Source organism: Eschrichtius robustus, chromosome 11, assembly GCF_028021215.1.
Source record: "Eschrichtius robustus isolate mEscRob2 chromosome 11, mEscRob2.pri, whole genome shotgun sequence".
NCBI lineage: Eukaryota > Metazoa > Chordata > Mammalia > Artiodactyla > Eschrichtiidae > Eschrichtius > Eschrichtius robustus.
In genome coordinates this window covers 25,799,877-25,871,965 of record NC_090834.1, presented here as the reverse complement: position 1 = coordinate 25,871,965, position 72,089 = coordinate 25,799,877, and the positions used below count along the sequence as shown (strand labels likewise).

The following is a 72,089-nucleotide window of genomic DNA, read 5'->3' as shown; positions in this document are numbered from 1 at the left end:
AGTTATAACAGCCTGAGGCATGCTGTGCACTCTCCTAGGGAAGTTGGCCCCAGATTGCAGGACCCTTGGCAATGGAGGGCTGCAGAGGCTCCCAGGAAGGTGTGGGCAGTGACCTGTGCTTGGTCTCAGGATGCGTGGTTGCAGTGGTGGCAGTGGTAGCCATCGCGCCCACCTCTGGGGTCCGAGGTAGCAGCCACGGCTCGCACCCACCTGGAGCTCATTTAGGCAGTGCCCTGCTGTCTGTGAGCACACAGAGAAAGAAATTCCTATGGTGGGCCCATCCTTCTTTTTGAGCACCCCACAACAATGGTCACTTACTCTCTGGTAGGCCCAGACTTCTTCCCAAACTCCCTCAGCTGTGGCACACTAGCCGCCTCAGGCTGTCTTCATGCAGCCAATCCCAGTCCTCTCCCTGGGGTCTGACTTCTGAAGCCTGAGCCTCAGCACCCAGCCCCCACCTACCCTGGTGTGCAAACAAGAATCTCAGGCCGGGGAGTGCTGGTCGACACTGATCCTCTGGACAGGATTCTCTCTGCTTTGCCCTCCGTACCCCTGTTGCTGCACTTTCCTCTGAGGCTCCAAAGCTCCCCCTGTCCCCGCCAGTGAGGAGGCTTCCCAGCATGTGGAAACTTTTCCTACCTTCACAATAAAGTGAAGCACAATAAAACAAGGTATGCTTGTATGTCCAGCCTGTATTTAAGGGGTAAAGAGTTATGCTCCACCTCCTTGAGGGCAGAGTATCTACAGAAATTATTTGGAATTCTTTTGTGTGAAAGATTTATGTACACTTATTTATGTATTCAGTCATTTATTTATATCAGTATGGAGTCATGGATATTTATTTTATACTTTGAGTTATTATCCAATAATACTTTATTTTGTTACTCAAATTGTTCTGCTTTGACCATCAGGAGCTCCTGTGTTTATTTGATATATCCCCAGTTGTTTGTCTTTTGAGCACTTCCTTACTTTCTGGCACAAGAAGACAGAGCAGGCTTACCTTGTATATTTCCTGCCCAAACACTAGAATCAGCCATTTTTCCAAGGAGCACTGGTTCCTTTAACTGGAGAATGTATTTGAAACCATGATCTGGGCTCTGGGTGGGCACTAACAGTTTTTAATTGAAATTTGGGTTTGTTTTTAAAAGACCCAAATGTACAAAGAATAATATACATTCCCACCACTCAAAATGAACACATTTTTCCTCTTTATTTTGTTTTTTAATAAATAAAACATTCATAAAAGTGAAGGCCATTTTCCCACTCCCCGATCCTAAAACACTCCCTCTTTTCCCAGAAACAACCACAATCTTAAGTTGACATGTAGAAATTTTTTTCAAGCATGCATGAAATATTTACAGAAATAGCTATGTATTAAAGAAAATACTGGCAAAACTCCCAACAAACAAAAGTCCAGCCACCAGATGGCTTTAGAGGTGAATTCTACCAAACATTTAGAGAAGAGTTGACACCTATCCTTCTCAAACTATTCCAAAAAATTGCAGAGGAAAAAATGCTTCTGCACTCATTCGATGAGGTCAGCATCACTCTGATACCAAAACTAGACAAAGATATCACACAAAAAGAAAATTACAGGCCAATATCACTGATGAACATAGATGCAAAAACCTCAACGAAATATTAGCAAATTGAAGCCAACAGTACACTAAAAGGATCATTTACCATACTCAAGTGGAATTTATCCCAGGGATGCAAGGATGGTTCAGTATCCACAAACCAATCAGTGTGATATACCACATTAACAAGTTGAAGAATAAAAACCATATGATTGAGAGGGGCAAGAGACAAGATGGCAGAGCAGAAGAAATTGAGTTCATCTCCTCTCATGAAAAAAACAAAATCACAACTAACTACTGAACAACCATCAACAAAAAAGACTTGAACCTACCGAAAAAGATATTCTACACCCAAAGACAAAGAAGAAGCCACAATGAGATGATAGGAGGGGTGCTTTTGCAATATAATCAAATCCCATACCTGCCAGATGGGTGACCCACAAACTAGAAAATAATTATATTGCAGAGGTTCTCCCACAGGAGTGAGAGTTGTGAGCCCCACATTATGCTCCTCACCCTGGGGGTCTGGCATCAGGTGGAGGAGCCTCCAAAACATCTGCTGTTGAAGGCCAGTGGAGCTTGAATGCAGGAGCTCCACAGAACTGGGGGAAACAGAGACTTCACTCTTGGAGGTCACACACAAGGCTTCACATGCATTGGGACCCAGAGCAAAGCAGTGACTCCATAGAAGCCTGGGCCAGACATATCTGCATTTCTTGGAGGGTCTTCTGACATATGAGGAGTGGTCATGGCTCACTGTGGGGGCAAGGACACTAGTGGTAGAGGCCCCAGGGAATATTCATTGGCGTAGGCTCTCCTGGAGGACACCATTTTGGTACGAGATCTGGCCCCATGCAACAGCCTGCAGGCTCCAGTACCAAACAACCATGCTCAGGCCAAACAACCAACAGGGTGGGAACACAGCCCCATCCATCAGCAGACAGGCTGCCTAAAGTCATTCTGAGCCCACTGCCAGCTCTCAACACACCCCTTGACACAGCCCTTCCCACCAAAGGGATAAGACCCAGCTCCACCCACCAGTGGGCAGACACCAGTTCCTCCCACCAGGAAGCCTGCACACCTTCTAGACCAGTGTCACTCACCAGGGGGCAGACACCAAAAGAAAAAGGAACTACAGTCCTGCAGCCTGAGGAACAGAGACCACAAACAGAGAAAGTTAGACAAAATGAGATGGCAGAGAAAGATGTTCCAGATGAAGGAACAAGATAAAAAAAACCTCAGAAGAACAGCTAATTTAAGTAGAGATATGCAATCTACCTGAAAAAGAATTCAGAGTAATGATAGTAAGATGATCCAAGATCTCGGAAAAAGAATGGAGGCACAGACTGAAAGGATACGGGAAATGTTTAATAAAGAGCTAAAAGCTTTAAAGAACAAACAAACAGAGATGAACAGTATATATTCAACACCCATTTATGATAAAAACTCTCCAGAAAGTGGGCATATAGGGAACATACCTCAACATAATAAAGGCTGTATATGACAAACCCACAGCTAACATCATACTCAACAGTGAAAAGCTGAAAGTATTTCCTCTAAGATCAGGAACAAGACAAGGATGTCCACTCTCACCACTTTTATTCAACATAGTTTTGGAAGTCCGAGACAGGGCAATCAGAGAAGAAAAAAAATAAAAGGAATCCAAATTGGAAAAGAAGAAATAAAACTAACTTGGTTTGCAGATGACATGATATTATACATAGAAAATCCTAAAGATGCTACCAGAAAACTACTAGAGCTCATGAATGAATTCAGTAAATTTGCAGAATACAAACTTAATACACAGAAATCTGTTGCATTTCTATACACTAACAATGAAAGATAAGAAAGAGAAATTAAGGAAATAATCCCATTTACCATCACATCAAAAAGAATAAAATACCTAGATATAAATCTACCCAAGGAGGCAAAAGGCCTGTACTCTGAAAACTATAAGACGCTGATGAAAGAAATTGAAGATGAGGACTTCCCTGGTGGTGCAGTGGCCAATGCAGGGAACATGGGTTCAATCCCTGGTCTGGGAAGATCCCACAGTCCACAGAGAAACTAAGCCTACAAGCCACAACTACTGAGCTTGTGTGCCACAACTACTGAAGCCTGCATGCCTAGAGTCCGTGGTCTGCAGCAAGAAAAGCCACCACAATGAGAAACCCATGCACCACAACGAAGAGTAGCCCCCGCTCGCTGCAACTAGGGAAAGCCTGTGCACAGCAACAAAGACCCAACACAGTCAAAAATAAATAAATTAATTTTTAAAAAAAAGAAATCAAAAATGACACAAACAGATGGAAAGACATACCATGTTCTTGGATTAGAAGAACGAATATTGTCAAAATGACTATACTACCCAAGGCAATCTACAGATTTAATGCAATCCCTATTCAATTACCAATGGCATTTTTCACAGGACTGGAACAAAAGATTTTTTAATTTATAGGGAAACACAAAAGACCCCAAATAGCCAAAGTAATCTTAAGAAAGAAAAACAGAGCTGGAGAATCAGGCTCCCTGACTTCAGACTATATTACAAAGCTACAGTCATCAAGACAGTATGGTACTGGCAGAAAAACAGAAATGTAGATCAATGGAACAGGATAGAAAGCCCAGAAATAAACCCACTCACCTATGGTCAATTAATCTATTGACAAAGGAGGTAAGAATATATAGTGGAGAAAAGGCAGCCTCTTCAATAAGTGGTGTTGGGAAAACTGGACAGCTACATGCAAAAGAATGAAAAAGAATGTTAGGACATTCTCTAACACCATACACAAAAATAAACTCAAAATGGATTAAAGACCTAAATGTAAGGCCAGATACTATAAAACTCTTAGAGGAAAACATAGGCAAAACACTTTACGACACAAATTGCAGCAATATCTTTTTGTATCCACCTCCTAGAATAATGAAAATAAAAACAAAAATAAACAAATGGGGAACTAATTTTGCACAGCAAAGGAAAGCAAAAACAAAATCAAAAGACATCCCACAGAATTGGAGAAAATATTTGCAAATGAAGCGACTGACAAGGGAGTAATCTCCAAAATATGCTCATGCAGCTCAATATCAAAAAAACAAACAGCCCAATCAAAAATGGGCAGAAGATCTAAATAGACATTTCTCTGTAGAAGACATACAGATGTCCAAAAGGCACATGAAAAGATGCTCAACATCACTAATTATTAATGAAATACAAAACTACAATGAGGTATCACCTCAGACTGGTCAGAATGGCCATCATCAAAAAGTTGACAAACAATAAATGCTGGTGAGAGTGTGGAAAAAAGGTAAATCTTGTCCACTGTTGGGAATGTAAATTGGTGTATCCAGTGTGGAAAACAGTATAGCACTTTCTCAAAAAAATAAAAATATTACTACCATATGAGCCAGCAATTCCACTCCTGGGTATGTTTCCAAAAAAAAAATGAAAACACTAAAAGATACATGCACTCCAATATCATAGCAGCATTATTTACAGTTGCCAAGATATGGAAGCAACTAAAGTGTCCATCAACAGATGAGTGGGTAAAAAGGATGTGGTATATATACACAATGGAATACTACTCAGCCATAAAAAAAGAACAAGATTTTGCTATTTGCAACAACATGGATGGACTTGAAGGGTATTATGCTAAGTGAAATAAGTCAGAGAATAACATGATGCATGATATCACATATATGGAAGCTAAAAAAGAAATCTAGTAAGTATAGCAAAAAGAAACAGACTCACAGATATAGAGAACAAGCTAGTGGTTACCAGTGGGGTGAGGGATGGGGGAGGGGCAAGAGACAAGTAGGGGTTTAAGAGATACAAACTACTATATATATAATAAATAAGCTACAAGGATATATTGTATAGAACAGGGAATATATCCAATATTTTACAATAAGTATAAATGGAGTATAACCTTTAAAAATTGTGAATCACTATGTTTGTACATCTGAAACTTATGTAATATTGTAAATCATCTATACCTCAATTTTTTAAAAAAGCAAAAAGACTGGCTTTTGTTTAGGCCGAGTTTCCGAATTCCCTGGGCTGTTCTAGTGGGTAATTGTGTCTCTGCTGTAAGCCATTTGTCCACACATTTAGTAACTTACGTTGCTGTTGCAGCTAGCATTCTGTTTGTCTCTCTCTCATGAGGTAACTTCATTCTGCTATTGCTTCCAGCCACTCTCTCTTCTCTTGTCTGTTTCTTCACATCTCATACCAATTTGCTGCTTTGTAGGCAGCTTCTGGTGTCCTTCCTTGTTGGAAGATCAATAACTTGATATAGTGGATTTTGTGAAAGTATATTGTAAACTGAAATGTGCTAAACAATTATATAATTTCACTGTTTTATTCACGGAGCCCCCCAAAATGGGGCCGGGGGCATATCATTCATTTGTTTGGAGTACTTGCTCTTTATCAGCTATTTTTTAGCTTAGAGACATTACCAGTTGCTTTCAGTTATTTTTTGAGTTGTACTTCTGGAAGGTTGAGGCTGCCAGATTTAAGACAATTTGCTATCTGGAAATCAGAATAGTTAATTTAATGGTTCTTCATTTTTATCTTTCATACAAATACTGTTCTTCAAAATATAGGAACAGTATCCAAAATAGAGGAAAAGTTTACTATTGAAGGGATTGCTCGTGAAACTAACAATTTCTCCAGCAAGTGACTTAAAATGAGAGACTAATTGTGTAATTATAAAGTGAAAGGCTTTAGCTATAATTGCCATCCATTGAATTGTATTGCTGTGTGGACAGTTCAGCTGGTAAAGTTCTGGGTGCATAGCACCTTATCTGCTTACTAAGGTAAGCAGAAATTTGGGGGTTGGGGTTTCCAGCCCCATTAACAGTAAATATATCTAATTTCTTCCACAGCTTACATTTACTTTGACAAAGGCAAATTTAGAAGCAATTACTTGAGAACCATTTGTATAACACCTGGATAATCAAAACAGGCACAATGAAGCACTTCCTGAGGTAAGTATTTATGGTTTCCTGGATGAGCACTCTGAAATGGAGAAACTTCCTTAACAATTAGTATAATATTTCTGTTCACCATTTGTGATCCTATAACCAGTTCTCTAGGACTGCATAAAATAGCATTGTATTTTGGCTAAGAACAATTTGGCCATAAGGTTCCTCTGCCAACTCTATACCCATACTGATGCTAAGAGAGAGCACTTACAAGTAGGAAATTACAAGAAATTATAAAAGAATATAGGCACAAAACCATGGGGCAGACACACTTTGATGCCTTGTGTTTCTAAAGCCCTAAGGTTCAGGTTTGAGGCGTTAGTAGTCAAGGAATCAATATAATTTGTGTAGAATCATTTTCCTAAAAAAAGTAATTTTAAATATAGATTTTGGTTGGCTGGCCAACCCATACAGGCATTTTCAAATGTTCATTTTTGGTGAAAAATATATGTTCTCAGCTTTTGCTTTTCCTGCCTCAGTGATGCCTCTTAAATCTGCATTAATTTTTGGTTCCCTGAAGATTGTGCTGTATAGGGTACGATATATGTTTGTGTGTTTTAGAGTGATCATTTTTTGTTTTGAAAGCCATTTAGCTGGACCTATAGTTATAATTATTTTCAAGAGTATTGACTGTCATTCACAATTCTATAAATAAAATTCTCAGAGAAATTTTACATTATATTAAAACATGACAAAATAAAGTTAATTTGGTCCTGAAAGTTAGAAAATAAGACACACTTTCTAGAATATTGAGCTTCTTTCCTGCAAGATGGTGGCCTAACTATATTGCATATTCTCGTCCCTTGTTCTGGCTATTTTCTCTAAGAAAATAATTAGTGGGTTTACTTCTTTTAGGAAGTGATTTAATTCTTTCAGTGGCTGCAATTTAAGATTTTCTTTTTCCCACTGGTTTTCATTGCATTGTTATTTCTGGAGCATCTAGGTCATTTTGGGTGGGATTCACTATGTTTTGGTGTAGCTACTGGTGTTTTACAATTCAATCTTAGAATTGTGAAAACCTCTCAGAAGGTCACTATTAAACCATTTACAGGCATTAACATTTGTTTTATTATACAGAATACTCCTCAGCCTGTTTATCTCAGATGTGTAAAAAGACAGTATTTGAAAAATCACTAGGTCATTTACCAGCAAAGTATTTAACTCGATACACTTTTGGTTGCCATGACATTAACCTATCTGTTTACACACTCATGAAAAATTGGTATCTATAAATCCCCCTTGAGTGTAAACGTGGTGTTTTTTATCTGTAGAATCGTGTTAACAGAGAGCTTTAGTGTTAGCTGAAGCTTAGAAGTCAGGAGCTCCTTTTGTAAAAGGGGAGGTGGTAGTGGTGAAGTTTGTGCCAAGACTTGTACTACTGAATTTCTTCTTCAGTGTTTTTGTTTTAGAAAAACTTGAGTGAGCTCAAAACCAGCCATTTTAGGAGAAATAGTAGCATTTGTTTCTGTTAGTTTTTGTTAAATTGAATAGGTGCAACACTATGTTTAATAGAGATTATATTTTTAATTGAATTTGTATTTGATGATTTAAAACTGATATAGTGAAAAATCTACCACTCTAATTTCACACAGAGCAGCACCAAGGGTAATGGAACTGGCATATCCCTATCAGTTATATGTTCTGATACAAATTTTTCTCTTTTAACTTGGCACATTTGTTTTATAAATATTACTTAACATTGATAATTTGTGTGAAACTGAAGCTAGCATAATAAATTACACATCAAGAGAGAAACTTGAGGATTTTCATTGACCATTGGTTTTGAAATAATAACAGGAAACTCAATCGTTTTTTAAAAATATTTATTTATTATTATTATTTTTTTTTTTTTTGGCTGCATCGGGTCTTAGTTGTGCCATTCCATTGTGGTGCGTGAGCTCAGTAGTTGTGGTGCATGGCTTAGTTGCCCAGCAGCATGTGGGATCTTAGTTCCCCAACCAGGGATTGAACCCGCGTCCCCTGCATTGGAAGGCGAATTCTCTACCACTGGACCACCAGAGAAGTCCCAAAATTCAATCATTGTTTCTCCTTAGTTGGTTATTGCTTTTGGCTTTAATTTTTGTTTCTAATGCTTGTTATTGTTATAACTTGTGTGTATTCATTATATGTTAATGTTTGTGGTAATTGGAGGGATAGGAGGGCAAGGAGTAATAATTCTGCATTACAGGCACTATCAGATAATTTAGGTTGCCTTCTATTCTCTGTAGTCCATTCCCACAATTTGGCAATCTTTTCATTCGAACCAAAGAGGAGGTTATATAAATATAACTTGAACAAATCAGGTGTTAATTCCTGAGCTCAGCAAATACATTATGTAGAATAAGGAGTTGACTTTCACTGAGAAGAATCAGCATCATTTAAAAAGCCCACAGAGTGATTAATCTGTCAACTTCTGAGTTGCTCTAGAATGAGCAACTTCTGAGGCCATGTACAGCCTCAGAAGAAGTGAAGTTAATCTTAAAGAAACCAGGTGTGGGGAAAAATGGATTTTAATCCACATTTAAGATACATGGAACCCATACTCTTCTCTTTCTAACTCCCTGCTACCATCACATATATTAATGGTGTAACTACTCAGAGCTTAAGGGAGTAGAAAAAACATTACATAAGATATTAGAAATAAATGCTACAGGATTAGTACACCCAGCTGAAGGGTGTGTTTTAAATTGACAGTAGATATGGGATATTGGATAAGTACCCCACAGTCACCCAATATGACTTTAGCCATGATCTGCATTAAAAGAATACAGGGATAAAACTGAGAAGAAAGTGTCTATGTGTGATCAGAAAAAGAGGGGACACTTTTTGAGCCCTAAATATAACTGAGGCTTAGAGTTTAGCTTGTTTAATGTATTTCATTAATTTCAACTCAATTATTGTTTATAACAGAGAGGACCTAACAGTTGTATTAAGATCTTTTCCTTTGCTAGGATTTAGTTATTGAAATTAAATGCTTTTAAGGTCATCAAAACATTATTAATTTTGAATTTTTCTAATAAAGAGGATAAGTCACCCCATATAAATAATTCCTTCCAACTATTTCAGCCACAAGATCTCAATTTCTTGGCCATGGACTTCACTGCATACTTTCCTTCCTTAGGCAGAAGACAGGAAATGAAACCATCTGCCAAACTCAAGCCTCCATGGGAGAAACTGAGATATAACGCAGACTTGTACCCAAGTCCTGGCTGTGAAACAGTAAAGGGGAAAACAATGTTTTACTACTGTGATTAGGTAAATAAAGGCTTCCAATTAGCAAAAAAATATGTAAATGGGGTTTTATAAGTCATTCACACTTGATTAATATCTTGGTCCACTGATTCATTTAGAAAGCGTTTAGTACTAGTGATAATTCCAGTACTATGCCACATTTTAATTTTTATTTTCTCTTCATAACAATTGTAATAAAATAAGAATTAATACCCCGTTTACAGCACAGGGCAAGAAAGCTTAGCAAAGTTAAGAAACTCATCTAAGGGCACACAGATATTTGAATGCAGGCCTATCTGACTTCAAAGTTTTTTTCTCATAATTTTTGCATCATGGTACTGTGTACCTGTCGTGAGGTGTTCTGGGTGATACAGAAGTGAAGAACAAAGCCTGAGAAAGTGTGACCAGCTGCCACAAGCAGCAGGTGGTCCAGGTTTGTTGGCTGTAGACCCCGTTTAGGGAGAGTAGAAGATAAGTTGCAAAGATAAAGTTGGGGGCAGCTCTTGGACACGTTTGCAAGCATGGCATAAAACAGCCCAGAAGCATGGTAACACTTTCACCCAGACCTAATGTAGACCTTAAAGAGAAGGGTGAGTCAGACAAAAAATCTTTTTCCCTTACAACGTGTGTCTAGCCTTATCTTAGAGCCAGATATCTAGTCCATTCCCTTCAGCTTACAAATGAGAGGGCAGAGCCGCAGAGAAACAAAGTAGCTTGTCCACAGTCACACAGCTCATAATGGCAAATTGAGGCTAGACCTGAAGTCAGACTTCAGACACTTTCCTATTTAATCAAGTAGTATTTCCATTCACCACCAACTAATTTCCACTGCATTTGAAGGGCTGAAGGTGCAGGGTCATGTAGTTATTCCAGAATTTGTCTATCATTGCTTGAGACATTGACTGAGCTTATTTATAAGATGTAGAAGCAAAGTCCTGAAAAGGGATAGATTTATGGTACATTTGAATACCTCTCTCACTGTAGACTGGTACTTTTAGCCATAGTTTTCTCTTTTTTAGGACACACACATACACACCACGTATGTATATACATAGATAAATATACATATGTATACATACATATATGTGTGTGTATGTATACATGCTATATATACACACATACACATGTACATGTATGTTTACACATACATGTATTTTAAATTATTTTGTTTCCTGCATAAAAACAAACAAAAATTTTTTCCACACCCTTGTTGAAATATGTTAACCTGAATAGTTTTCTAGGCAATTTCCTGTAGGTGACCTCACCAGAGCCTGCCATGAGAGATTTTTTTGGGAACTTGAGTATTGGCTTCCCAGCTCTCCTGCCTCTGACCTGAATGTCTATTTCCTTTCCTGGGTTAGGGAAGTTTTGAGCTCTTATATCTTCAAATATATTCTCTGTCACTTTCTCTCTCTTTTCTCCTTCTGGGACCACTATAATGTGAATGTTAGTATGCTTGATGTTGTCACACAGGTCTCAAACTGTCCTCATTTTTTTATTCTTTTTTCTTTTTTTTCTGTTCAGCTTCAGTGATTTCCACTACTCTGTTTCCAGCTAGCTGATCTGTTCCTGTGTATCAACTAAGCTACTATTGATTCCTTCTAGTGTATTTCTTATTTTAGTTATTGTATTCTTCATATCTGTTTGGTCCTTCTTAGTATTTTCTAAATCCTTGTTAAAAACTTCTAATTTCTCAATCTGTTCATCCAGTCTTCTACCACATTCTTTGAACATCTTTACAGTTGTTACCTTGAACTCTTTATCAGGTAGATTGTTTATCTCTGCTTCACTTAGTTCTTGGGTTTTATCTTGTTCCTTTGTTTGGAAGATATTTCTCTGTCACCTCATTTTGCCTAATTTGCTGTTTTTATTTCTATATATTTGGTAGGTTGGTTATGTTTTCCAACCTTGGAGAAGTGGCCTTTTGTAGAAAATGTCTTATGTGTCCCAGCAGCACACTCACCTCTCGTCACCAGTGCTATATGCTCTTGGGGTGCCCCCTATGTGGACTGTGTGGGTCCTTCTACTGTGGTGGGCTGAATACTGTGGATGGCCTGGTAGGCATGGCTGTTCCCACCCCCTCCCTTGCCTCAGTCATTTGGTTGCCAGGCCTGCTTTGTGCAGAAATTGCTGGCAGCTGGTGGACAGGGTTGGGTCACAAGGCAGCTGGGTGTAGTGCCTTGGGGGGTCCAGGGGCTAGTGCTGGCCCACTGGTGGGTGGACCTGGGATCCAGTGTTTGTGGGGCTGGGGGTCTTGGATCGAGTGTTGGCTTGCTGGTGGGCAGAGCCAGTTCATGATGCATCTCACTGAATGTCCTGGAGTGTCCCCAAATGCTTTCAGCCCATTGGTGAGTGGGGCTGGATCCCAGGATAGCTGGCTGAGGGGTCCAAGGTGTCTCAGAACTGGTGTCAGCCTGAGGTAGACAGAGCCAGGTCCTGGGTTCTCTGGCTGCACAGCCCTGGGGGTCCTGGAGCTGGTGTTGACCCGCTGGTGGGGAAATCTGGGGCCTGGGGTGGTCCTGGGGTGGTATCTCCATGCTACTGGGTGAGGCTGGTTCCTGACACAGCTGGCTATAGGATCTGGGGTATCCCAAAGCTATTATAGGCCCACTGGTGAGTGGGGCTAGATCCTGGAGTGGCTGGCTAAGGAGCCCAAGGTGTCCCAGAACTGTTGTTGACCTGTTTGTGGGTCAGCTGGGTTCTGACATGGCAGGCTGTGGGGGGACTGTGGTGGTCCTGAGAGTGGTATCCACCCACTGGTGGGTGGGGCCAGGGCCCAGGGGATCCCAGGGCTGGTGCCTGCCCTCGGGTGGCTGAGGCCAGGTCCTGGGGTCTCAGGCTGCAGGACCCGGGGTCCTAGAGCTGGTGTCGGCCTGCTGGTGGGTAGAGCTGAGACCCTGGGGTCCCAGGGCTCGTGCCGGTGCCCTGGTGTATGAGACCAGGTCCTGGGCCCTCTGGTGGACAGGGCCATATCTCAGGGTGCCTGTGGGCTTAGGGGGTCTTAAGGCAGTAGTCCTGTTGGTAGGTGGGACTGTGTTCCTGCCCAGCTAGTTGCTTGGCCTGAGGCGTCCCAGTACTGGTGCTGACAGGCCTGTGGGTGGGGCCAGGTCTCAGAGCTAATAAGCTCCAGGGAGGATTCCAAAATGGCACTTGTCAGCACAAATGTCCCTGTGGTAGAACACGCTCCCCAAAATTGTTGCTGCCAGTGTCTGTGTCCCCAGGTTGAGCTCTAGTTGCCTCCTGCCTATCCAGGAGGCTCTCCAAGACCGGCAGGTGGGTCTGACCTGGGCTCCTTTCAAATAACTGTTTCTGCCCTGGTTCCCAGAGTGTGTGAGATTTTGTGTGCACCCTTTAAGAGTGAAGTCTCTATTTCCCACAACACTCTGAGTCTCCCGACTGGTCTTCAAACCTAAACCTTCTGGAGGCTTATCTTCCCAGTGCAGGTCCCCTGGACTGGGGAGCCTGATGCTGTGCTTGGACCCTTTGCTCCTTGGGGAGAACCTCTGCAATTGTGATTATTCTGTCATTTGTGGGTCGCCTGCCCAGGAGTCTTGACTGTACCTCATCTCCGCCCCTCCTACCCGTCTTGCTGTGGTTCCTTCTTTATATCTTTAGTTGTAGAAGATTTTTTCTGCTAGTCGTCTGGTCTTTCTTATCAGTTGTTGCTCTGTAAAGAGTTGTAATTTTGGTGTGCTGTGGGAGGAGGTGAGCTCAGGGTCTTCCTACTCTACCATCTTGGTCATTGCCCCTGTCTAAATGCTTCTTAAATGTCAAAGCATAATGTGTTTGCTGCTTCCCTTATAAATAAGTTAATTTATTATCCAAGTAGAAAAAACCTGAATTTTAAAAATAAATCTTGGAAAGTGTATGTATTTAATCATTAAATTTTTATTTGAATAGTGATGTCATTAGTAATTTAAGAGAAACTTGTCTCCTATTCTTTGAAAGGAAAAGGATAAACCATTAATTTATTTATTATTTTAGTTGTACCACAGTCAGCTATTGCTCTCTAATCCCTCATATGAAATTTCCCTGGAATTAAAAATAGTGCCCTTTACTATAGCAATAGAATTTGGAATAATATCTATCCATGATAGATTTATACGCACTACCTTTGAAAAGCAGCATGATCTCTTCAGATAAAGAATGATGGAAAAGGGGGGACTTCCTAAGTGATCCAGCTGTTGGGACTCCGTGCTTCCACTGCAGGAGGCGTGGATTCGATCCCTGGTCGGGGAACTAAGATCCCACATGCCATGCGACCAAAAAAAAAAAAAAAAAAAGAATGATGGAAAAGACCAGGGGCTCCACACTGCCTCATCACTGCTCAATGTGGGGAAATAATCTTGTTTTTCTAGAGGCCCACAAATGGTTTCTTTGTATGATTTCACATTTCCAGTTCATGTATCAAGTCCTCTGTGGCCTCTTTTCCTAGTAGGATGTTCATTATTTAGAGGGGCCCATTTACTAGGCCAAATACCTGTTGACAAGTTAATTTCCAATTGACTGCCAGTGCCCCTAATTAGGAACTTCAATAGAGCAGCTAAAATTTTTTAAAATGTCATTTTAGAAAGTACATGAAATGCTGGAAACATTGAGCAGTCTGCTGTTCTTTATGGCCGTTTAGATGAAAAGTGTTCTGTTTAGGAAAGTTGATTTGATCCAAGAATTGTGATTATTTTGTATGTATCCTTCCTCACCAATAGTGTACTTCTTGTTTATTACAGGATTTCTTCAAGCAAGAATTAACTTTCATTAGCAAATTCATTGAAACTGTTCAAAATAAGCCACTTTTCTCTTACTATTCCAAAAGAAGATGTCAGAGTCACAAATTTAAGATGATGGAGTAGTGTTGTACTACAGGTACCCACACCCCCTCACCTCAGAGGCAGGAGACTACATGGTCCTAGGTGCATCTCCTGTTTCAGAGGCCTCAACCCTGCTGAATGGATTCCTCTAACAAAGAAGCACAAGACAGGAGCTCACTTTTATTTGGTAGCAGAAATATGATTCATTTTGAATAATTTATTTATATTGGGTGGCTATTCTTGCGCCGGCTAGAGGATGAATGTTAAATGATAAAAGTGATCATAATTGCCTTATGGAAGGACACTGCTGTGAACTCAGCATAAACTTCACTCTGCAGCATATCAGTAAATGGCAGTAACAGAAAATGTTGGAAATAGAACGTGTGTAAGTAGCTCTTTTTATTAAATCAGATTCTTCCAGTGCTTAAGCAAGGCATTCATCTTTGGAAACTACAGTGGCTCCTTTTGGAACACAATCAAAAAGCTATGATTGAAAAAACAGAAACAAACACAAAAAAACTGCCGTCTATGCATATAGTTATTTAAAATAGGAGATGGTGGGGATTCCTTGGTGGTCCAGTGGTTAGGACTCCACACTTTCACTGTGGAGGGCCCTGGTTCAATCACTGATTTGGGGAACTAAGATCCAGCAAGCCACGCAGCACAGCAAAAAAAAAAAAAAAAAAAAAAAACCCAAAACCAACCAAATGAACAAAAAACACACATGTAAAAAAAATAAGAGATGGTGATCAGTATTTTCTCCCTGTAGTCTTGAGAATTTGATTGTTGTTCCTACAAAATGTAGCAGATCTTTTCAATAGTGATTTGCGAATCTTCCATCAGAAATAAGAAAACTAAGTCTAGTGTTATGATGAATAAAAGCAAAATATTCCTCTAAATAAAACTAAGATTATTGGTTTGATGATTCAGGCTAGGAGATAAAAACAAAACAAGCACAGCTATAAACCCTCTGAACATAGGGTTCAGATGGTGGAGAGAGTGTGGCAGTAATTCTTCTTCTAAGAATAGGAACAGAAGGATAGGATTAAAGAAAGCAAATGGGATCTGCTACACAGGTACATCTGAGATGCCTTCACTCCAGGCATGTGGTCAGAAACATAAAGGAGATAAAGGAAATTAAAAGGAGGAAAAGTACTATAAATCCAAAAGTTCCTATTCCTAAACTCAGATTGGAAAGGGACACACTTTTCCTCCCTTTCTCCCTCCTTCCCTTCCTTCCTTCCTTTCTTTCTTTTTTCCTAAACCAACTACTGATTAGCTTTAAAGCTTTAAAGATTCATTTCTTAATTTCTTCCTTTAAGGGTAAACATGCCAAACCAATTTAACATTCTCCCCAAATATTTAATCATTTTGATTGTTCTCTGGACCTTAAGCAGTTTTCCCACAAATTGAGGCACTTAAATAGGTCCAAACATTTAAGAAGTGATCTCTTGGTAGCACTTGATGGTGAAGAACAGCCATCCTGAGATGCTTATATGGAGGTTTTGTTAATCTGGTCCTTTCATGAGAAAGCAAATTGGGTACTTGTTCTCTCATCAAAATCAGGCTTCCAAAGTAAGGGGTAGTGCTGGTATTTCCATCTCTGACCATGCCTTACATTTACGATCTAAGTGCAAAATAAATTGTTTCTGTCAAGGCATTGTTTGATCTGATGATCTGGCTTGAAAAAATATAATACATAGCATAGAAAGAAAGTACAGTGCCTAGCATAACAAGCTGGTTTATAATGAAATATTTGTGGGCATTTTGGCCCATTACAAAAACAAGGAAAAAATCAAAATATATCCTGGATAATAAATAACATTATCAGGACACTCGCCCAGAAATTATGAAAGGGTAAGGAAGCAGTGTATAAATGTCAGTTCACAATTGAAATGAGCATTTCTCTTTCATGATTTGTGTTATTGTTTCTGTGATTATGTGAGAGGGTTGTGATACACCTCACAGAGCAGTGAGCCCTAAGAAATGATGCATCATCTCTAACCCCTCACTGTGGATTTCCACTGGGTTTCCCTGTCTTTGACAGTGTGAATACCCTCAGGGGAACTGAAGAAAAGAAAAAAGAAAAGCATAGAACATGATGTCTTTTCTCTCCTTTTATATAAGACTGTCTTGATGCAAAACAATTCCCCAGGCATTTTCTTCTCATATGCAAGGAGGCCAGTGGGAGAAATTTTAGATGGGCTATAAGTCACTCTACATCTGGATGCTTCCTGACATCTAGGATGACACCTCTAGGTCTCAAGCCACATCTTTGTATAGATCTGATGAAGAAGTTGCATAGGGGAAACTTCCTGTAGTTTAATTTAATTGGCTTGTACCCTAAGTAGGCTGAATACAAAAATACTCCTTAAACAGTAATTAGAACCTTTTTCTCTAGGACGGTTTAGTACTACAAGAACCTGATTATTATGGAGTCCTAATGCATAGACTTAAAAGAGGCTTCATTTGAGAAGCTGGCCCACATACTGGGCAAACTTTACTGGAATTTGCACATGGGTACCATAAGGGCAGATATCATGGAAAGATTTACCCCTGACTTGTAATAGGATTAATGCCAACCAGTTTTTAATATCATTACCATTTGGCTGATAAAAAGTTAACAAGGATATTGCTCAATCTTTTCTTCTGTCATAGCTATCCAATAGTTGGAAGAACGGAAAACTTTTTCCAAGAGACTATGTTGTGGTATTGTAAAATTTCTCACTCATCTAATTAAAATGTTCCATTAATTATTTTCTGGGTTACTTTTTTTTGGAAGCTGATAATCTAAATCCTAACAGATCTTAGAACATATTTGACTAAAATAGTTGCATTTCAGACTTCACAACACAGTAAATCCATTTTTTGTCTTTCAGCAGAATATGACTTCACATAGAAACTTCATATGTACTTTTGTAATGATTTTTGGTGATCATTTTATACATTTTAATTGTAGTTATAACTTTCTTCTTAAATAAAATAATATATACATATTAAAAAAAGAAAATATACTTAACCAGAAAAGAAAATTAAAATTACTCACAATTCCATTACCCAGAAAAACCACTGTTAATCTTTTTGTTGTATATTCTGCCAGTCTTTTTCTCCTTGTTTATATATCATCATTAAATTTTTTGTTTTATTTACTAAAGAAAAAAATTTATTATTCCACACATGTTCTTTTTGAACATTTTTCTATTTGATAAGCATATTATGGGCATTTTATGTTATTACTCCAGAATACAATTCTAATGCCTACAAAGGATTCTACCACATTTTAGCGTAGAAATTTAGTTACTTATATGTTTCCTCCATTCCCTGTGCATTTAAAAAATTTTTTTTAAACATCTTTATTTTTTTTTTAACATCTTTATTGGAGTATAATTGATTTACAGTAGTGTGTTAGTTGCTGCTTTATAACAAAGTGAATCAGCTATACATATACATATATCCCCATATCTCCTCCCTCTTGCATCTCCCTCCCACCCTCCCTATCCCACTCCTCTAGGTGGACACAAAGCACCAAGCTGATCTCTCTGCACTATGTGGCTGCTTCCCACTAGCTATCTGTTTTACATTTGGTAGTGTATATAAGTCCATGCCACTCTCTCACTTCATCCCAGCTTACCCTTCCTCCTCCCATGTCCCCAAGTCCATTCTCTACATCTGCATCTTTATTCCTGTCCTGCCCCTAGGTTCTTCAGAACCATTTTTTTAAGATTCCATATATATGTGTTAGCATACGGTGTTTTTTTTCTCTTTCTGACTTACTTCACTCTGTATGACAGACTCTACGTCCATCCACCTCACTACAAGTAACACAATTTTGTTTCTTTTTATGGCTGAGTAATAATCCATTGTATATACGTGCCACATGGACACTTAGGTTGCTTCCATGTCCTGGCTATTGTAAATAGAGCTGTAGTGAACACTGTGGTACATGACTCTTTTTGAATTATGGTTTTCTCAGGGTGTATGCCCAGTAGTGGGATTGCTGGGTCATATGGTAGTTCTCTTTCTAGTTTTTTTAAGGAACCTCCATAGTGTTCTCCATAGTGGCTGTATCAATTTATATTCCCACCAACAGTACAATGTAAATTTTCTCCACACCCTCTCTAGCATTTATTGTTTGTAGATTTTTTGATGATGGCCATTCTGACTGGTGTGAGGTGATACCTCATTGTAGTTTTGATTTGCATTTCTCTAATGATTAGTGATGTTGAGCATCCTTTCATGTATTTGTTGGCAATCTGTATATCTTCTTTGGAGAAATGTCTATTTAGGTCTTCTGCCCATTTTTGGATTGGGTTGTTTGTTTTTTTGATATTGAGCTGCATGAACTGCTTGTAAATCTTGGAGATTAATCCTTTGTCAGTTGCTTCATTTGCAAATATTTTCTCCCATTCTGAGGGTTGTCTTTTCTTCTTGTTTATGGTTTCCTTTGTTGTGCAAAAGCTTTTAAGTTTCATTAGGTCCCATTTGTTTTTATTTCCATTTCTGTAGGAGGTGGGTCAAAAAGGATCTTGCTGTGATTTATGTCATAGAGTGTTCTGCCTATGTTTTCCTCTAAGAGTTTTACAGTGTCTGGTCTTACATTTAGGTCTTTAATCCATTTATTTGTCGTTTTTCCTTTGCTGCTTTTAATATTTTATCTTTGTATTTAACTTTTGATAGTTTGATTAATATCTGTCTTAGCATGTTTCTCCTTGGATTCATCCTGTATGGGACTCTCCGTGCTTCCTGGACTTGACTGACGATTTCCTTCCCCATATTAGGGAAGTTTTCAACTATAATCTCTTCAAATATCTTCTCAGTCCCTTTCTTTATCTCTTCTTCTTCTGGGACCCCTATAATTCTAATGTTGGTGCATTTAATGTTGCCCCAGAGGTCTCTGAGACTGTCCTCAATTCTTTTCATTCTTTTTTCTTTATTCTGCTCTGTGGTAGTTATTTCCACTATATTATCTTCCAGATCACTTACCTGTTCTTCCTCCTCAGTTATTCTGCTATTGATTCCTTCTAGAGAATTTTAAATTCCATATATTGTGTTGTTCATCATTGTTTGTTTGCTCTTTAGTTCTTCTAGGTCTTTGTTAAACATTTCTTGTATTTTCTCCATCCTATTTCCAAGATTTTGGATATCTTTACTATCATTACTCTGAAATCTTTTTCAGGTAGACTGCCTATTTCTTCTTCATTTTTTTGGTCTGGTGGGTTTTTACCTTTTTCTTTCATCTGCTGTGTGTCTCTCTGTCTTCTCATTTTGCTTAACTTACTGTGTTTGGGGTCTCCTTTCCACAGGCTGCAGGTTCATAGTTCCCATTGATTTTGGTGTCTGCCCCCAGCGGCTAAAGTTGGTTCAGTGGCTTGTGTAGGCTTCCTGGTGGAGGGGACTGGTGCCTGTGTTCTGGTGGATGAGGCTGGATCTTGTCTTTCTGGTGGGCAAGACTGCATCTGATGGTGTGTTTTGGGGTGTCTGTGACCTTATATATTTTAGGCAGCCTCTCTGTTAATGGGTGGGGGTGTGTTCCTGTCCTGCTCATTGTTAGGCATAAGGTGTCCAGCACTGTAGTTTGTTGGTTGTTGAGTGGAGCTGGGTCTTAGCGTTGAGATGGACATCTCTGGGAGAGCTTTCACTGTTTGATATTACGTGGAGCTGGTAGGTCTCTGGTGGACCAGTGTCCTGAACTCGGGTCTCCCACCTCAGAGGCACAGACCTGACACCTGGCTGGAGCACCAAGAACCTGTCAGCCACACGGCTCAGAAGAAAAGGGAGGAAAAAAAGAAGAAAGAAAAAAATAAAATAAAGTTATTAAAATAAAAAAAACTAAAAATAAAAAAATTAAAAAGTAATAAAAGAAAGAAGAGAGCAACCAAACGAATAAACAAATCCACCAATGATAACAAGCACTAAAAAGTATACTAAAAAATTTTTTTTAAAAAACAAAAAATAAACGGACAGACAGAACCCTAGAACAAATGGTAAAAGCAAAGCTATACAGACAAAATCACACAAAGAAGCATACACATACACACAAAAAGAGAAAAAGGAAAAAAATATACATATATATTAAAAAGAAAAAGGGGAGAGAGCAACCAAATCAATAAACAGATCTACCAATAATAATAAACTCTAAATACTAAACTAAGATAAACATAAAACCAGAAACAAATTAGATACAGAAAGCAAACTCCAAGTCTACAGTTGCTCCCAACGTCCACCACCTCAATTTTGGGATGATTCATTGTCTACTCAGGTATTCCAGAGACACAGGGTACATCAAATTGATTATGGAGATTTAATCTGCTGCTCCTGAGGCTGCTGGGAGAGATTTCCCTTTCTCTTCTTTGTTCACACAACTCCTGGGGTTCAGCTTTGGATTTGGCTTGACCTTTGTGTGTAGGACACCTGAGGGCATCTGTTCTTCGCTCAGGCAGGACAGGGTTAAAGTAGCAGCTGATTAGGGTGCTCTGGCTCACTCAGGCCGGGGAGGAGGGAAGGGTATACAATGTGGGGTGAGCCTGTGGCGGCAGTGGCCGGCGTGACGTTGCACCAGCCTGAGACACGCTGTGTGTTCTCCCAGGGAAGTTGTTCCTGGATCACAGGACTCTGGCAGTGGTGGGCTGCACTGGCTCTCAGGAGGGGAGATGTGGATAGTGACCTGTGCTTGCACACAGGCTTCTTGGTGGCTGCAGCAGCAGCCTTAGTGTTTCATGCCCATCTCTTGTGTCCTCACTGATAGCCACGGAGCACACCCATTTCTGGAGTTTGTTTAGGTGGTGCTCTGAATCCCCTCTCCTCATGCAACCCGAAACAATGGTCTCTTGCCTCTTAGGCAGTTCCAGACTTTTTCCCAGACTCCCTTCCGGCTAGGTGTGGTGCACTAGGCCTCTTCAGGCTGTGTTCACACAGCCAATCCCAGTCCTCTCCCTGGGATCTGACCTCCGAAGCTGGAGCCTCAGCTCCCAGCCCCCACCCACCCTGGCAGCTGAGCAGACAAGTCTCTCAGGCTGGTGAGTGCAGGTCAGCACTGATCCTCTGTGCAGGAATCTCTCTGCTTTGCCCTCTGCACCCCTGTTGCTGTGCTCTCCTCTGTGGCTCTGAAGCTTCCCCCCCTCCCCATCTCCACCAGTGAAGGGTCTTCCTACTGTGTGGAATCTTTTCCTCCTTCACAGCTCCCTCCCAGAGGTGCAGGTCCCATCCCTATTCTTTGTCTCTGTTTTTCCTTTTTTCTTTTGCCCTACCCAGGTATGTTGGGAGTTTCTTGCCTTTTGGGAAGTTTGAGATCTTCTGCCAGCATTCAGTAGGTGTTCTGTAGGAGTTGTTCCACATGTAGATGTTTTCCTGCTCTATTTGTGGGGAGGAAGGTGATCTCCATGTCTTACTCCTCTGCCATCTTGAAGGTCTCTGTCTCAGTGCATTTATATGATATAGACCATACTTTTGTATAAGTCAGTTGGAATTGTTATTTTTAACACAGGCTGTTCAAGATATTGGAGCCAGAGCAATTGAACAAAGGAACACAATCAAGGTTTTGGTTCAAATTCAGGGATTAATCACATCATTGAGGATATTAGTTAACTACACAAATTCATCTTAATGGCCCTGGATCACCTTATGTTAGAGCTGGGGGGAATTAGTGAACATATGAGAAAAAGAAATATCTTTTAGAAATGACACCAATAGGAAGTAATATAAATAATTCTGCCTTCTAGGAAAATAATTCTGCCTTCTAGGAAAACTCTAGTATTCAGAGAAGATGGGTTGAATATAAGTTCCTGGATGATAAGTCCTCTTTACTTCTATAGCTTGAGTCATTTTGAGATGCTGAGCAATCCCATGAAGTAGTAGACACCCACATATTAAAAACTAAAAGTTGGCATAAAACACAAATTCACATGTGCCAGAGGCATTGTAAATAAGTGCATGATTGGTGACCATATACTTTATAGTTTGTTAAGGTATTATTGGAGTGAGATAGGGTGTGCAATCAAGAAAACTTTGTTTAGCAGGAGTCAAGAACAAACTTGTCAAGAGGTGGAGTTTTTGAAAGGTTTAAATCAGAGAATGTTGAAGAACCAAAGGTCAACATGCTTGTTCAGCGAACTGTTGTGGAGACATTCTGGCACATCCAAGAAGTACTGGGATTGGTCAGCAGAGAAAATAGGTGGCCACAAAACAAAGTCCTCAAAGAGGACAACAGTACCGAAAGGAAAGCAGAGGGAAGGGGGAAAAAAATGGGAGCAGGGGAAGAAATAACACAGAAGCCAAAAATAAGACACTAAGGAGAAGCTGGAAGTGAATTGGGGCTGGCTGAGAGGCTGTTCGTGGGGGCAGAAGATGGGAGATGCCACAGCATGCCCTTTCCCTGTGTCTATGGGGGACAGCTTCTAAAACACAAGGGTTCTGTTTTCGAGGTACTGATTTGCTTTGAAAAAGAAAGGATCCCTGTGCTTCACTCTCAATTTGTTGGTGTGTCAAATTTACTAGAATAGGGCATTCTGGAGCTTGCAGTCATAGTAAGTGTGTGCTTACAGACCTTGGGCTTCCCTCCCAATGATGGGCTTTGTAGCTACCTCAAATAAAATAACATGGGGTTAGAATAATGAAATATGCTTGTAAACCCAGAAGTCTAATGGTTGATTTTCTTCTGGGCTTGTTTGCTTGCTGGTGGTGTCTGCTTTCTATTCTCTTACAGAGTTCTATTGGAAGAGTGCTATCTTTTGTTTTTGACAGAATGCTGATCCAGGTGTGCCTGTATTTTTACTGTAACTTTTTGTGGCGTTGCCTGAAATTTGTAATGAGAAAGCTGACTGGAAGATGTGAACTGCAACGGATCTGTTACAATACCAAGCCTGGAGCTTCTAGAACTATGAAAATCGGTAAGCACGAAACAAAGCAGTAAGCAAAATGTAGGCTTTCTGGGATTGAGGATACACTGTTATTTTTCAGTATAGTAATTGTAAACCACTTGTAAAAGATAATTTTTGAATGGCTTTTTAAATCATCTCTTTTCCAGAAACATCACTGAGGGATTCAAAAAGTAAGGTAAGTAAAATTGTTCCTATATTTTTCAGCAACTTTTCAATTGAAGACTTACCTCCATCATCAAAAAGTAAAAATTTTAAGAAACAAAAATATAATTGTGGCTACGAATACTAATGCAAACTGAGAAGAATGAATTGTTTTCCCATCACAAACCACTGTGCTTTTTACATGAGAGCAGCCACTCAAGAATTTCTAGGCAGATTTATGACGCACATATTATTTCATTGATGAATTAATCCTTTTTTATACCTCTTTCCAAATCATAAAATAAATATTCCTTGAAAATAAGATCAGTGGTAACTCTCTGGTATTTCATCAATATCCAAATCATTTAACTTTATACTCAAGATTTTCCAAGAAAATCAAAGAAACCACTATGCTAGCATTTATAGCACATAGTTAAGCATCCATATAAGAAAGAAAAATCTGCTTCTCAAGATTCTTGAATATTTAATTTAATTTTGGCATCCTTAGGACTATATCCCCCATGTACTTCACACAGTCATAGACATAATGCCCATTAACAATGGAAGCCATGTGTGGTGAGTGAGAAAATGAAAATATAATATTTCTAGGTAAGTAGTTTAAAACAGATGAAGATGGTAAAAAAAACTTATGTATTTTTGTTTTATGTTAATTACCTTAATCAGAAAAATTGTACTACCCCCACTGTGAAAATATCAAACTTACTAGAATTCAAATACTACATCAATTTTTGCCTTTAGTTTAGTTTCTTATCTTCATATAGAAGCTTTAAACAAATATTTGAGGCCACTATTTAAATATACCCCACTTAAGACACCAGTGTTCATGACAAAACAACTGATTAAACCATGTTTTCCAGCTACTGCAGACTTCAGTGAGTGTTCATCCTGATGCTATTGAAAAAACTATAGAAGACATTATGGAACTGAAAAAAATTAACGCTGACATAAATCCACAGTAAGAATATGTTTATTATGTTGTAAATATAAAACAGAAGTCACATGCCACATATTTAGTATTTCTAAATACTCTCTCTCTAACTGCGGTCTCACACGCTCTTTCTCTCTCTCTCTCTTCCCTGACCCAAATAATCATCTGCATGTTGTGACTTTCAGATGAAAAATAAAGAAAAAAGATACCTTTTTCATATTTGTAAATAGCAGCAGCTTTGTACTTCTGTTGTGATTTATGCTTATGCTTCTGAGATGCAATGAATGTAAGAAATCTGGTGGATGCCTCTGATATCAGAAGGTGAAATAAAGGGAGCCCATTCATCAACAGTCGCTCCATATGATGCCTGTGTTTTACATTAGCAGTAAATGTTCAAATTGTAAATGTGCCTGAGCTGATTCTGCTCCATGAAGAATATTTCTTCAGTTCACGACAGGCTGATAATCTTGGAGACAGTTTCTACCTGCTTGTGAAGAAGACAGGCATGTGTGGGAGAGAGAAATGGTTTTTAAATGAAGACTTTAGAACTTTGTAATTTAGTCATCTCATCTTGGAAGTATTAAAATGCATTTGGTGATGTACATGACATTTAAAATTAGCTTTATATTTTCCATTGTGTACAGGAATTTTTCTGTAAAATTTTAGGCTAAGGATATTGGGTAGAATAAATTCTGTTTGCAGATATATTCAGATAAAGTTTAGGTAAGTAACAAACTGTCTTTTAGATGTGCATACTTAAGAACTTCAGATGTTATCACTAAAGAAAGCTTTTAATTGCCAAAGATGAGAAGCTGTAGTCAAAGGGAATTTCAGAGTGCACTTTGCATAGGTCTGTATCTTGAAGGGATTCTAGTACTAGCTGATTGAGGCTCATCACAAAACTCCATTTCCATGTAGTCTCCATAGTATTCTTCTGTAGAAACTTCAGCTAATTAGCTGCCTTTTCTTTATTCAGCCATTAAATGTGATTTAATTATACAGTAAATGTCTTTTTGAAATCTTCTGACATATTTTATTTCTCTGGGAAGCTGGTAAGAATGAAATTCATTTTAAATTAAGTTGAACCAAAAATTTATGATTACAATTAGGCATGAGAGATATATTAGACCTATAATCATATTTAGAGATTGGGTTAGATTTAATAGCAAATCTTTTCTGTCTCTTTTATGAAAGTTATATATTTCATTCAAAAGTGTTTCCTTACCATCTATTCTTTTGATTTCCTTTAGGGAGAAAAAAACACTTATAGGTAGTAGATTATGTTTTTTAAAGCTCAATATGGATTTTAGTGTGGTTTTTTTCCAGGTTGACATTGACAAAATGTGATTTTTTTTTAATTGAATAATTTTCTGGAAAAAAATCAAGAGATAGAGAGGGCTGGGGGAAATACCTTGTAATTTATCAAGCCATTACCACTATTAACCTTACTTTGTTTTATACATATTTTTCAGGTGCCACTTACAGTGGTGGTAAGAATTACTACAGTCAAATTGAATTGGGTCTTTTGTTTTCTTCTTTTTTATTTCTCCCACTCCCTTCTTTCCCTCAAAATTAACTCTCTTCTCAGTCCTGTGTTGATTTTTTGGGTGACGAGTACCACTGTGCCTTTTTCCTAAATATCTGATTTAGTTTTTTTTAATTGAACATTCAATTTTATTTAAGTTTAGTATTCTGGGTTATCTGACACTGCCTTCTATGTTTGGAGTAAGCATACAATCCTAAAACTTAAATTTTTCTATTGTCCCCAACTTTAGACTTAACCTCTATACATCTCATCCCCCCAAAAAAAGATGATTATGACACTGTCATTGTGATTATGGTGATCCCCCAACTCCAACAAAAAATGCTTAAATTTAGTGAGTGAATTAGAAGTTGGAGTATATTGAACAGTAACTCTTAGGCTGAATCATATGAAATTGCTATTGTTGAATCACAAAAGTGAATAACTATAAAGAAATTAGCAGGAAAAAATAAACATGAAATACTACCTTTAGATTTAAAAATGCCATCAAATGAGTACAGGAAGATAATTTATGTAACAGTAGTTTATAGGAAAAAAGGATCTTGGTGATCATTTAGCCACCTGTTTAATAAACTTGTAATGTTATGTGATTGCTTAAAGAGACCCTATTTTACTTTCTGCGTTGTAGGAGAGAAAAACAGCATTCAGATCACAGGAAGTAATGATCCTCTCTATGTCATGCTTGCCAGATTCTTTTTTGTTCCAGTGATACGTTTTAAGGGGACTGTTAATCATACAAACTGTGCATTCAAGAAGACTGAGCAAGATAGTAAAACATCTGAAAACCATGTCCCATGAGAAGGAATTGAAGGAAGAGGGGAGTTTTTGTTTTTTTTTTTAACCCTGGAGATGAGACTAGAAGAAAGAATTCTTCCTGTCTTAAAATGAATAGGCATGGCAGGGAAAAGTGGAAATGAATTTGCTCTGAGAACAGCGTTTGAACCACTTGGTAATAAAGAAAGCAGATTCTGTTTCAGCATAAGAATAGGCATTCAGACAAGTAGAGCAGTCAGAATGGAATGGGAAATTTTGTAAAGTACTGAGTTCTTTCTCTTGCCATTGCCTTATCTGTCAGGGGTGCTCTGCAAGCAGAGGTATTTTTATTGTTGTTGTTTTTATTTGTTTCAAAATTTTTCTTACCCCTAAGCCCCTGAGGGCTATTTATCTCTCTCTCACTGACACCTCCCCCCACACACCCTTCTGAAGTGTTTCTGATATATCTACCTAAGGGAGCTAAATGATCCCTAAGAAACCATGATCACCTATATTTTCTACATCTTTCAAGTCACTTGCATAAACAGCTCCCTTGTTTTTAAGCCATATTATTGCAATTTGGCTTAAGAAAAGGCTGGAATGAGAGGTAAATTTTAGCCAAGTTCCACAACTGTCCATGTGGAGCTTCAGTTAAAAATTGTGCTTCTATTAGATAGATCCTATATGAGCAATTTCCAAATATTATATAAATATGAAAAGTCCTATTGTGCATACATCAAGTGAACAAATGCCAGAGAATGTGGTTTTTTTCCCTCATGTGTGTTTCTTCTATTTTTTAACACGTTAGGTTGGGAATCTCTCTTCAAGCTTGCCTTCTGCAAATTGTTGGGTACAGAAACCTTATTGCAGATGTGGAAAAACTGCGCAGAGAACCCTATGACTCTGATAATCCCCAGCATGAAGAAATGCTTTTGAAGGTTAGTCCTTGAACACATTTCAGTTCTTCGCTTAGGTCAGCTAATGTTTGCCAAGCTCCTGCTATGTGCTAGGCACTGCTCTGGACATGGCGGGGCACAAAGGTGAATACGACATGGACACTGAACTAATTGGTAAAGCCTACATTTTCTTGCTGGTTCAGATGTTGGAGGTAAATTGTTCAATAGAAAATTCATGTGAGAAGTTAAATATAAAGCCAATTTTCATTTGGAATCTGAGAAAGCATCAGAGGTGATTTCTATGGCCTCTCACATTTGGCTCAAGTTTAGATTGTTTAACTGTGTTGAAAACCAATAGGAGAAATAGAATTTGTCAAAGAGTGACCTAGGATTTCCATTTACGACTTTTAATAGACATCAAAGAAGATGAAGTTGGTTTCTGCTTCCACAATAGCTCCCTGGGGAAATTACCCAAGATCTTAATGCTGATTATTTATTCATGTAACTTGAGTATTAGAAGAGTAAGTAAGGGTTTACATATGGTGTATTAAAGCTGTTTGAAGAATAATATGCAGTTATAAATACTTCTTCTTGGCTGTCAAACAAAACCTTAAAAATCTGATCTGATCTGATAGTGTATTATGACACATCAATAAAACTTTAAAAAATTAAGACAAAAAATATTAAGACAAACCTTTAGAACTACTCATCTGAAATGTTTTATAAATTCATTTCTGAAAATAGATGCTTCTTAGGATGGAATGCTTCTTTGTCCTTTCCTAGAATTCAAAAAGGCAGTAATGAAACTGGAGTAATACATTTGTTTAGCTGCCTTAATTTTATTTTATTGAAAGATGTAAATAGAAGCTGCCATTTAAAAAATGTATCCTGTTGTGTTTTTGTGTGGAGTGTGTATTTTTGTGTATATAGGTAGTTAAGCAGATGATTCATTTGTCTCTACTAATTAGTGCTAGACCTGATGTCAATCATTAAAATTAAAGAGGCCTCATTCTTACCAATGGTTTCTTCTTCCCTTTCTCCTCTGCTTAATTTTAGCCAACCTACTGGCTGAGCTTCATCTCTTTGATTGCTTTTTTCTTTATGTTCTGATAGAGATAGTCAAGTTTAATATAACGAACTCAAGGTGGGAAATAAGAGGTGATGAAAGAGAAAAGAGGTGTTATAATTAACAGACTGGCCACAGCTCCTGAACAATTCATTAAAATGGCTGAAATGCCCTCTGAATCAATGACATTTGGGTACCCGCTATATGTCATCTTAGTTGATCTGTTGTATGTGTGCTGGTACGTAGGTTTTCAACAAATATGATTGAATGCATGAATTATTGAAGTCATTAGATACAGGTCAAGAACTTTTATGATATGACTTTTACCTGTGGTCACAATTTGAGTATGTAGGTATTATTTTTTATAGTCACAGCTATAAGAGGTAGGCAAGGTGACAGTTATCTTTATTTTTTTCATCATTAACTTTATTTAAAAAACACTTTTTATTGAGGTACAGTTGGTGTACAATATTATATGTTTCAGGTTATACAACATAGTGATTCATAATTTTTAAAGGTTATACTCCATTTATACTTATAAAATATTGGATATATTTCCTGTGCTATACAAAATATCCTTGTAGCTTATTTTATACATAGTTGTTTGTACCTCTTAATCCCCTACCCCTGTCTTGACCCTCCATGCTTCCCTCTCCCAATTGCTAACCACTAGTTTGTTCTCTATATCTGTGAGTCTATTTCTTTTTTGTTTTATTTACTAGTTTGTTTTATTTTTTTAGGTTCCATATATAAGTGATATCATGCAGTATTTGTCTTTATCTGTCTGACTTATTTCACTTAGCATAATACCTCCAAGTCCATCCATGTTGCTGCAAATGGCAGAATTTTATTCTTTTTAGGGCTGAATATATATACCACCATTATATATATACACCACATATTCTTTTTTATAAAAATTTATTTATTTATTTATTTATTTTTGGCTGCATTGGGTCTTCGTTGCTGCGTGCGGGCTTTCTCTAGTTGCAGCGAGCAGGGGCTACTCTTCATTGTGGTGCATGGGTGTCTCATTGTGGTGGCTTCTCTTGTTGTGGGGCATGGGTTCTAGGTGCATGGGCTTCAGTAGTTGTGGCACACGGGGTCAGTATGTTGTGGCTCATGGGCTCTAGAGCACAGGCTCAGTAGCTGTGGCACATGGGCTTAGGTGCTCCACAGCATGTGGGATCTTCCCTGACCAAGGCTCGAACCCCTGTCCCCTGCATTGGCAGGCAAATTCTTAACTACTGCACCACCAGGGATGTCCCTATAACCACATATTCTTTATCCATTTATCTGCTGATGGACACTTAGGTTGCTTCCATATCCTGGCAACTGTAAATAATGCTGCTATGAACATTGGGGTGCATGTATCCTTTCAAAATAGTGTTTTCAAGCTTTTCAAATATATACCCAGGAGTGGAATTGCTGGGTCATATAGTAGCTTTATTTTTAGTTTTCTGAAGCTGCCATACTATTCTCCACAGTGACTGCACCAATTTATATTACCACCAACAGTGTACAAAGGCTCCCTTTTCTCCACATCCTCATCAACATTTGTTATTTGTGGTCTTTCTGATGATAGCCATTTTGACAGGCATGAGGTGATATCTAATTGTGGTTTTGACTTGCATTTCTCTGATGATTAATGATGTTGAGCATCTTTTCAGTGCCTGTTGGCCAAATTTATGTCCTCTTAGGAAAAATGTCTATTCAGGTCTTCTGCCTATTTTTTAATTGGGTTTTTTTTTTAAGTTTTATTTTTATTGAAGTATAGTTGATTTACAATGTTGTGTTAGTTTCTGGTGTACAGCAAAGTGATTCAGTTTCATATATATATGTATACACACACACGTATATATATATTCTTTTCCATTGTGGTTTATTACAGGGTATTGAATATAGCAGTAAGAACTTGTTTATCCATTCCATATATGATAGTTTGCATCTGCTAATCCCAAACTCCCAATCAATCCCTCCCCTACCACAATCTGTTCTCTATGTCTGTGAATCTGTTTCTGTTTTATAAATAAGTTCATTTGTGTCATATTTTAGATTCCACATATAAGTGATATCATATGGTATTTGTCTTTCTCTGTCTGACTTACTTCACTTAGTATGATAATCTCTAGGTGCATCCATGTTGCTGCAAATAGCATTATTTCATTCTTTTTTATGGCTGAGTTGTATTCTGTCTTTATCCACTCATCTGTCAATGGACATTTAGGTTGCTTCTGTATCTTGGCTGTTGTAAATATTGCTATTGCTATTGCTTGGCTGTTGTAAATATTGCTATGAACATTGGGGTTCATGTATCTTTTTTTTTTTTATATAAATTTATTTATTTTATTTATTTATTTTTGGCTGTGTTGGGTCTTTGTTGCTGCACACGGGCTTTCTCTAGTTGCAGAGAGCAGGGGCTACTCTTCGTTGTGGTGCTTGGGCTTCTCATTGCGGTGGCTTCTCTTGTTGCGGAGCACGGGCTCCAGGCACGCAAGCTCAGTAGTTGTGGCTCACGGGCTCTAGAGCGCAGGCTCAGTAGTTGTGACGCACAGGCTTAGTTGCTCCGTGGCATGTGGGATCTTCCTGGACCAGGGCTTGAACCTGTGTCCCCTGCATTGGCAGGCGGATTCTTAACCACTGCGCCACCAGGGAAGCCCCATGTATCTTTTTGAATTATAGTTTTGTCCAGATATATGCCCAGGAGTGGGATTACTGGATCATATGGCAACTCTATTTTTAGTTTTTTGAGGAACCTCCACACTGTTTTCCAAGGTGGCTGCACCAGTTTACATTCCCGGCAACAGTGTAGGAGGGTTCCCTTTCCTCCACACCCTCTCCAGCATTTGTTATTTGTAAAGGTTTTAATGATGGCTATTCTGACTGGTGTAAGGTGATACCTCATTGTAGTTTTGATTTGCATTTCTCTAGTAATTAGCGATGTTGAGCATCTTTTCATGTGCCTATTGCCCATCTGTATGTCTTCCTTGGAGAAATGTCTGTTTAGATCTTCTGCTCATTTTTTGGTTGGGAAGTTTGTTGTTTTGTCATTGAGTTGTATGAGCTGTTTGTATATTTTGGAAATTGAGCCCTTGTCAGTCACATTGTTTGAAAATATTTTCTCCCAGTACATAGGTTGTCTTTTCATTGTGTTTATGGTTTCCTTTTTTGGGCAAAGCTTATAAGTTTGATTATCCCCATTTATTTATTTTTGCTTTTACTTTTATTGCCTTGGGAGACTGCTGGTGCTGGACTTATGTTTGTTGAGAGTTTTTTTTATTACTGATTCAATTTCATTACTGGCAATTGATCTGTTCACATTTTCTATTTCTTCCTCATTCAGTCCTGGGAGATCGTACATTTCTAAGAATTTGTCCATTTCTTCTAGGTTGTTCATTTTACTGGCATACAGTTATTCATAGTAGTCTCTTATGATCCTTTATATTTCTGTGGTGTCAGTTTTAATTACTCCTACTTCATTTCTGATTTTATTGATTTGGGCTCCTTCTCTTTTTTTCTTGGTGAATCTGGCTAAAGGTTTATCTATTTGTTTATCTTTTCAAAAATCCAGCTCTTAGTTTAATTGATCTTTTCTGTTGTTTCTTTAGACTCTATTTCATTTATTTCTGCTCTGATCATTATAATTTTTTTCCCTCCTACTAACTTTGGATTTTATTTGTTCTTTCTCTAGTTCTTTTGGTATAAGGTTGTTTATTTGAGATTTTTCTTGTTTCCTGAGGTAAACTTGTATTGCTATAAACTTTCCTCTTAGAACTGCTTTTGCTGCATCCTGTAGATTTTGGTTCATTGGGTTTTCATTTTCATTTGTCTCCAGGTACTTTTTAATTTCCTCCTCTATTTCTTCAGTGATCCATTGGTTGTTCAGTAGCATATTGTTTAGTCTCCCTGTGTTTGTGTTTTTTGCAGTTTTTTTCTTGTAGTTGATTTCTAGTCTCATAGCATTGTGGTTGGAAAAGATGCTTGATATGATTTCAATTTTCTGAAATTTACTGGGGCTTGTTTTGTGCTCAGCATGTGATCTATCCTAGAGAATGTTCCATGTGCGCTCAAAAGGAATGTGTATTCTGCTACTTTTGGATGGAATGCATTGTGTGTGTGTGTGTGTGTGTGTGTGTGTATACACATACATATACATATGTGGATGTATATATACATACATACGTATATATATATATATATGCATATATATAAAGTCCATGTGTCTAATGTGTCTTTTAAGGCCAGTGTTTCCTTATTGATTTTCTGTCTGGGATCTGTCCATTGACGTAAATGGGGTGTTAAAGTCCCCTACTATTATTGTGTTACTCTCAATTTCTCCCTTTACATTGCTAATATTTACTTTATGTATCTAGGTGCTCTTATGTTGGGTGCAAATATATTTACAGTTGTTATATCTTATTCTTGGATTGATCTCTTTATCATTATGTAATGTCCTTCCTTGTATCCTATACCAGTATTTTAAAGCCTATTTTGTCTGATATAAGTATTGCTACCCCAGCTTTCTTTTGATTTCCATTTGCATGGAATACCTTTTTCCACCCCTCACATTCAGTCTGTGTGTGTCTTTAGATCTGAAGTGAGTCTCTTGTAGGCAATATATATACAGGTCTTGTTTTTGTACCTATTCAGCCATTCTATATCTTTTTTTTTTAAGTATGCATATTTTGAATTATGGTAAATACTGCCGCAATTGTTACAATTTATAATGGAGTTTTAATTTTATTTTGTGACTGGTTTTGTTAATTTCTTTTTTTTTTAAATTAATTAATTAATTTATTTATTTTTGGCTGTGTTGAGTCTTCGTTTCTGTGCAAGGGCTTTCTCTAGTTGTGGCAAGTGGGGGCCACTCTTCATCGTGGTGCACGGGCCTCTCACTATCGCAGCCTTTCTTGTTGCGGAGCACAGGCTCCAGACGCGCAAGCTCAGTAGTTGTGGCTCACGGGCTTAGTTGCTCTGCGGCATGTGGGATTTTCCCAGACCAGGGCTCGAACCTATGTCCCCTGCACTGACAGGCAGATTCCCAACCACTGCGCCACCAGGGAAGCCCAAGCCATTCTATATCTTTTGATTAGAGCACTTATTCCATTTACATTTAAAGTAATTGTTGATAAGTGTGTTCTTTTTGCCATTTTGTTAATTGTTTGAGGGTTGTTTTGTAGTTCTTTTTTGTTCCTTTCTTCTTTGATCTCTTCTTTTGTGATTTGATGACTATTTTTAGTGTTATGTTTGGATTCCTTTTTCTTTTTTGTGTGTATCTATTATAGAGTTTTGGTTTGTGGTTACCATGAGGTTTTTTTTGTTTGTTTTTTAGTTGTTGGGTTTTTTTTTTAATTTTATTTTGGCTGCGTTGGGTCTTCGTTGCTGTGTGCAGGCTTTCTCTAGTTGCAGTGAGGGGGAGCTACACTTCATTGCTGTGCGTGGGCTTCTCATTGTGGTTGCTTCTCCTGTTGCAGAGCACGGGCTCTAGACATGCAGGCTTCAGTAGTTGTGGCACATGGGCGCAGTAGTTGTGGCTCGCAGGCTCTAGAGTGCCGGCTCAGTAGTTATGGCACATGGGCTTAGTTGCTCCGCGGCATGTGGGATCTTCCCGGACCAGGGATTGAACCCGTGGTCCCTGCACTGACAGGTGGATTCTTAACCACTGCACCACCAAGGAAGTCCCCATGAGGTTTTTATATTTTATGTATTATATATATGCACTTGATTGTTTTAAGTTGCTGATCTCTTAATTTCAAATGCATTTTAACAACCCTGCATTTGTACTCTCCTCCCCTCATGATTACCGTTTTTGAAATCATATTTTACATCTAATTGTTTTTGTATCCCTTAACTGCTTATTGTGGATGTAGATGATTTTACTACTTTTGCCTTTTAACCTTCCCACTGTCTTTGTGTGTAGATTTCCCATCTTTACTGTACATTTGCCTTTACCAATGAGCTTTTTCCTCTTGTAATTTTCATGTTTCTAGTTGTAGCCCTTTCTTTTTCACTTACAGAAGTCCTTTTAACATTTTTTGCAAAACTGGTTTGATGCTGCTGAACTCTTTTAGCTTTTCCTTGTCTATAAAGCTTTTGATTTCTCCATCAAATCTGAATGAGAGCCTTGCCAGATACAGTATTCTTGGTTACAGGTTCTTCCCTTTCATCACTTTAAATATATCATGCCAGTCCCTTCTGGCCTGCAGAGTTACTGCTGAAACATCAGCTGACAGACTTATGGGAGTTCCCTTGTATGTAATGTGTTGCTTTTCCCCTGCTGCTTTTAATATTTAATCCTGTATGGAACTCTCTGTGCTTCCTGAACTTGGGTGACTGTTTCCTTTCCCAGGTTAGGGAAGTTTTCATCTATTATGTCTTCAAATATATCCTCAGCCAACCCCTTTCTCTCTCTGTTCTCCTTCTGGGACCCCTATAATGCAAATATTAGTGTGCCTGATGAGGTCCCAGAGGTCCTCATTAAACTGTCGTCATTTCTTTTCATGCTTTTTTTTTGTCTTTTCAACATCAGTGATTTACACACTCTGTATTCCAGCTCGCTGATCCATTCCTCTGTATCATTTACTCTGCTGTTTATTTCTTCTAGTGTATTTTTCATTTCAGCTACTATATTCTTCACCTCTAGTTTTTCTTTATATTTCCTAACTCTCTGTTAAAAACTTCTAACTTCTTGCTGTGTGCAGCCATTCTTCTCCCAAGTTCTTTGATCATCTTTACAATCACTAGCCTGCATATCTTCTCAAGTAGATTGGCTATTTCCACTTCGCTTATTTCTTCTTCTGGAGCTATGTCTTGTTCCTTCATTAGGAACATGTTCCTTTGTCACCTCATTGTGACTTGGTTGCTGTTTTTATTTTTATGAATCTGATAGGTTAGTTACATTTCCCAACCTTGGAGTCATGGCTTTTTGTAGGAGATGTCCTATGTATCCCAGCAGCAAACTTCCCTCTCTTTACCTGAGCTATATATGCTCTAGGGGTTCCCCCTTTGAGGACTGCATGGGTCTTTCTGTTGTGGTGAGCTGACTATGTGGACAATCTGGTAGGCTTGGTTGGCCACTGATCTGGTTGGTTGCCAGACTCTGCCTTGTGTGGGGGCTGTTGGCTGCTGGTTGGTGGGACTAGGTCAGAAGGCAGCTGGCTGCAGAATCCTGGGTGGCCCTGAGGCTCATGCTGGCACACTGCTGAGTGGAGTCAAGGTCCAAGAGTCTGGTTGCAGGGCCCAGGGGTCCTAGAGCTGGTGTCAGATTGCTGGTGGATGGGGCCAGTTCCTGATACAGTTGGGTGCAGGGTCTCGGGCATCCTGAAGCTTGTATTGGCCTGCTCATAGCTGACCCCAGTGTGGGGCCTGGCCTACTGGTAGGCAGGCCAGGTACGCAGGCTGAGGAACTGTGGTTTTCTTGTGGCTGTTGTCTGCTCCCCTGGTGGGTGAGGCTTCTCTGGAAGCTAGAGCAGATACCCTGGAGAGCAGGGCCAGGGTCCAGGTGATTTTTGGACTGGTGCCTGCCCAGTGGTTGGTGGAGCTGGATCCTTGGCTCTCTGGTGGGCATGACCATATCCAGAGGCAGCTGCTGGTTTAGGATGTCTTAAGGCAGCCTATCTGCTGGTGGGTGGGGCTGTGTCTCCATCCAGTCAGTTCCTTGGCCTGAGGTACCCCAGTGCTGGTGCCTACAGACTGTTGGGCCAAGGCAAGTCTTGTTCCTGGGTCTAATTAGCTCGAGGGAGGATTCTACAATGGTGCTTGCCAGCACCATTGTCCATGTGGTAGAATGAACTCCCCAAAATAGCAGCCATAAATGTCTATGTTCTCAGGGAGAGCTGCCGTTGTCTCCTGCCTCTCTGGGAGACTCTCCAAGATCAACATAAGTGTCTATGTTCTCAGGGTGAGCTGCAGTTGCCTCTTCCTCTCTGGAAGACTCTCCAAGATCAGCAGGCACCTATCAAATTACTGTTTCTTCCCTGGGTCCTGCAGCATGTGAGATTTTGTGTGTGCCCTTTAAGAGTGAAGTCTCTATTTCCCCCAGCCCCTTGGGACTTCAGAAAGAAAGACCCGCTGGCCTTCAAAGTCAATGCTCTGGGGGCTCATCTTCCCAGTGCAAGACCCCCAGGCTAGGGAGTCTGATGTGGGGCTTGGGCCTCTCACTCCTTTGAGAGAACCTCTGCATTTGTAATTATTCTCCCATTTGTGGATCACCCACCTGGGGTATGGGACTTGACTATATTGCAACTCCACCCACTCCTACCATCTTTTTGTTGTTCCTTCTGTTTATCTTTAGTTGTAGAAGATCTTTTCTGGTAGGTTTTGATCCTTTGCATCAATGGTTGTTATGCTGATAGTTGTGATTTTGGTGTGCCTGTAAGAGGAAGTGAGATCAAGGTCTTTCTACTCTGCCATCTTGGCCAACCTTGGGTATGTTTACTTTAGAGATAAGCAAATTACAAGCATTTCAGTCCAGGCTCTGAGTCACACAGCTAGTATATTATAAAGCCAGGACTCTTCACCCCTACAATAGGCACTTTGAGGGAAGGCATCTTTTCTACCCTCAAGTGGCTTGCAGTCTAATTGGGGAGGTACTCTGCATCTACAAAAATCACTAAATCTTATCCATAGAGCTTCTCCAAAACACCTCTCAAATGTTTTCTGTTCCCACTGCCTTATTCTAGCCATAATCTCCAACCTGAACTATTAAAATAGCCTTTTAATTCTGCCACTAACCATTAGCCTCCTCCCTTCCATCTTCTAAAGTACCACCAGAGGGATTATCTAGTCATGTTATTCTCTAGGTTACAAACTTCAGGTTCTCTATGTCTGATCGTAGAAAACCCATGCATCTTAGCATGCATTTTGGACCCTTTCCAGTTTATTTCTTTAAGCTATTTCTCCTCTATCCCATTATGTACAGTCTGTTTCCTCCATGCTCTGTCATTCACCATGACCCATGCCATCCTATATACCCAGGTATTTGCTCATGCGGTTCCCTGTAACCCATTATTCTCACAGTAGAATCTGGCTCTTTTTAAAAAATTGTTACTCATTGAGTTTTGAAATCTTCTCTAGCAAATTCAGGAGTGAGATCTTTATTCTCTTCTGTTAATTCAAATTCCACATCTGATAATAAAATCAATAATAATAACACATTCATTGAGTGTTTAGTATGTGCCAATTGTTAAAGTAAGTGTTTTATAGCATTATTTCATTTAATTGTCACAATAACCTTGCAGTGAGATATTGGTATTATCCTCATTTTTCACATAGTTAGAAAGGGCTCTTAATTCCTGCACTACACTATCTCTTGAGAGAAAAACCATGTCTTGTTCACATTTGTATTTCCAGAGGCTGGCCCATGGTTTGTATTTAACTTCTTGAGCTTAGGCTTCTTCATCTTTAAAATGGGTAATTATACCCTTGTTATCTACTTCATAAAATTGTTTAGAGCTAGGGTAAGCAAATTAAGGCCTGTAGGTCAAATCTGACCTGCCATCCATTTTTCTAAGTAAGGTTTTATAGGAACACATCCACGCTCATTCAGTTATATGTTGTCTTTGGCTGCTTTTGTACTCCATTGGCAAAATTAAGTAGTTGTGGCAGTGACCTTATGGCCAACAAAGCCTAAAATATTTACTATCTAGCTCTTTATAGGCAAAGTTTGCTGACCCCTGGTTTAGAGGCTTGGGTGATATATTGCCATATTGTTTAATTGCTTTCATTTATATAAACATAGGAGACCATTATCAGTGTTTCTACTTACAAACTATGAAAAAGAAACCTGGATTTTATGGTTGTTTAAACATAGGCTGGGATAAACATAGGCTGGGATAAAACTGATTACATCACATGTAGCACTGTCCATATGATTTATTCAAATGGACATTTCTATTAAATGTTTTCTAACCAAATTAATAGTAAAGGTAAAAATTTAGGTGGATTCAAGTACTTAATAGAAAAAAATATAATCCAGAATTAAAAGATCTCCTGATGGGTAGAGCTGCTTCTCCTAGAATGAATGGAAGGACAAATGCCCTTGCTCTTTCTGTTCTGCAGCAGACCTGAGACAGGGCAGAAGTGTTCAAATAAGCTTGAGATAAACACTGAATGAAAAGAGAAGAGAATTAAACAGAGCACAGGCCATGACGGATGATGGGCTGACTCAGCGTGCAGCCTCCACATCTGTAGCTTGTCACCTGCCATGGGAATCACCCTTCCTAGCTCTCATCTCCTGCACTTGGCAGGTGGCTTTGTAATAACTCTACTCCCAGTAGTACAGCTTTGGATGGCTAGACTCCTCAGATCCCCCCACCAGAGGCCCACCACCTTAGTTCAGATTTCCAGTCAGCTTCCTAGGTACAAGAAATGACCTTACCTTTCAGAGCTACCCTCCCTCCTCCCTTTATTTTTCAAGGAAGAACTTATCTATCAGAAGAGAATCTAGTAACTCAAGAATTCTTACAGGAAATGTAATACTTGGTAGTATTTCATATAAGTGGTTTAGCATAATCGACTTTCATTTTCCATGAAAGTGACCTGTGTTAAAGCAGACAGTATTAAGAACTTATTAAGAACACTTTTTAGCCATTCATCTAGTTTGTTGTGGTACATGAAATTATTAAAATAGAATTTCTTTTTTGTAATTTATTTTTGAAGTATTTTATTATTCAAACCTTTTACTCTCCCAAAGTATTCCCTGAATGAAGGAGGTTTATAACTTAGTTGTAGACATGAAATGCTTCCTGTTGCCATTTTACTCCACTCACTTGATGAGACCAGATATTTTTAAACTGTGTAGGGCCCTGAGATTACTTCCAATCATTGTTCAGGTGAATGTGATGAGCTTTGCAATCTGTTTCCTTTTGTTTTGTTTTGTTTTCATTGTGGCAGTAACCAAATCAGTTCCCAAAGGATTTTTTAAAGGAGACATTTTTTCTCAGTTTTTAGTACTCTTCTGATGAATTAAAACTTTTTCTGTTTTGAAGAATACAGAGCACTGGCAAATTCTTATATGTACAATATAAAAAGAGATTTCTTATACCAATGTTTTGCTTTCAAGCATGATAGATTTACTTTCTTTCCTCTGAAATTTTTCTCTCACCTTTTAGATTGAATTTACCTATTGTGCTAAAACATAAAATATTGTATCATTTGAATAATAAGTAATTTTGGATTACTGCCTAAAATAACTTTGATGAATTACAACTTTTTTTTGGTTAGTATTTCCTGTCTTGGACATTGCTTTATACTATGTCAAATGTGAGAGTTCACTATAAAGCAAGATGTTTGTGTATTACTGTTCTGTTTAAGCTTTAAAATCCATATAACGTAGAATTAGCAATTTAAAAGATGAATTATGTCATGCAGCTCAATATTAAAAAAACAAACAACCCAATCAAAAAATGGGCAGAAGACCTAAATAGACATTTCTCGAAAGAAGACATACAGATGGCCAAGAGGCACATGAAAAGCTGCTCAACATCACTAATTATTAGAAAAATGCAAATCAAAACTGCAAAGAGGTATCACTTCACACTTGTTAGAATGGGCATCATCAGAAAATCTACAAACAACAAATGCTGGAGAGGGTGTGGAGAAAAGGGTACCCTTTTGCACTGTTGGTGGGAACGTAAATTGATACAGCCACTATGGAGAACAGTATGGAGGTTCCTTAAAAAACTAAAAATAGAACTACCATATGACCCAGCAATCCCACTACTGGGCATATACCCTGAGAAAACCATAATTCAAAAAGAGACATGCACCCCAATGTTCATTGCAGCACTATTTACAATAGCCAGGGCATGGAAACAAGTTAAATGCCCATCAACAGACAAATGGATAAAGAAGATGTGGTACATGTATACAATGGAATATTACTCAGCCATAAAAAGGAACGAAATTGGGTCATTTGTAGAGACATGGATGGACCTAGAGACTGTCATACAGAGTGAAGTAAGCCAGAAAGAGAAAAATAAATATCGTATATTAACGCATATATGTGGAATCTAGAAAAATGGTACGGATGAACCATTTTGCAAGACAGAAATAGAGACACAGATGTAGACAACAAACGTATGGACACCAAGGGGGGAAAGCGGTGTGGGGAGAGGGTGGTGGTGGTGGTATGAATTGGGAGATTGGGATTGACATATATACACTAATATGTATAAAATAGATAACTAATAAGAACCTGCTGTATAAAAAAAATAAAAGAATAAAATTCAAAAAAAAGATGAATTATGTCTTAAGTAGTAATAGGAAATTTTATATATGTCCCTGTCGATAATGAAGATATAATATAAAATATTATTAATAGTCTAAAAAGTAAATTTGTTTACATGCCTGTCTTTATTTACTAGAAAGAACTTATGTTTTGAAATTACATGTTTATACAGTTGTGGGTCTCAGACTTTCTCCCTCTCTCAAGTAATGATATGTGCTGAGTCTATCTTTCTATACAAAGTTTAAAAAGTACAACCAGTTTCTTAAGCAGTGAAGAGCATAGTGTTTAGAATTTCTATTTGTCCATTAAAATATAATTGATCATAATTAAAATTATTTTAGGTAACTCTTAAAGATGATAATAACTTTTGAGGTTTATTCATGAACATGACTGATTTTTCTTTTTTTTTCTACTTTTTTAGTTTGTTTATTTACTTATTTATTTATTTTTTAACATCTTTATTGGAGTATAATTGCTTTACAACAGTGTGTTAGTTTCTGCTTTATAACAAAGTGAATCAGCTATACATATACATATATCCCCATATCTCCTCCCTCTTGTGTCTCTCTCCCTCCCACCCTCCCTATCCCACCCGTCTAGGTGGTCACAAAGCACCGAGCTGATCTCCCTGTGCTATGCAGCTGCTTCCCACTAGATATCGATTTTACGTTTGGTAGTGTATATGTCCATGCCACTCTCTCAGTTTGTCCCAGCTTACCCTTCCCCCTCCCCGTATCCTCAAGTCCATTCTCTAATAGGTCTGCATCTTTATTCCCGTCCTGCCCCTAGGTTCTTCATGACCTTTTTTTTTTTTTTAGATTCCATATATATGTTTTAGCATACGGTATTTGTTTTTCTCTTTCTGACTTACTTCATTCTGTATGACAGACTCTAGGCCCATCCACCTCACTACAAATAACTCAGTTTTGTTTCTTTTTATGGCTGAGTAATATTCCATTGTATACATGTGCCACATCTTCTTTATCCATTCATCTGTTGATGGACACTTAGGTGTTTCCATGCCCTGGCTATTGTAAATAGTGCTGCAATGAACATTGTGGTACATGACTCTTTTTGAACTATGGTTTTCTCAGGGTATATGCCCAGTAGTGGGATTGCTGGGTCATATGGTAGTTCTATTTTTAGTTTTTTAAGGAACCTCCATACTGTTCTCCATAGTGGCTGTATCAATTTATATTCCCACCGACAGTGCAAGAGGGTTCCCTTTTCTCCACACCCTCTCCAGCATTTATTGTTTGTAGATTTTTTGATGATGGCCATTCTGACTGGTGTGAGGTGGTACCTCATTATAGTTTTCATTTGCATTTCTCTAAGGATTAATGATGTTGAGCATTCTTTCATGTGTTTGTTGGCAATCTGTATATCTTCTTTGGAGAAATGTCTATTTAGGTCTTCTGCCCATTTTTGGATTGGGTTGTTTGTTTTTTTGGTATTGAGCTGCATGAGCTGCTTGTAAATTTTGGAGATTAATTCTTTGTCAATTGCTCCATTTGCAAATATTTTCTCCCATTCTGAGGGTTGTCTTTTCTTCTTGTTTATGTTTTCCTTTGCTGTGCAAAAGCTTTTAAGTTTCATTAGGTCCCATTTGTCTACTTTTGTTTTTATTTCCATTTCTCTAGGAGGTGGGTCAAAAACGATCTTGCTGTGATTTATGTCATAGAGTGTTCTGCCTATGTTTTCCTCTAAGAGATTTATAGCTTTATACATCTTACATTTAGGTCTTTAATCCATTTTGAGTTTATTTTTGTGTATGGTGTTACGGAGTGTTCTAATTTCATTCTTTTACATGTAGCTGTCCAGTTTTCCCAGCACCATTTATGGAAGAGGCTGTCCTTTCTCTATTGAATATTCTTGCCTCCTTTATCAAAAATAAGGTGACGAGGTTTATCTCTGGGCTTTCTATCCTGTTCCATTGAACAGGATATTTCTGTTTTTGTGCCAGTACCATATTGTCTTGATTACTGTAGCTTTGTAGTATAGTCTGAAGTCAGGGAACCTGATTCCTCCAACTCCATTTTCCTCTCTCAAGATTGCTTTGGCTGTTTGTGGTCTTTTGTGTTTCCATACAAATTGTGAAATTTTTTGTTCTAGTTCTGTGAAAAATGCCATTGGTAGTTTGGTAGGGATTGCACTGAATCTGTAGATTGCATTGGGTAATACAGTCATTTTCACAATGTTGATTCTTCCCATCCAAGAACATGGTATATCTCTCCATCTGTTTGTATCATCTTTGATTTTATTCATCAGTGTCTTATAGTTTTCTGCATACAGGCCTTTGGTCTCCTTAGATAGGTTTATTCCTAGGTATTTTATTCTTTTTGTTGCAGTGGTAAATGGGAGTGTTTCCTTAATTTCTTTATCAGATTTTTCATCATTAGTGTATAGGAATGCAAGAGATTTCTGTGCACTAATTTTGTATCCTGCTACTTTACCAAATTCATTGATGAGCTCTAGTAGTTTCCTGGTAGCATCTTTAGGATTCTCTATGTATAGTATCATGTCATCTGCAAACAGTGACAGTTTTACTTCTTCTTTTCCGATTTGGATTCCTTTTATTTCTTTTTCTTCTCTGATTTCTGTGGCTAAATCTTCCAAAACAATGTTGAATAATAGTGGTGAGAGTGGGCAACCTTGTCTTGTTCCTGATCTTAGTGGAAATGGTTTCAGTTTTTCACTATTGAGGAAGATGTTGGCTGTGGGTTTGTCATATATGACCTTTATTATGTTGAAGTAAGTTCCTTCTATGGCTACTTTCTGGAGGGTTTTTATCATAAATGGGTGTTGAATTTTGTCAAAAGTTTTTCAGCATCTACTGAGAGGATGATATGGTTTTTATTCTTCAATTTGTTAATATGGTGTATCACATTGATTGATTTGCGTATATTGAAGAATCCTTGCATTCCTGGGATAAACCCCGCTTGATCATGGTGTATGATCCTTTTAATGTGCTGTTGGATTTTGTTTGCTAGTATTTTGTTGAGGATTTTTGCATCTATGTTCATCAGTGATATTGGCCTGTAGTTTTCTTCCTTTGTGACATCTTTGTCTGGTTTTGGTATCAGGGTGATGGTGGCCTCGTAGAATGAGTTTGGGAGTGCTCTCCCTCTGCTATATTTTGGAAGAGTTTGAGAAGGATAGGTGTTAGCTCTGCTCTAAATGTTTGGTACAATTCACCTGTGAAGCCATCTGGTCCTGGGCTTTTGTTTGTTGGAAGATTTTTAATCACAGTTTCAATTTCAGTGATTGTGATTGTTCTGTTTATATTTTCTGTTTCTTCCTGGTTCAGTCTTGGAATGTTGTGCTTTTTTAAGAATTTGTCCATTTCTTCCAGGTTGTCCATTTTATTGGCATATAGTTGCTTGTAGTAATCTCTCATGATCCTTTGTATCTCTATAGTGTCAGATGTTAGTTCTCCTTTTTCATTTCTAATTCTGTTGATTTGAGTCTTCTCCCTTTTTTTCTTGATGAGTCTGGCTAATGGTTTATCAATTTTGTTTATCTTCTCAAAGAACCAGCTTTTAGTTTTATTGATCTTTGCTATTGTTTCCTTCATTTCTTTTTCATTTATTTCTGGTCTGATCTTTATGACTTCTTTCCTTCGGCTAACTTTGGAGTTTTGTTATTCTTCTTTCTCTAATTGCTTTAGGTGTAAGGTTAGGTTGTTTATTTCAGATGTTTCTTGTTTCTAGAGGTAGAATTGTATTGCTCTAAACTTCCCCCTTAGAACTGCTTTTGCTGCTTCCCATAGGTTTTGGGTCGTCGTATTTTCATTGTCATTTGTTTCTAGGTATTTTTTGATTTCCTCTTTGATTTCTTCAGTGATCTCTTGGTTATTAAGTAGTGTATTGTTTAGCCTCCATGTGTTTGTATTTTTTACAGATTTTTCCTGTAATTGGTATCTAGTCTCATAGCGTTGTGGTCAGAAAAGATACTTGATATGATTTCAATTTTCTTAAATTTACCAAGGCTTGATTTGTGACCCAAGATATGATCTATCCTGGAGAATGTTCCATGAGCACTTGAGAAGAAAGTGTATTCTGTTGTTTTTGGATGGAAGGTCCTATAAATATCGATTAAGTCCATCTTGTTTAATGTATCATTTAAAGCCTGTGTTTCCTTATTTATTTTCATTTTGGATGATCTGTCCATTGGTGAAAATGGGTTGTTAAAGTCCCCTAGTATGATTGTGTTACTGTCGATTTCCCTTTTTATGGCTGTTAACATTTGCCTTATGTATTGAGGTGCTCCTATGTTGGGTGCATAAATATTTACAATTGTTATATCTTCTTCTTGGATTGATCCCTTGATCATTATGTCACGTCCTTCTTTGTCTCTTGTAATAGTCTTTGTTTTAAAGTCTATTTTGTCTGATATGAAAATTGCTACTCCAGCTTTCTTTTGATTTCCATTTGCATGGAATATCTTTTTCCATCCCCTCACTTTCAGTCTGTATGTGTCCCTAGGTCTGGAGTGGGTCTCTTGTAGACAGCATATATATGGATCTTGTTTTTGTATCCATTCAGCCAGTCTATGTCTTTTGGTTCGAACATTTAATCCATTTACATTTAAGGTAATTATTGATATGTATGTTTCTATGACCATTTTCTTAATTGTTTTAGGTTTCTTATTGTAGGTCTTTTCCTTCTGTCATGTTTCCTGCCTAGAGAAGTTCCCTTAGCATTTGTTGTAAAGCTGGTTTTGTGGTGCTGAATTCTCTTAGCTTTTGCTTGTCTGTAAAGGTTTTAATTTCTCTGTCAAATCTGAATGAGATCCTTGCTGGGTAGAGTAATCTGGGTTGTAGGTTTTTCCCTTTCATCACTTTAAATGTGTCCTGCCACTCCCTTCTGGCTTGCAGAGTTTCTGCTGAAAGATCAGCTGTTAACCTTATGGGGATTCCCTTGTATGTTATTTGTTGTTTTCCCCTGCTGCTTTTAATATTTTTTCGTGGTATTGAATTTTTGATAGTTTGATTAATATGTGTCTTGGTGTGTTTCTCCTTGGATTTATCCTGTATGGGACTCTGTGCACTTCCTTGACTTGATTAACTATTTCCTTCCCCATATTAGGGAAGTTTTCAACTATAATCTCTTCAAATATCTTCTCAGTCCCTTTCTTTTTCTCTTCTTCTTCTGTGACCCCTACAATTCAAATGTTGGTGCGTTTAATGTTGTCCCAGAGGTCTCTGAGACTGTCCTCAATTCTTTTCATTCTTTTTTCTTTATTCTGCTCTGCAGTAGTTATTTCCACTATTTTATCTTCCAGGTCACTTATCTGTTCTTCTGCCTCAGTTTTTCTGATATTGATTCCTTGTAGATCATTTTTAATTTCATTTACTGTGTTGTTCAGCATTGTTTGTTTGCTCTTTAGTTCTTCTAGGTCCTTGTTAAACGTTTCTTGTACTTTCTCCATTCTATTTCCAGGATTTGGGATCATCTTTACTATCATTACTCTGAAATCTTTTTCACATAGACTGCTTATTTCCTCTTCATTTTTTTGCTCTGGTGGGTTTTAACCTTTTTCCTTCACCTGCTGTGTGTTTCTCTATCTTCTCATTTTGCTTAACTTACTGTGTCTGGGGTGTCCTTTTCACAGGCTGCAGGTTTGTAGTTCCCCCAGGGGCTAAGGTTGGTTCAATGGGTTGTGTCAGCTTCCTGGTGGAGGGGACTAGTGCCTGTGTTCTGTTGGATAAGGCTGGATCTTGTCTTTCTGGTGGGCAGATCCACGTCTGGTGGTGTGTTTTGGGGTGTCTGTGACCTTATTATGATTTTAGGCAGCCTTTGTGCTAGTGGGTAGGGTTGTGTTCCTGTCTTGCTAGTTGTTTGGCATAGGGTGTTCAGCATTGCAGCTTGCTGGTCATTGAGTGGAGCTGGGTCTTGGCGTTGAGATGGAGATCTCTGGGAGATTTTTGACATTTGATATTACATGGAGCTGGGGGGGGGGGGTCTCTGGTGTACCAATGTCCTGAACTCAGCTCTCCCACATCAGAGGCACAGGGCTGACACCCAGCCGGAGCACCAAGACCCTGTCAGCCTCACGGCTCAGAATAAAAGGGAGAAAAAAAGAAAGAAAGGAAAAATAAATAAATAAAATAAAATAAAGTTATTAAAATAAAAAATAATTATTAAAAATAAAAAAAGAAGGAAAGAAGGAAAGAAGTTAGCAACCAAACCAAAAAACAAACCCACCAATGATATCAAGTGCTAAAAACTATACTAAAAGAAAAAAGGACAGTCATAACCCTAGGACAAACGGTAAAAGCAAAGCTATACAGACAAAATCACACATAGAAGTATACACATACACACTCACAAAAAGAGAAAAAGGAAAAAAATATATATGTCATTGCTCCCAAAGTCCACCACCTCAATTTGGGACGATTCATTGTCTATTCAGGCATCCCACAGATGCAGGGTACATCAAGTTGATCGTAGAGATTTAATCTGCTGATCCTGAGGCTGCTGAGAGAGATTTCCCTTTCTCTTCTTTGTTCGCACAGCTCCTGGGGTTCAGCTTTGGATTTGGCTCCGCCTTTGCGTGTAGGACACCTGAGGGCATCTGTTCTTCACTCAGGCAGGACAGGGTTAAAGTAGCAACTGATTAGGGGGTTCTGGCTCACTCAGGCGGGGGGGGGTGCAGGGGGAAGGGAGGGGTATGGAATGTAGGGCGAGCCTGCGGCGGCAGACGCCAGCATAACGTTGCAAGAGCCTGAGCTGTGCCATGTGTTTTCCCGGGGAAGTTGTCCCTGGATCACAGGACTCTGGCAGTGGTGGGCTGCACAGGCTCCCGGGAGTGGAGGTGTGGATAGTGACCTGTGCTTGCACACAGGCTTCTTGGTGGCTGCAGCAGCAGCCTTAGCATCTCATGCCCGTCTCTGGGGTCTGCGCTTCTAGCCGCGGCTCACACCCGTCTCTGGAGCTCGTTTAGGCTGTGCTCTTAATCCCCTCTCCTCGCGCACCAGGAAACAAAGAGGCAAGAAAAAGTCTCTTGCCTCTTCAGCAGTTCCAGACTTTTTCCCGGACACACTCCTGGCTACCTGTAGCACACTAGCCCCCTTCAGGCTGTGTTCACACAGCCAACCCCTGTCCTCTCACTGTGATCTGACCTCAGAAGCTGGAGCCTCAGCTCCCAGCCCCCGCCCACCCCTGCAGGTGTGCAGACAAGCCTCTCAGGCTGGTGAGTGCTGGTTGGCACTGATCCTCTGTGCGGGAATCTCTCCGCTTTGCCCTCTGCAACCCTGTTGCTGTGCTCTCCTCCATGGCTCCGAAGCTCCACCCCCCACCCCACCACCCACCGTCTCTGCCAGTGAAGCGGCTTCCTAGTGTGTGGAAACTTTCCCACCTTCCCAGCTCCCTCCCACTGGTGCAGGTTCCGTCCCTATTCTTTCGTTTCTGTTTTTTCTTTTTTCTTTTGCCCTACCCAGGTACGTGGGGAGTTTTTTGCTTTTGGGGAGGTCTGAGGTCTTCTGCCAGCGTTCAGTAGATGTTCTGTAGGAGTTGTTCCACATGTAGATGTATTTCTGATGTATTTGTGGGGAGGAAGGTGATCTCCGCCTCTTACTCTTCTGCCCTCTTGAAGGTCTCCCTACTGATCTTTCTTTATTCAGCTATATGATGCTTGTTTACTCTTACCCTTGTTATAGATGAGAAATGAAACTCATCAGTTCACTTTTCTTTTTATTAACAATGCTACTAAAAGTTTTGTTTATAAAGTGAGATAATCATCTGAGGATTTGAATAATGCATACCCTCAAATTTTTTCCTCTTCTCCCCTTCCCTTTATTCTCTTAAATATTTTTGAAGACTCCAAAGAACTTTTGTAGAAGATTGTGTGTATGTGTATATATTTATACATACATACATATGTATGTGTGTGTGTATATATATATATTTATATATATATATATATATACACACACACACGCACACATATATACATACACACACACACATTTCTGTTTACGAGCTAAAACAGAAAGATTAAAAACACCAAAATATACAAGTGTACATTCCATTGCCTTCAGAGCAATGAGATCATCACATATCATTCAGCCTCTGGAAAATTCCACCGTATTCTTATGAGAAGATGAGAGTGAAAGACAAGTAACCTCTTAGTTTTATTGCAAAATAGTTTTTAACCTCCCAGGCTCTCTGAAAAGGTCTTAGGGTCCCTCCTAGGAGTCTTTTGATCATACTTTGAGAGCTGCTGTCATAGATAATTGAAAGATGATCAAATCTTCAATTGTAATGTATTTGCATATATTCTGATTTCCAAAGTTCCTCTTAATAATGTAGTTTACTAAATTTCAGTCAATAAGGAAGAGTATTATATTTGTGTATATCAACAGGCTAATTTTTTTCTTTTCTTCAGTTATGGAAATTCTTGAAGCCCAATACTCCGCTGGAATCCCGGATTTCTAAGCAGTGGTGTGAAGTTGGTTTCCAAGGTGATGATCCTAAAACAGATTTTCGAGGAATGGGACTTTTGGGACTGTACAATTTGCAGTAAGTAAAATGAAGAATGGTTGAGTTTTAAAGTGATGTCCTGGTCTCCTCATACTGAAATGTCAAAGTTGATTTATTAGTCCCAAAAGCCACTTACCAGGAGACTCTAAGAAAACATTCAAGTCCTCTGACTTGAACTCAGGTTCATAAAATTTAAAAAGCTACTACCATCTTCCTTTTATCTGGCAAACTTCATGGGTTCTTTTAAACAAATCTCAAATTTATTTTTAATTTTTTATTATGAAAAATTTCAATTACATTCAAAAACAGAGGAACGATTATAAAGAACTCCCTTTACACTGATCACCCAGATTCAGTAACTATTGTGATTTTGAAATACTTGCAACACTTGTTTTTTTGGTAGAAGTGTGTTAATGAAAATCCTATACTGTTTGTTGTTTCACCCTAATATTCCAATATATAGCTCTAAAAGGCATCAATATTACCTTACATTAACCCCAATGACATTATTACACCTAACAAAATTAACAATGATTCTTTGGTATCATCTATATCCTGACCATATTCAAATTTCCCAATTCTCTCAAATATGTCTTGTTACAGCTGGTTTGATCTGATCCAGTTCCATGTAAGATCTATGCATTGCACTTAGTGATTATATCTTTCTCGTTTTTTTTTTTTTTGTCATCTTATTTTTCTTTAATTAATTTATATTGGAGTATAGTTGCTTTACAATGTTCTGTTAGTTTCTGTTGTACAGCAAAGTGAATCAGCTATATGTATACATATATCCCCTCGTTTTTGGATTCCCTTCCCATTTAGGTTACCACAGAGCATAGAGTTCCCTGAGCTATACAGTAGGTTCTCGTTTGTTATCTATTTTATACATAGTATCAATAGAGTATATATGTCAATCCCAATCTCCCAATTCACCCCCCCCACCTTGCCCTCTTGGTAGACATACGTTTGTTCTCTACCTCTGAGTCTCTATTTCTACTTTGCTCTCTGGTCCTTTTTAATTTAGTCAGTCTCTCCCCCTCTGTCCTCTCCTTTTGCCCCTCCATCATGTCATTAATTCATGCAAGATTCTAGGTCAACTGTCCTATAAAATATCCCACAATCTGTATTTGTCTGTTTTCATTTGTACCCATCCCCGGTATGCCCTGAAAATCAGAGGTACTCGGAAAGGCTTGAATAGGTTCATGCTAACATCTTGGTGGGAGGCCTGCAGCATCCCCACTCTCAGTCTTATGCTGAGATGGATCAGAGGAATCACAGCCTGATGGCTCCGTTATAAAGTCCCCATCAGCCCTTTATCTAACCATTTCCTCCAGTTATCTTCACTGAACCAATTAATTGTGCAAAGAGTGCTTTTCTAATTCTGTTATTCTTCCCACAGTTGTTGCCTAAAATTCTGTAAAGACAGTTTCCTTTATTAAATACGGTTATTTGGTTTCTCTAAAATATAGGCAGGGGGCTTCCTTGGTGGCACAGTGGTTAAGAATCCGCCTGCCAGGGCTTCCCTGGTGGCGCAGTGGTTGAGAGTCTGCTTGCTATGCAGGGGACACGGGTTCGAGCCCTGGTCTGGGAGGATCCCACATGCTGTGGAGCAACTAGGCCCGTGAGCCACAACTACTGAGCCTGCGAGTCTGGAGCCTGTGCTCCGCAACGAGAGGCCACGATAGTGAGAGGCCTGCACACCGCGATGAAGAGTGGCCCCCACTTGCCACAACTAGAGAAAGCCCTAGCACAGAAACGAAGACCCAACATAGCAATCAATCAATCAATCAACCAATCTTTAAAAAAAAAAAGAATCCGCCTGCCAATGCAGGGGACATGGGTTCAAACCCTGGTTCAGGGAGATCCCACATGCTGCAGAGCAACTAAGCCCATGTGCCACAACTACCGAGCCTGTGCTCTAGGGCCCGCGAGTCACAGCTACTGAGCCCGGGTGCCATAACTACTGAAGCCCGCATGCCTAGAGCCCATGCTCCTGAACAAGAGAAGCCACCGCATTGAGAAGCCTGCGCACTGCAATGAAGAGTAGCCCCGCGCTCACCGCCAACTAGAGAAAGCCCACACGCAGCAACAAAGGCACAGCACAGCCAAAAAATATTTTTTTTAATAAATAAAATAAATAAATTAAAATATAGGCAGGACAGCTGCTCAAGTAAATAAGTTGCCAATTTTCAGAGTGAGGAATTGATGCCCTAGTCCCCTTGTTAGTGATCAAACTTTTTTTTTTTGCTTTATATTTTTAAATTATCACTTTAACTCCTGGTTTTTGTATGTTTATGTGATTTAATAATTGTGCTCATTATTTTTTTCATGCTTAAATTGGGTCATTTGTAGCCATTATTTTTCAAGAAAAAAGGAGTCCTTTTAGGTTGGTTGTTGTGTCCTTTGACACTACCCTACTAGTGAGGATAGTGATATATTTTTAAAAGAAAAAATGGCATTTTTAAGGGCACCCATTTCCCCCTAAGATCTTTTATTTTAAATTTAGAAAGTTTAATAATCGCCCATGCTTTTTTTTTAAGATGGTAAATTTTTTATACAATTTTTAAATGTTACACTCCATTTACAGTTATTACAAAATATTAGCTATATTCCCCGTGTTGTACAATACATCCTTGTAGCCTATCTTATACCTATAGTTTGTACCTCCCACTCCCCCACTCTTATTTTTTCTTATTTTTTCCCTGCTCCCCCTCCCCACTGGTAAATGTTTTAAATGTTACACTATTATGTAATGTGAATGAATAAAAAGGTAAATTTTGATGACAAAGGTGGTGTTACAAATAAGTGGGTAAAGGATGAGCTTTTAAATAAGTAGAGCTGGGGCAATTGACCTTCCATTTGAAAATTAAATTAAATTAAATCTCTACCTTGCCTCAGTTTACAAATTGAATGTCAGAAACAAATATTTACAACTTTTAGGAGAACATCTTTAAGATATGTGAGTAAGGAGGGATGTCTTAAAGATAAAAACCAAAAAAGCACAAACTGTAAAAGAAAAATCAATAAATCTCACACATTAACATCAAAACCTTCTATAAGCCACCATAAATAAAATGAAAAGAAAGCCAAGACTGACACTCACATAATTGTTAAAGGATCTGTATCCAGTATATTATTATCTGTAGGCTTATTTATCTTATTTATTTGAGGACATTTTTAGATATACTGGACCAAGAAATGTGAACAGAAAAGCTATAAAAGAAGAAACCTAAATGACCAACAAAAGTATGAAGAGACTCAATTTCATTAATAATCATAAACATGTTTACTAAATTTGCTGACTAGCTTTGAACTTTTCTGAGAGAAAATTTAAGAGGTTGTTTTATCCTTTAGATATATGCAGGAAATCCACATCAAATTAAATAATACATGCTATATGTAGTTGTATTTTATAATTGTCTCTATGAAGTATTTTTTATGATATATTTTTGAGGGTATGTAAGCTTTTTGTATGTGGGAAGGGAAACTTCATTGCCCCTTTCTTCCCAGAACAGAATTTTTTAAACATCTCTAAGCTCCATAAGATATTTTCCTTCATAATTCTAACAACACCCCGTGAATATTCTCCAAGAAAGTACATTTGAACTTTTATCACCTCCTCTAGTCTCATCCTTTCTCTGCCCTTTGGCTGTCACAGCCTCTTACCATGTCCCTTCATCCAAGTTTTTTCTGCCTTCTGAGGGGCCTCATCCAGCCTTCCTAATAAGAATCTATAACCCTCATTAATAAGAATATCTTTGGCTCGCTAGGGAATAGTAAAGTTCATAATTAAATTTTCAAACCTACTAGAATCATTCCTAAATCTTTGTGGGTTTCACAACTACCCTATATACTGTCATTATATTTGGAAAACTCTATTATGAAAAGCTGTTCATTCTCTGGAGCTGACACAGGTTGTATGCTTATGCTGGTGTCCATCTCTGAATCCAAAATGGCCTCAAATTGGATTGAAATGAATGTATTCAAAAGGTATGGAGTTATGGTTTTCTTTCCCTCCAACTGCAGGTATTTTGCAGAAAGGGATGCTGCAGCAGCTCAGCAGGTCCTATCTGATTCTCTTCATCCAAAATGCAGGTAATTGTTGAAAATGAAAGGTGGATTAGGCTTTTTGGATTAGGTAGAATTAATTTCATCTCCTATATGGCTCTATTGATGAGATTCTCAAGAGAGTCAACCCACCAGAAGTGAGGCTTAAAGCTCTTTCAAACAAGCCCTTTTGACAAATGCTGAATAGGAAGGTTATAATGTCAGGTACTTGTGACAGGGTTTAGGATGTAAAGTGGCACTGTTCAAGTGAGATGTGCACTTGAGGGGTTGATAACATCCCTGGTGTCTAGGAAGATTGAGGAGGTGGGCATAGAAGAAGGAGAAAGCAGAGTATGGAAGAAAGAGTTCAGAGACAAGGGACCACAGTGGGGGAATAGAGGGAAGAATGGAAGTCTTGAAGTCAGGGACCAAGTGAGAAAGTCTAAAATTGCTGAGGCTCTTTTTTGTTTTTCTTAATAAAATTCTAGATTCTAAATTGTTTGCATTTTCATTTACCTTTCTAAATTTTTGTCTTTAACTGATTACATTAGGGATATCACTAAAGAGGAAATAAGGTATTTTTCTTTGCTTTTGTTTTTTCTTGCTTTTATGTTATTTTAGAATAAGTATGGGTAAGAATATTTAAAGTAATATAAATTCATGAAAAATTTTCAAAAAGCAAACATTTCCCAACTTTTTATGTAATATAGTTCGTTACGTTTGGGCTGTGTTTTGATGAAGGAAAAACCAGATTAGACTGACCTGATAGAAAATGTCAAAGAGCCTTTCTACAGCCATGTCTGTTGGAGAAACATTTTGAAACTTCACCTAAAAGCTGAACACATTACCACACATTTCTGCCCCCATCTACTCCAAGAGAGGGACATTTCATCTGGGAATTATGCTGCACAGAGCAAATCTCCTCTTCTATTAATGTATTTCTAATTGTATTACTATAAAGAGTGTATACATGCTTTAGTTACTCTTATTATAAGGAGTTCTTCTATTTTGTACTCATAGTTTTGTATCACTTTTTTCTCCTCAGCATGACAGGTTATCTTGTTAGTGTTCATGTTTGCTAAATAAGTCCCAAATTTCATCATACCACTCTCAAAATCTATAAACAGGTTGACTTTGAGGCTCCCCTCCCATCTTACTATTATACTTATTCTAGCTTCAATTGGCTAAGATTCATTAAATTATCCTATACTTCCCAAATTTATAATTATAATCTTTTTATAAGTTTAAATTTTCATTTTCTTTACGTTTTATTTACTTTGAGAAAAGCACTAAAATCATAACTCTTTCTTCATATATCACATGGTTAAAATCAAACTGTTTTAATTTTTTAACTACATTGTCTGAATTACATGTTTCTGTAATGTAGAAACTCTGAAACCTCTCTGATTAAAATTGGCTGGGGAGTCTGTGTGCACTGACATTCCTTGGAGAAGCATCAGTTAAAAGACATGAATCCTCCATGGTCCTTAGGAAGTGACAATAAGCTTAAAATATATATTTTTTATTAACCATTGGAGAGGGATTGATTTTGTCTATGAGCCATTCTCAAAGAAAGGCTTTATAATTTTATATCCTGTGTTGGCCACCAGAGAGGAATTATTTGAGGGTGTGATTACTCTTATTTAAGAAGAGACTGGTATTTGTGTGTGTGTGTGTATGTGTGTGTCTGTGTGGGCACGCACACACTTTGTCCCTCAAGCTACAATAAAATTGACTAGATGAAGTGCAAGTATTAATCACTGCAAATTGATGGTAAATGTCATTGAATACAAATCAGAATGTTTTGAAAACGGTACTGTCCTTCACAAATGTCTGAAAGAAATATATATTAACCCATAGTGATATCAACATAGGTTCTTTCAGGCCCTGAATATTTCAGGTGTTGAATAGGGAGAAGCCATACATACTAAGGAAAGTTCTTTCCTGTCTACCCTTCAGCAAGCATTATACGTTATTGCTCTTGTGAAGATCAATCTATTGAATTCTGAAGTAACTTGAGAGATAAAAGTAGGTTTAAGTTTAAGAGAAGAATTTTGAGAGTTTGTATTTTTGTTTGTTTGTTGTGTGTGTGTTTCCTGAAGAGAGGAATTCCTTCTGTTTGGACCAGGATATCCTATAAGTAATCAAATGAGTGGAGGTCATTTGGCCTTTTCTTACATTTCCAATGCAGATAGATTTAATTTAACAAAATACAGAGATACTATGTATTTACAAAGCTTTGTTGAAGAGAAAATAGGTGCTTATAAATTTGTTTATATAAAATTTCTAAATTTCACACCTAACTCATTTTAGTTTGGAACGAGTCTTTTAAGGTAAAAATCTCCTGATGCCTCTTTGGCTGACTTGTTGGTTTGTTAATTGGCAGTTGCACTTTAAAAAGAAGTGGCTTATTTTAACATGAATTAAAGACAGTTGCTTTGAATTAGAGCCAGTCATTTACAGAGTAGAAAGTAAGTATAGTAAAATAACAGTTTTGCATCATGTTTTTGTGGGCCTGTGCTGTGTGTGTGTTACATGTGTGTCTTTTAATGTAGTGTTTGCATTGTTTTATAAAGAACTCTCCTTTCTCCTACTTAGATGGAAGCTAAATGTTCGTAATAACTCTAGTTTTAAAATTTTATTTAATTCCAAGGCTAACCACAATTTTTAGTGTAGAACACTGAATGAAAGTTCACGTTGGCCACAAAGAAGAGTGCAACATGGTTCCTGCCTACAAGATATTGGCAGTATGGAAGTAGGTGAGAATAGGGGCAATAAGAAAGTACACGAAGTAATAGAATGCAAGTCAGTATTTTCAGAATGCTTTTATTATAGAACCCTTTCTTCAGTCTTATTCAGAAACTCAAATTATAAAAATGGATTAAAATGGAGCTACTATGATTTAGCTGTCTTAGCTGAGCCAGAGGAAATGCCACAGCACCTGTTGGAACAGAATTTTTAAAACCTATAAGTTCCTCCTTCCCTTCTTCCCTCCCTCCCTCTCTCCCTTTTATTCTTTCCTTCTTTCTTTTTTTCACTAACTCAATTATTTAACAGTAAACATTTATTTGGCATCTGCTGTGTGCCAGACATCACAAATAAGGCTGAGTAGGATAATTGCCATGAGGGAAAACCAAACGAAATGCAGTGGGGAATCATGACTGAGGTAGCATCTTGCTAGAGGAGGAAGTATTATTTGATAATTAATGGATAATATGAAAGAGTATGTTTGGCCTTTAGGTCTGTCTCTCATTGCTGTACTATAGTGAATAAAGGATAAGTAGCATGGCTTTAAATAATTCCATTTCTGAGCTCCATATAAATTGTATTGTGGCTTTTTAGTTAATAACATTTAAATTGATTAGTGTTTGATAACTGAGTTACAGACATCCCCACATCTAGTCAACAGTTTTAACAAAAACATTAAAAGAGAACAGGTATCAATTAAAGTCTTATTTATTTATTTACTCATTCATTCATTCATTCATTCATTTATTCAGCAAATTCAGCAAAGCAGAATGGGAGAAGAAAAGGATGGATAAAGCAATTGGGTGAGTGTGGGACTTCATATATAAAGGTTGTCAGAAGAGCACTGCAAAAAATGACAAGGATGAAAATGCACTTTCCTGATGGAAATACATAATCCAGTTGAATTTTGGAAAGGACCTGTTTATATGTTTTTGTATTAACTTGTATGATTATATGATACTACTTTGCCTGTGACCAAGTGATGAAGTTTAGAAAGTTATAACTGTATGGAAATGATTTTCAAAAATCATAATTTGGAATTGTATTTGCTAGTCTTCTTTTAAGGATTTCTATCAAGTATCAGGCTATTAGTTAAAAGTTTACTTTAGAAGGTCTTTTATTATAATGCCCCTTTTCATCCAAAAATAGTTCTGAGCAGAGAACTCCTTTTTTTTTATGTGCTGGATTTATAATACCAGAGAGGACTTAAGAACTCAGTTTCACTTAATTTTAGATAGACATGTAGAAAATGGACTAGAAAATATACCCTGAGTGTTAAGATACTAGTTAAATTTTTCCTCATTTTAAAGGTAATATAAGGTTTATTATAGAAAATTCCAATAATATAGGAAAGTAAACCAAACAATCACCCTAATCATATTACTCTAATATACCCATATTAATATTTTGTGGAATTTCACTCTAGTTTTTCTGCACATTTGTGTGTAAAATAAAACTTGGCTTGTTCTATACATAATGTTTTATATCCTGCTTAAATAATCTTTAGGAGTATGGTTTTTACTAGTTGTAATATGTTATATGAGATTACCATAATTTATTTCACCAATCATCTTCTTTAGGATATATGAATAGTTTACATGTCTTTGCCATATAAATAATGCTGTAATGACTATCATTGCATATAAAGCTTTGTCATTTTCTGTTTTTTTCTCTCATATATTTGGGAATGGCATTACCAAGTCAAAGCATATGAACTCTCAATTCTTTTGGCATACATTATTAAAATTTTCTGGTAATTTATAAGCTTCAGGGTTTTGATAAGTTGGGGAGAGAAGGGAAATCTAACACTCTGATAATAGCAATTTAAATATCAAATTATCATTTTTTGAAATGCTTAACTTCTCATATGTGATAAACAAGTGGTGTGGCTTGCACTTTACAGGTACTCGTTTGCAATTGTGGGCATCAATATAACTGATCTGGCATATAATCTACTGGTGAGTGGAGCTCTAAAAACTCATTTCTACAACATCGCTCCAGAAGCTCCAACATTATCTCACTTCCAGCAAACATTCTGTAAGTGTCCTGTTGCTTAATTATTGATATAGGTTTCTATAGAACACTCTAGACAAGGGTTGAAGCTGAGAGATCTTTGTGATTTGGCTGCATTGGAGCCTTTGAACTTCCTCCTTTGGTTTTGATTTTGTTTTCTCATTCACAACCTACACATATTTTCAGGCATCATGAATCTTTCCTCGTTCCCAGCTCTTGCCTAATAAATATTCAATGTATCAACTTCCCATCTAACTTAAAGACATCAGAGATGTCTTTCTTCCTCTGATCCAACATGGCATAACACTTAAGAGTGCAGGCTCTGAAGACAGCCTGAGTTGACTCCCAGATCTACGTTAACTACCATCTCTAAGCCTCAGCTATCTCATCTATAAAAGGAGTCCTTTCCTCATAGAGCTGCTATGGAGGTAAAATGAGATGAGGGTAAAAAGTTTTTTATTAGCTAGTCCCATAGTTACTGCTCAGTGAACATTAGAAAGAGAAGGTGGTGGTTTAATGGGTGATATAGATGGTGGTAGAGTTGTCATTGGTATTACTTTTACTGCTACCACTACTAGTGCTACAGAGGGTAGTGTTTGCAGCCCTTTCTAAGTGTAGGTGCTAGTAGAGGGAAGTATTGTTGACCCTTCACCAGAGCCTTATGTTGTCCTTGCCTGAGGGGTATCCTTTGGGGTTGCTGTTGTGCTGAGGTTTCAGAAGATAAAGACCAAGACCGTTTAGTAGAGCCCTCAGATGCTATTCTCTAATTTTAGAGGCAGAATTCTAAAATGTAGCTGTGTGTCATTATGATCCTTGCTGGTCAGACACAAACTGGTTTGGAGGAACATAGAATGATAGTCTACCAAGTCTTCAAGCAATCTAAGCAATTTAAAGGAGAAATGTCTTTTAAACCACTTAAACCATGCTTACTGCACTGAGGGCCTCGTACCTGAGCTTTCTTAGCAAGAAAATTTCCAAAGTCTTCTCCTTATGTTTCTTTCAGCCTTTTTTCTGCTGTTATGTTGCTAAACAGGTCTGCCACTCTTTCTAAGTATGGTTAAAACACAATCATTCCACCCCAAATCTACCACAGGAGAGTGTTGTTCCCCAGTTCAATTTTAAAATGTGATAAAGTCACAAGTTAACAGCCATTTACTTTATCTAAATTCCTAAATTAATAGTGATTATGTTATCTAGGATTCTGTCTTCTTTTACATCTGCTTAAGCAGGACTTCCAGTTAAAGATGACATAATTAGTGTATGCATTATGCTCCCTTCTGAAATTCCACTAAAGTTAATAGAAAGGGATTTTCCTAAGAAAGCATAAACCCACAAGGATAAAAATCAGAAACAAAACAAGAAAATCTCATTTTGAAAGCTGGAAAACAGATTAAGTGGTAAATGATTTAGTAGTCTTGAGAGAGCAAATCCCTAACAGGTGGCATGGAAAGGTAAGAAGCAACCTGATTTATTCCACAGGACTCCCCAAAAGGTTCAAGAATTGGCAACATTAGATATTTCAGAAATGAGGGTTAACATAATAAGACCAAAAATAGCAAGATTGCTTGAAAATACGTTAAGAAGCTCTTAGAGGTTTAAATCCCCTTCCCCAGGAGACAGCTTCTGTCCTTCCCCCTCCTCAGCAGAGGCTGGTGTACTTTACAGGGAGAGAAAAATAAAGAGTCTCTGGTCTGATGAGAATCAGGTACAGCTGATGGCAAACCATACTGAAAGTGATGATGAAGACTGAGACCCAGGCTCCTTCTCCTACCCAATTCCTATCACTTTGGCAAGAGACTGACAAGGGCCTTCTCTGAAATCTGAACATCCCAAGAGAAAATAGCTGAAGATGCTGACCTCTGGGTCTCCCCAGTGAAGCAGCCCAGTCATATCACTCTACAGTCATGCTCACCATCAACAAACCCTACCTACGTGCTCAGAGCTTCCAATCAGCTTTTAATCCAGTTGGCTTTTTATTTAGTAAAAAATATTTACAGGTAGCCAAGTATTACCAGATGTTTGAGTGTGATGGTTAAAAACATGTCCTCAAATTCTTTGATACTCCTCCCATTAAAAGGTAGGGTTTTTGTTCCTCTCACCCAGCCCAACTGGGCTGACCAGTTGGTTGACCAAGAGAATAAGCAGATTTGACACTATGTGACTTTTAGGGCTACATTAGAAAAGTCTTTCATCTGTGGATAATGAAGATGTGGTACATGTATACAATGATATACTACTCAGCCATAAAAAAGAATGAAATAATGCCATTTGCAGCAACATGTATGCAACTAGAGATTATCATACTAAGTGAAGTCAGAAAGAGAAAGACAAATACCATATGATATCACTTATATGTGGAATCTAAAATATGACACAAATGAACCTACTTATGAAACAGAAACAAACTCATGGACATAGAGAACAGACTTGTGGTTGCCAAGGAAGAGGGGGTTGGGGGAGGAATAGAGTGGGAGGTTGGGGTTAGCAGATGATAGCTATTATATAGAGAATGGTAAACAACAAGGTCCTACTGTATAGCATGGGGAACTATATTCAATATCTTATGATAAACCATAATGGAAAAGAATATTTTTAAAAAATGTGTGTGTATATATATATATATATATATATATATATATATATATATATATATAACTGAATCACTTCGCTGTACAGCAGAAATTAACACAACATTGTAAAACAATTATACATCAATAAAAAAGCTTTTTTAAAGAAAAGGCTTTGATCTAGAGATCAGGGATTGAACTGCCTTTGGAAGCATGAGCCGCCATGTAAGGTATCTGATTCCTCTGTGTTGTGAAAAAGTCCAGGACATACAGAGCAATCATATGTAGGTAATCTGACTGACAGTAAAGAAAGCCTCAGACATGAAAGAGAGTCTAAAACAGGCAGAAATAAAGCCACTATAAAGAAACAGAAACCATGCAGAGAGAAGAAAACTTCAAAAATATGTATCATTAATATTCCCAAGAGATAAGAGAAGAAATTGCTACTATGAAGCAAGAACAAGGTGCCATAGAAAGAGCATTCAGAGAATAAAAGAGTGTTCTTAGAAATTAAAAATCAGATAACAGAAATGAAATCTCCAAGAAGGATTAGAAGATAAAGTTGAAAACTTCCAGTAAGTATAGATGAAAAATAGAAAATAAAGGTTGAGAAATTAAAGGACCATTCTTGGAAGTCTTATAAAAAGAATGCCAGAAAAAAGAACAGTGAAACTAAGGGGAGGGAATCAAACAAATAAATGAAGAAAAATTTTCAGAACTGAAAGATGACTTTTCATATTTAAACTAGTAAGCACCAGGATAATAGATTAAAATGGATTCACACTCAGGTCCATATCATTGTGAAATTTCAATACATAGGAAAGAGATGATTCTAAAAATGTCCAAATCTGTCACATAAAGAATTGGGAGTCAAGATGACATTGGATTTCTCAACAACAACACTGTATTCTAGAAGAGAGTGGAATAATGTCTTCAAAAATTTAACCAAATAGTATTTAAAATCTAAGGGAATATGATTTCCAATTTTGAATTCTATACCCAGTCCAACTTACCAATTAAGTGTGGAGTAGAATAAACACATTTTTTTGAGTGCAAGGTCCTAAACATTTTACCTTCTTGTACCTTTATAAGGAAGCTCCTGAAATATATTTTTCCATAAAATAAGAGAGTAATCCTAAGAGGAATAAGTGAGGTACAGAAAGCAGGAAATCTATCAGAGAAAAAAGAGAAGAGAAGAGAAGAGGGGAAGGGAGGGGAGGGGAGGGGAGAGGATAGGAGAGGAAAGAGAAGAGAATCGTCAAGATGAGGGAAGTCAAAAAATCAAGCAATGGAAAATATGTTATTTAGAGCTATGGAGGTCAATAATCAAAGAATCAGCTGGAAGAGTTGAAATGCTGTTTTAAGGAAGCAGGAATTAGGACAGGAAGTGTTGCTGGGTTTTCGTTTGCTCTTTGTAACAAGACTTATTAAACTATTTGACTCTGTGTATAACTTGATGCTCAACATAACTAATTATTAGAGAAATACAAATCAAACTACAATGAGGTATCACCTCACTCTGGTCAGAATGGCCTTCATCAAAAACTCTACAAATAATAAATGTTGGAGAGGGTGTGAAGAAAAGGGAACCCTCCTTCACTGCTGGTGGGAATGTAAGTTGGTACAGCCACTGTGGAGAATAGTATGGAGGTTGCTTAAGAAACTAAAAATAGGGCTGCCATATGACCCAGCAATCCCACTCCTGGGTATATATCCGGAGAAAACTATAATTTGAAAAGATACATGCACCCCAATGTTCATTGCAGCACTATTTACAATAGCCAAGACATGGAAGCAACCTAAATGTCCATCAGCAGATGAATGGATAAAGAAGATGTGATATATATGTATATATGTACACACGCACACACACACACACACACACACAATGGAATATTAGTCATAAAAAGAGAAGGAAATAATGCCATTTGCAGCAACATGGATGGACCTAGATATTATCATACTAAATGAAGTAAGCCAGAGAAAGACAAATATCATATGATAGTGCTTATATGTGGAATCTAACAACAAAAAAAAAATACAAACGAACTTTTTTACAAAACAGAGATAGACTGATGACAGACATGGAAAACACACTTATGGTTACCAAAGGGGAAAGGTGGGGAGGGATAAATAAGGAGGTTGGGATTAACATATACACATTACTATAAATAAAATAGATAACCAAGAAGGACCTACTGTATAGCACAGAGAACTATAATCAGTATTTTGTAATAACCTATAAGGGAAAAGAATATGAAAAAGAATAGACATACATATGTATAACTGAATCATGCTGTACACCTGAAATTAACATTGTAAATCAACTATACGTCAATAAAAATTAAATAAAATAAGTTATGTTTAAGTTGAATGAAAAAGCAAATTTTAAAATATATACATATTTATGACTTGTTAATGGAAAATGTAAGTCCCCTACATTTGTGATTACAGCTCCTACTTTGACAACTAGATGATTATATTTACTCCTGTAACAATTCTGACCATTTCCAGCAAATAATATTGAGGTTTTACTACAGATCAGATGCTGTGCTGAGGAAGACAGACATCTAAACAAATAATTAAAACACGGTGGGGAGAATTTTGTTATTGAAGAAGTAAAATCTCACTCAGTCTGGGGGTCAGGGAAAGCTTCCTAAAGCAAATTCCACTTTCCATGAGAACTGAAAAATAGGTAGCAGGAAATATAGCAGTGGTGGCCTAGTGGTCCAGCGAGAGGGAGTGGCACAGGCAAAGGCCACAAGACAAACGTGTGGTGGATTCAAGGAATAAAGCATAGGATTTGGGGTGGGAGGAGGGGTGTCTAGAGATGACAGTAGTAAGAGCAGGAATGGGGAAGGGGGATATCTTGAAAGAGTTTTGTAAGCCATTTGAAAGAGCATAAACGTAGATAAATAGGATCCCTTGCTTTGTTTCTCTACCCCTCGTACTTAGCCTATTCTATAGTTACCATGCTCCTTAGGGAAGCCAGGGAAGCAATTCTGAGGGAAAATAGAATGAGTTTAGTTTTAGGTATACCAGGGGTGGGTTCCTTTTTGGAAATAGTGGGCATTCTAATGAATAGTGGGCATTATAATATAAGGTTGTGGAGCTCTGAAGAATTACAAGGGCAGATTTGGGATTCATTAGCATTAAGGAGAAAATCAGAGCCTACAGTGGGGAGCTCTTGCAGGAGAGACTCAAAGTTAGAATCATAGGAATTGACATATAAGAACAGGAATGTTTGTTTTGTTCACGACTATATCCACAGCACAGAACCTGGTACAGAATAAGTGCTCAGTAAATATTTGTTGGATGGATGGATGGATGGATGGATGGATGGATGGATGGATGGGAGGCAAAAATATTGGCTGGTGTCCTTTTCAGGAGAAAGGAAGTCTAGTTACTCTGGAAAAATTTGGCATTGACCTGAATTGATAGGCTTCCAAGAGAATCTTAACCTGGGTGAGTAAGCAAGCAGTGGGATTACTTTTTTTTAAGGCCCTCACCAGGTTTTAGAAACAGCAGCAATCCCGCTGTGGATTGGGGTGAGGCAGAGGGACTCAGGCCTCTCTAGAAGAAGCAAACTGTGCCCTGAATTCGTTGTTCATCTATCAGACATGATCAGTTTTGCACCTCTTCTCTGTAATATTCTTGCAATTACCTGTGTCCTTGTGTCTCTGCAGTCTACTAACCGAATGCAGTGAAGCAAAACCAAGACACATTCAAGCAACAACAAATATGCTGCAGTCTTGGGTTGGAAAGCCAAATTATTATTCCAAACAGGTATTTCATCTAGGTGAAAGAATATAAGAATATAATAGGTCTATCATTTTGACTTTACAGTATTATTCAGTGAGCACTGCCCTGCCAAGTCAGTATGCTATGAAAATCACATTCAATCTAAAGCTCCACTGAACAGGCAGCTGCACTGAAATAAAGTAAGGTTAGGTGTAGTGAGCAGAAGGAAGTACAATAGCAAGAAGAGAAAAAAGAATTAGTTTTTCTTTGACCTTCAAAAGAAGGAACTATTCAGTAGGAATAAGAACCAGAAAAAGAGAGTACACTGGAAAAGGCAGCTGATTTCAGGTACTGGCTTCCAGCTTCCAGCTATAATTGTGTGATTGTACACCATTCAAGTATCTCTTCTAAACCCAATGTCCTCATCTGCATTACCTATTCCATAAAGCTGCTGTAAGAATTAAATAAGAGACTATAAGCAATACCCTGACCCCTCTTTCCTCCCTCTGCTCTTCATGCCATTTTGTTAGCTTCCTTAGCTAGCAAATCATCATCTGAAATTGTCTACCTTGGTCCCTCTCCAAGAAACTGAGAATTGGGGGGCATAAGAACTCTACCTTTTTCTTGTATCTTTTACATATTTGTTAATTGGCACATGGGCCAACTGATCAATTGGCCAAATGAATTTATGAACACTCTGTAATGTTATATAAATGAGTGGAGTTTTATGATTATGATATGTACCCTGGAAGCCAAGCCACCACTTCTACATTTTGATTAAAATCATGTTATACAGTGTCTAATTATTTTTCTGATGGGATAGAGAGAGTCCTAGGGAATCAGTTTGCAAGATTTACACCTTGACTTTTGTAGTCTTGAGAGGAAGGAGAATGGTGTTAGATTATTAACCATGCCTCTCCCTTCTACTCTTCTCCTAGCTTGTCTTTTAAACCTTTCAAAATGTTTTCCTGTAGTTGCATGTAAGGTAGAAAAATGGTGAAACCAAAGGGATCTGTATTCTTCTAAAACTCTATGCTACCCTAGATCACCTCTAGAGTGAGTATGTACATTGTGGAAAGTGAATTTCTCATTAAAGTATTTTTCACAGTGCCTACATATTATTGTCAATAGGGGTAAATAACTTATTAATCATGAGATACCAATGAGATGCTTTTAATTCATCAGTATTGGAAACCTGACTCTATATACAAAAGAGGTCAGGCATGTTTATTTGAGCTCAGAAGCAAAGTCAGGAAAATTATGTGTGTATTTTATATAGCAAGGAAGAAGAAATTATAAATGATCATAGATTTTATTTAGAACCATAAAAATTATAACATTTAGAAAGAAACCAAGGGAACTTAAAAAGAGAGCATCTTCTAAACCAATGGATCTCAAACTTCAGTGACATGAGATTCATCTTACTGAACTGCGATGTCTGGTTGAATCTGGGAGGGTCTTCATTTTTTACAAGTACCTCATGCCATTCTTGGGATACTTTAGGATAGATAGATGATTGAATTCTTTTGGTTGAATAATATACTGAGATGAGAGGAAAGAATTTCTGTTGGTGTGTGCTGAAGCAACCAGGATGATAAACAGACTCCAAGTCATGGCATATGAGAAATGGTAAGAAGAAATGAGGATGCTTAACCTCATGGCATAAAGGGCACTTCAGATACTTGAGTTGGAGAAGGATTGAATTTGTTCCAAGAAATATGGGGCAAGAAATTTTGGCCCAGTGTGAGAAAGCACCTCTAAAGAATCAGGTTCTTCATTCATGGACCAGGCTAATGTCAGTGTTGTCATCAGAAAAGTTCAAGACCGGGTGCTGCCACAGGGAATTCAAGCATCAGATGGATCAGAGACAGATGGATGGCTCCTGGGATTGCTGATACCTCTGATCTGGGGCTTCTCTGATATGGTCACGTTCTCACTACAGTGGCAGTGGGCCCTGGCTGGTGTAGCCCAGAGGCATTTTGGTGAGGGTTGGTATGTGTTCCCATCTGAGATGTTAAAAGCAGTCAATATGTTAACTTGTGTTAACACAGATTAACAAAATGTGTTAATGTGTGTAGAGAGCCCAGAGGCAGTCCAAGCCTAGAGGAAATGAGTCAACCCAAAGAAAAAATAAAATAAATTCTCTCTCTCCTTACTACCCTTCCTCCTATAGTTGAAGAGAAAGACCGTATACTTAAAGATGTACAAGCATACTTAACAATGTAATGAATGAGTAACCAGGTAAGTCTGTGGAATTAGACTCACATCTGGCAGTGTGTGTTGGGGGTAGGAAGGAAGTTCATTTCTAATTTTGTATTACAGTGAGATATGAATACAGGCTTTAAAAAATCTGCGTATGGAACTATGTTAAAGGTTATCCCATAAGTAGCTAGTTAACAGAAAAACAACAGCTATTGAATTTCTTTTTACTATTAGAATTGAGTATATTTGTTCCAAAGTTTTCTTCCCCTGCCCTCTGTCATCTCTGCTGCTTACTCCTTCCCATGAAGGTGAAGGGCTAGGATTTAAACCAGGTTTCTGGCTCCAGAATCCTTCCTCTGAACTATCTTCTACTGCCTTCTAATGTTAAGACAAAGTAAAGCTTATGTAATGTTTGGTTTCCATTTTTCTAACTAGTATTATTTCCTTAAATACTTTTTTTCTTATTATAGAGACACTTGAGCTTGCTTTTGCTTTACTACATGCAAATACCTATTATTGTCTTTTAAAAAGCTATTCACATTTCAATTCTAAATGAGGCGGGAGGGGTACAGTGGGGAAACAATATGATAAGTAGGTTCTCATATCAAATATTTAACATTTATTCCAAAAATGTTCCCAATCCACATAACATTTTTGAGACAAAAAAGTATTTGAATATGAAATTATGCTTCAGAGCAAATATGTCTTATTAACAATTGCATATAGTTTAATGACCACTCTATTGTTCAGAGTTGATTTACAGTTTTTATTGTCTCAGAATAGATTGTCAGAATGCATTCTTTTGATTTGTCAGGGTAATTTAAAACTTTACTCAAATCAAATATCAAGAGAAAAAAGGCTGAGTGGAGTACTTTTGAAAAATCACACCATTGTGTTAATTTAATCAGGCGGTGAAGAATGAAGTAGTTACTGTCAACCTTTCAAAATATGTTCCAGTTGTTATTCATATTCTAGAAATGGCAGAATTGATTTTTCTTCCTGCTTGAGCAGAGTGAGAATAATTCTAAGACCAATTGCAAAAATCTTGCAGGTTGGTAACTTCTACTGCACTGGTTTTAAAAAATAATTTTAACAGTAGTATTTGCTGTATTTTGATCTTGTCTTTGAGTAACATGGTTGCTGTTAGTTGGTCTGACATCTTTTTCAGCATTCAGGGTGATTTTGAATATGATTAAAGATTTTTTCCCTTGCATTCTTGTCACTGTCTTATCTCTAACAGGCTATTTGATGCACGAGTTTCATAAGTTTTGGATTGAAGAGGACCCCATGGACATAATGGAATTTAATCGTGTGCGGGAGAAATTCCGCAAGAGGATCATAAAACAGCTGCAGAATCCAGACATGGCATTGTGCCCACACTTTGCTGCCTCAGAAGGTTTAATCAACATATAATCACCCACACTGGTTTTAATGGATACCCCAGGACAGTGCCTCATTATTGTGTTAGATCTCTTCTTAGGTCCCAGCTCACACACTGAATGCACACAGTGATTTTATGCATGCCTGTTGGTACAGTGTTTTCATATCTTCGTCATAATTACCAGATCCCCAAATACCACAATTTCTGCAGTATCTGTCATCCAGTGACTGCTCATATTGTGGCATCATGCAGTGTTACATCTTGCCTTGACACCTGGTATGGAGAGAGTTTTCTATTTTTTTAAATTGGCTTCCTCTCCCTCATAATTTAGTGTTGAAGAATTGTATTTCTCTAGCTGTATTTTATATGTAAAAGATTTAGCTGAATTTTGTTCTGTGAAAGCCTTTTAATTTATTGATATGTTTCATGACTATAGCTGCTAGCTCTTCAAGCCAGGTTCATGCTTGGACCTCATTCCAATAAAGTATGACTTGAAAATAATACAAAGACACATGATAAGACAGATCATTCTTGCAAATACTGCTGCACTTCATGAAAATGTAACGAGGCTAACAAGAAGCAAATTTAGGTAGGTGCTGTTTTTTTTGAAGTACCACAGAATTATATTGTAATTTACCCCCAGTTGTAATTGTGGCATAGTCATCTGGACATCAAATTATTTTATTCCCATAATTTTACTGGCTTGGATGCCTAAATATGTTTATGATGCTTGGAGCCTCCGAAAAGAAGTATGCACACTGCAAAAGCTCCAAAAGCTTTTTCACTGTCTGCCTCTTGCTGAACTCAGAGTTACACCCTGGCACTGTTCTGATCCAGGCATCTTTGCTTGGGGCACTGAGTGCTGTCTGGTTTGTTGTCTATGTCAAGAGGTAATATTAAAAAACAATTTGTAAGAAAATATGTTGCAAGAGAAGAACCTGAGCTATGTCATTCTGTAATATTTCTTGAAAGTAATGACCTTGTCTTTTATCAGTGGAAGAAATAAATTGCTTGGAAGGAGAACAAAATCAAGTCATTTCAAAACTGCTTAAAATCATTTTAAAAACCATGATTTAGTTTGGAATTAATTATGATTGTAGTCTGTTGAATAGTATTTACCATGGCATTTCATACCCATGGTGTTTTATACCTTCAGACTATCAGTTTTAGTATTATTAGATGTTTGTGTACTCACTTGCTTATTTAAGTGAATTTTGAGTACTGCCTAACTCAGTTATGAATAAATTACATGTCATTCTACTATAATGTATAGTGGATTTCATTTTAATATTTTTGTGCTTGTACAGCTTCTGAATATGCAGATATGTGAGTGGGTAGAATGTCAAAGACAGACAACCTGAAGCTGTATATAAATCATGCCATCGTTCAGAGTAATCAGGTGTGAATTACAGTATGTCATGTCTGAGAGACTGCTTTTATTTAACTAATCTTGAGGGCTGGTGTTGCTTTAATGAAAGAATAAGATCAAGCTTTTTCTTTGCAGCTTCCTCTGAAGCCTGATTTGTCTACTGCTAGACAGCGGATGTAGAAAACATTAAGGTGCCTGTTGTTTCCTGGTCCATTCTAGCTCCTCTGGGATTTTGCTGTTCTTTCCCTTTCAGCTGTATGCCAGGTGGCAGGATTTTGCATTGCATCTTTTATAGCCCTGTGTCCTTTCTTAGAATGGGGAAAGGAAGGAGTTGGTTAAAGCATGATATATACCATGAGTAGTGACAATATATATTCCTCTCCAGAGTAAGTGAGAATTTGTGAACCCAGTAAATGGCCTGTCTTGGGAGCCCTGAATTTGCTGTAGTTGCTATATATGAAGGTGTTCTTCCATGTTCAGTACAGCCTTTGAAGCCACATGTATGCATTGCCTCTTCCTATCCACTATGGTCCTGTGTCACTGACATGGCTTGATAATATGTGGCATCTATACCAGCTCATGTCTCTTCTGTTCAAGTAGAGATAGTTGATGGTAACAAAGCTAGGAGCTTTCCCTCCCAGCTCCTTGAATGATTTCTCTCTATTGTATCTTAACATGGCTGCACAATTTTAGGATGAACAAACTCTGCCAGCTCCTTCTAGTTCTGAGTATTATTAGATTTCTTGTTTGCACCTCTTTGTGGAAGATGCATTATATCCTGTAATATGAAGTGAGGTGAGAAAAAAAAGAGGAGAAGCTTTCAAGCCATTAAAAATGTTTTTGTGTTTTTCCCTTGAGCATTTTTAGTTTGCTTATACTTCATTGAACAAGAGTTGACCACTTAAAATGTAAATTTTGTAGCATGCTTCTACCAAGTTTTTCAAAATACTACTTGCTATGATAAAAACACATTCCAGTTTGCACTACAGAAAGAAAACTCTTTGAAGTACCATTTCTGAAAATTATGACTTAAATCTGACTTTCCTTCTCACAGTTCTTGTTATTGTACAGAAAAAAATATTTTTTGCTTGGTAACGTACCATCTTTTCTATTTGAAATGAAGCTTAAATATATACCAGACCTAAAAGATAGGTCTGGAAGATATATCTTCCAAACCAGGACACTTTTGAGAGAAAAAGAGGATGTTGTTAATAATTTCTTTAGGAAAATAGGGTGAACTGGGACAGTTTGAGGAAACTGAGATGTTAGGTAACTGAGAGACAAAGAGACAGACATAAGTAGGGATCATCCACCCACTACTCAATTAGACAAATGCAACCTAATTTCTTCACTTTCTAACTTCTGGCAGGAGAAATACATCATAGGGACATAGACATTTTGATGTATACTACCCAAAATCTTAAAGACCCATCAGAGTTATGGGCTTGGTCTGAGATGGAAGGTCAGCTGAACAGGCTGGGCTTATAGGAAGTCAGCAATGGGGAAATAAAACCTGGCCATCAAACTCCATGGCCACAAATTATCTTGATCCATAAACATAGGGGGCCATCCAAACTGAACAGGAATGAGGAGGGGATCAGAGTTGGTGGAGTGTGGGGCTAGGGGATGGGAGATGGAGAGAAGAAAAAAAGAGACAGACAAAATGGAAAGTGTCAGCTAGGCCCATAACAACATCTAGGAAATTTTGAGCTATAGTGACATGTACTCCAACAAAGCAGTGCCTCTGACTCTTCAGGGAGCTTGACAGAAGTAACTGCTCTAATCTAGAAACAAAATGGCAGAAAAGCAGAACAAAGTATAACATCAAGTCCTAGAAGATGAAAGAGATACTGGTATGGATTCCTTTTCAAGAGCTAACATTGAGTTCTCATGCCATGTGCCAGGACTGTGCTAGCCGTTTCCTTGCATTATTTCATCTCCTCAACAACATACAAAATGAGATTGCATGCTTGCTTTTCTAGACAAACAGGCTTAGAGATTTAAAATATATTACCAAAGGTCTCAAGAGAAAGAAAACGTCAATGAGGTATTATCTCACACCTGTTAGAATGGCTATTATCAAAAAGACAAGAAATAACAAGTGTTGGCGAGGATGTGGAGAAAAGGGAGCTCTTGTACGCTGTCAGTGGGAATGTAAATTGGTGCAGCCACTATGGAAAACAGTACAGAGGTTCCTAAAAAAAATAAAAGAACTACCATAAGATCCAGAAATTCCACTTCTGGACATTTATCCAAAGGAAAGAAAAACACTAACTCAAAAAGATACATGCACCTCCATGTTCATTGCAGCATTATTTATAATAGTCAAGGCATGGGAGTAACCTAAATGTCCACTGATGGATGAATGGATAAAACATGATATATTTATATACACAGTGGAATATTATTCAACCATGAGAAAGAAGGAAATCCTGCCATTTGTAACAACAAGGATGGATCTTGAGGGCATTATGCTCAGTGAAATAAGT

At 37.9% G+C, this 72,089-nt stretch overlaps 1 protein-coding gene across 2 annotated transcripts; it reads left to right on the top strand.

The window, feature by feature from the left end:
• The first annotated feature begins 22,871 nt into the window (after window positions 1-22,871).
• ELMOD1 (ELMO domain containing 1) lies at window positions 22,872-68,579 on the top strand. Of its 2 annotated transcripts, none has more exons than XM_068555445.1 (10): window positions 22,872-23,019; window positions 23,339-23,484; window positions 23,622-23,650; window positions 24,495-24,592; window positions 27,670-27,799; window positions 49,438-49,571; window positions 53,559-53,627; window positions 57,080-57,130; window positions 58,231-58,364; window positions 68,091-68,579. In XM_068555445.1, exons 2-10 carry the CDS (start codon window positions 23,340-23,342, stop codon window positions 68,261-68,263), a joined length of 963 nt encoding a protein of 320 aa, XP_068411546.1. In that variant the 5' UTR covers window positions 22,872-23,019; window position 23,339; the 3' UTR covers window positions 68,264-68,579. The 2 variants fall into 2 exon arrangements, with proteins under 2 accessions (XP_068411546.1, XP_068411547.1); XM_068555446.1 differs by lacking the exon at window positions 22,872-23,019 and adding an exon at window positions 23,079-23,121.
• The last annotated feature ends 3,510 nt before the right edge of the window (window positions 68,580-72,089 follow it).

Bases quoted from the DNA above. Each gene is read 5' to 3' on its own strand.
- ELMOD1 (XM_068555445.1), top strand. From the start codon at position 23,340: ATGCTGATCCAGGTGTGCCTGTATTTTTACTGTAACTTTTTGTGGCGT. The intron at 24,593-27,669 runs GTAAGAATATGT...TTAACACGTTAG, and splicing joins AACGCTGACATAAATCCACA to GTTGGGAATCTCTCTTCAAG. The intron at 27,800-49,437 runs GTTAGTCCTTGA...TCTTTTCTTCAG, and splicing joins ATGAAGAAATGCTTTTGAAG to TTATGGAAATTCTTGAAGCC.